The following is a 72,089-nucleotide window of genomic DNA, read 5'->3' as shown; positions in this document are numbered from 1 at the left end:
AGACTAGTAAGAGAGGTATGGAAGGCAGATGTGGAGGGAGTGAACATGAGGGGGTGACCTAGGATGAGATGGATGGATGGGGTGAAAGGGGCTTTGGGGGGGGGAGGGGAGTGTCTGTTGAGGAAGGACGGGAGAGGACAGAAGACAGGGGTGAATGGAAAATGGTTGTATATGGATGATGTTGTGATGCATGAGGAGGAATGGGTGGGGGGGAGGTAGTATGTGTGAGGAAAATTTGACGCAGCCCGAAGGGATTTCTCCCCGTCTTCTCCTTTTCTGCACGAGAGGCCTTGCTGTGGACATGCTGTATCCTGTGACACTGCCTCTGACCCAGGGCAGTGGACAAGATGCATGGATGACCCGTCATCCAGGAGGTGCCAGGATGGGAGGGGGGTGGAGGGTGGGGGGGAGTGGAGTGTATTTGGGGATGGAATGGGTGGGAATGGTTTTTAAGCCTTTTTCTTTTTGGCTACCTCCCTTGTAAGGGGGAAAAAGCCTTTGGTATATGTATGTTTGTATTCAGGTGGAGAATGACATGTGAAATTCATGGATACTGCAGCAATTTAATGGTCTACCCTGGCCAAACCACTTAGATTCAAACAAACCCATGTTAATCATGGGACTTTGTGCAATCACCAAGCTGCCTTCATTTGTTTTTACAGTGTTGTCTATCTATACAAACCCTTCAGTATTAATTGCAAGTAAAACAAGGGATTTTTATAAAAAACTGAACTTTCAGTTATTTCTCAAAACACAAATTATCCTTGGTGTTGAGATTTAGTTACCGCCCCCTTTTTTTTTCTCTCTCTCTCTCTCTTTCTTCTTCCTTCTTTCTCTTTCTCTCTCTCCACCCACCACCCCCAGAATCATCGTTATGGCTATAGTTACTATAAGGGTGAGAGGTTTTAGTTGTGTCCAAGCCTTGTCTGTTAAAGGTTAAGTTATCAGACATGGCAGTACTGATTATCTGCTGTTTCCTAATATCTATCTATTTATCTATATATACCAAGGGCTTTTTCCCCCTTTATCAGGGAGGTAGCCAAATTCAAAAGGCATAAACCCTCTCCATCCCACCACCCCCTCCAACCTTTCATCCCTGCTCCTTGTGGATGATGGGCCACCCCTGCATCTTGCCCACTGCCCCGGGTCAGAACCAATATAGCAAGACAGAACGTTCACAGCAAGGCTGCTTCACCCAATTGGCAACCCCCCCCCCTCTCCGTCCCCTCGTACAGAAAACCAGAGGATGGGAAGAAGCCCCTCGGGCTGTGCCAAAATATCTTTCACACACCCACTCCACAACCCCCATCCTCCCAGCCCCTCCCCTCCCCACATCAGAGCATCATCCACACACAGCCACCCTCCACTCATCCCCATCTCCTACCATTTCCCTTCCTTGCTCCACAGACATTTCCCTCTTGCTCAATGCCCTCCCCACCCCATCCATCCACCCCATACCCAGTCACCCCCTCAACCCCACTTCCCACCCCTACCTTCCACACTTCTCTCACCAATCCCTCCCCACCCTTTCCCTCCATGTGTCCAAACCATCCCATCAGCCCTCTCAGCCATCTCCCGGTTTCTCACCTCATCCAACCCACAATCCCCACCACACCTCTCCACCTCATCTCAAGCACATTCAATCTCCTCCCTGCCTCTCCCAAACTCCATGTTTCTGCCCCACACAGCACCATCGGCACAATCACTCCCATATACAATCTCCTCCCCACATCCATTCCCAAATACCTATTATTCATTACATTTTAAATTTTCCAAAGCATTCACTTGCTTCTCTCACTCTACAATCTACCTTCACCTCCACTCCTCCCTTTCCTGCCACACCCGCTCCCAAGTACCTAAAGCTATCCACTTCCTCCAGCCTCTCCTCCTTAAGACCCACCTCCAACTCTCCATCATCCTCCCACCTGCACATCTCATCACCCCATTCTCACCCACATTCACCCCCCCCGCCCCAAACCCAGCCATCAACTGCCCCACTTTGCACTTTTCCCTACTTTCTCCAACTGACTCCAGTCTCCTACCCACCAGCCCCACATTCACCTCCTGAACCACCCCATCCATGTACACATTGAACAGTGAACAACCATGGCAACATGATACACCCCCATTTCCTAATATGATAGACAAATATAAAATAATATAAGATTTAACAATAAGGATGTGTAATGCTGTTAATAAAGACCATTAACATAAAGTTTTCCTCAATTTATTTGTAGGGGTTTTGCTTGACAACTGAAACTTCCAAACCACAGAGGATGAAATTGGAAAAACCATCATGAAGTATTTGAAGAATGCATCAGACAGATGTGGTGGTCGCCAGAGGTATTTAGATATCAATGCTTCCACCAGTAGTGACACATCGTAGGTCTTCTTTATGTTAACATTTGTCCAACTGGTACATATACACTAATTGTTGCTGCCCAATACAGAATAGCTGGACCACTGCATAACATAATTAGGTTACTTTCATAAGGAATATCTGGCCTTTTTTTCATACCAAATAATATAATTATACTTTTGTTCACACCAAAGAATATGGATTTGTTTGATTATACTTTTGTTCACACCAAAATAATATGGATTTGTTTAATTTAGGAATAATTGTGCCATGTACATTTGTACCCAGGTGTTTGTGTCCATGACCCTAATTCCAGCTAACATTAATATTTGGCATCCTTGCAGTCATGGATACAAAACTGAAATAATCTGGTATTATCCTCAGTTGTTTTCAGCTCTACATTTTATATCCATGACTGAAGGTGCCACATGTTCGAATTGACTGGGAATTGATAGAAACCCCTGTAGGTGGAGTCATGTTCTGTAGTAATATTGCAATGTCTACCTTGCAATATATATCAATGTGTATATAATTCCTATTAGATACTAGTCTACATACTTAGATTCTCATTTTTACTGCAGTATGTATTGTAATAGAAAATTTTATGTTTTCATATTTCTCTTGATAAAATCTACTTGTATATAATCAGGCGTGTTTCAGTTTGTGAGCTTCATCAGTATTGCGTGATATCCACTTTAACATTTCACTGCTTCGGTTAGATGTTTATCCACATACACACTGGACTAAGTTGACTAGATGCTGGTAATTGCATTGGACCAGTTGATATAGTTATTCATTTTCACATTTGACTGCATCAGTTAGATATCAATGCCTTTGATGGAGAACTACTTTTCTGCCTACGTGCCATGTGTATGATTCAGTACCAGACTAGGTGCCATGCACACTCACCCTTCACCCCTACTCCATTAACATTTTACCATACCTGCTATACTTCTTGGTGCATTTAACAGATCCTGGAATGTATCCAAAAATATGTATCAGCTGTGGTAATAGGTTAAAGTGGGAGGGGTGAAGGGTGAGTGAGGTGGCATGTAGCCTGATACTGAGCTATGCACATGAAGCATAGACATAAAAGTAGTTTTCCATCAATGGCATCGATGTCTAACCAATGCAGTCAAATATGAAAATGAATAACTACATCAACTGGTCCAATGCACTTACCAGCATCTAGTCGACTTAGCCCAGTGTGTATGCGGATAACTTTATTAGTCGGACCAATTCTGGGAATAAGAATTAATGGATGTGGCCCAATGTAGTATAGGCCCAATTTAGGATACCCATTCATTGCCCCTGCCTTGGCCCAGGTTCTAGCCGACACAGTCCAGTGTACATGCGGATAACTTTATTAATTGGACCAACTCAGGACACCTGAGTTTATGTAACTGGCCCAATTTAGTATAGGCCTGATTTAGTCTACCTGTTAATTGTCCCTGCTTTGGGCCAGCATCCAGCCGACATAGTCCAGTATGCATGCAGATAACTTTATTAGTCGGACCAATTCTGGAAATTTGAGTTTACGTAACTGGCCCGACATCTTTTAATCGGCAGTGCCTGAATAGATATGATGTTGGTCCGGTTATTTCATAATTGCTGGGTAACTGTGAGGGAATAGAGAGACAGAAATGCCCCAAATGAAGGTAATAACTGTAACAAAAAAGGAAATCAGTGACCAAATAAAAAACCTTGACTTTAGAAAATTGCATTGTCCAGATGGAATTGCAAATTGGATACTGAAGGAATGTGTAGAGGAAATAACAGATAAAATATGCACTACAATCAAATGCTCGCTCAAAGAAGGAAAAGTACCACAAGACTGGAAAAATGCAAATATTGTACCAATATATAAAGAAGGAAACACGGAAAATCCAACTAACTACAGATTGGTCTCCCTAACAAGCACAGTAGCTAAAATATGTGAAAAAGTGATCAAAAGTAGATGGGTTAAACATCTGGATAAAAAAATCTATACAAAACCCAAGCCAATTTGAATTTAGACAGGGAAGATCATGTACAACAAACCTAATCTGCTTCTATTTAATACTAATAGATATAATAGATGAGAGAGATGGATGGGCAGACTATGCCTATCTAAATCTACAAAAGGCATTTGACAAAGTACCATACAAGAAATTAATAGGAAAATTAGAATCAATAGGTGGCATTGCAGGTAATCTATTAGAATGGATGAAAGATTTCCTGACTGGGAGAAAAATGAGGGTAGTAATTAGGGACAAATACTCGAAATGGGAAGAAATGATAAGCGATGTTTGCCATATACATAAACGACATGGACAAAGGAGTTGTTATAAGAATTTCTTCTCAGATGATGAAAAATATCAAAGAAAGTATCAACAGAAGAAGATGGTGACTCATTACAATCAGACCTGGACAAAATCTGGAAATGGACTCAAAAGTGGGAAGTGAACTTCAATATCAAGAAGTGTAGCATAATGGAGTTTGGAAAAAGCAAAAACAGAATTTCAAAAAATTACAAAATTGGTGAAAAAGAGATAAAAAAAGTGCACTCAGAAAGGGACCTTGGAGTAATAATCAGCAAAGACATGACACCGGATAGACATATAAACAAAATAGTTGGTGAAACCTACAACCTACTAAGGTCAATGAAAGTGGCATTTGAATACTTGTATGAAGAAATGATTATTCATCAGAAACTTCTGTTCCACATTGAACATTGAGGAAAAAAAGGTCTTCTGCAATTTTAAGCGATCAGCTACACAGATTGTCAGAACCAAAACTGGAATATGCAGCGACACTATTGTAGTGTATTCACATTAAAGAAATGTTTAGGTTAAGGGCGATATGCGCCTTTTGTTTTTGTTTTGTTAAATGTTGAATTCGCGCGCTTCCCGGAGCGCCATGATGTAAACAGTATGAAAATATACACCGTGCCCAAATCACATGTTTCCATTCTACCCTTCCGTGTGACAATGAAGAGCAGGGAAACTGATTGGCACATCAGGAAAAGCCAATACATAACAATGGTGACGAGGATCAAAGTGTTTTTTCTGGTGGTTTAGGCCAGAAACCAGTGATAAACGGTCAATATGCAGGAAAACTTTCTTAAACGACGCGCGTCATAATGCGGGGGTAAGCTATGCTAGAGGTGACCACACAGAGTGTAGGTGCCTTTGCTTATATTGCTTCCTGTTACACAGCACCGGACCTCACTTGTTTTCTCCTATATGAGAGGAGAAAGGGTTACAATTTCCTAAAGTGCCTGGTAGTTTTCTAGCCACGATGCTAGACCAGGATGAAAGATGGCATCTTCAAACAAGATTGGGCCGTTTAACCCTGAAGAGCTCCCTTTTGATGTCTACTTGGCTTTGTTTGAAGCCCATGTAGCCACACAGGATATAACTGATGCTGGCAAGAAGAAGAATCAGTTATTTGTGTCCATAAGCACCAAAATGTTTGGTATTTTAGCGAATTTGACGGCACCAGATATGCCAACTACAAAGACAGGTCCTGGAGCTGCAGCGTCTATGTCGTGGGACCACCCCCCCAACCCCAAGAGTTGGGGGCCAAACAGCAGCAACCACCCCTGGCCATCAGCTCTACGCAGGTGGCACCGATCCCCAAGAGGAGCTACGCCTGCCTTGGGGAGTACCACAATCCTTTTTCCCAACATGCAATGTTACATTTTTTCTGCACCGAGGGGTGATTTTCCGGCGATCACCCCTCTTCTTCTACTTTTAGCCGGAGATGTAGAGAGCAATCCTGGGCCCACCACAAAATACACATGCCCAACATGCTCTAAACCCATTACTTCGAGCAGACAGACAAAGGGCTCAGTTCAGTGCAATATGTGCAAAAACTGGGCCCACCTCACTTGTACAACACTTGCTGACACAAACCAATACACAAACATTTGGACATGTTCTACCTGCCCTCCAGTAATCCCACTCCCACCTCCCCAACCACAGCCAGCACCCTTACCCACTCCCAATTTCCCTTTGCCCTTACCCCCGATCAGTACTCCCCTTCCTTTGTCCCAGATCTCTCCTTTCCCCCCCTCTAACCCAGATCCTACACCTTCCCCATTACCACCCCAACCTCAACCCCAAACGGCAACATACAACACATACAAAACACACAACATCAACATATTACAACACAACATTGACGGTATTAACACGAAAAAACATGAACTTGAACACTTTCTTAAACAACACAACATACACATTGCGATTATACAAGAAACAAAACTAAGACACTCACACAAAACACCATCATTTCATAATTACACCACCATCAGACAAGACCGGACTGACGGCAATGGCGGTGGACTCATCACCCTGATCCATCACTCCATCTGTTTTGTGGACACAAGTGCCACAACCAAAATTCTCCTCCCTACCACAGATAACACAACAGAAATCCAATCCATTCGAATCCGCACAGGCAACAAATCAACACTGACAATAGTTAACATGTACATTCCCCCACAATCATCCCCCACAGTTCCAAACACCTTCAGGCCTCAATTTAGCCAACTAGCCTCAATCCCCAACCTGATCATGGGTGGTGACTTCAACGCCAAGTCGTCTGCCTGGAATGTCGACAACCCTGACACAGACAGAGGGCTTGATATACAGACTCAGTTTGACACATTGACTATCATGAACAACACATAATCATACACATATCCCACACCAAGCCCTCTACACTCCTTCCTCTCCTGATATCACCTTCTGCTCCCCCTGCCTAACCCCAACAACATCATGGAGAGTGGTCGGAACCCTTGGTTCTGACCACCTTCCAATCATCATCACCACCAAAACAAGATGCACTCCAGTTGGCCACAGGCACACATACACCAATTACAAGAGAGCTAACTGGGAAGCTTTTACTGAAGAGACAGAACAACATTTTGAAACACTTAACAGTACACCAATCACAAACATAAACAATGCTGTGCACACTTTTAATACAATCATACAAAATGCAGACAAGAGATACATCCCTAGAGGCAACAGAAAATCACACAACCCCAACTTCACACCAGAAATCCAAGACCTCATCAGACAATGTGACACTTAAACACGATACCCCTACACCTATCCCTCAAAACATAGCAGACCAAATACAAACACTAAACACTGTGATTGCTAATAAAATACACGAACAAAAAACACAAAATTGGCAAAACTTTATCAATGCACTTGATCACAAAACAAACACCAGCAAATTGTACAAAACACTCAACAGCATTACACTATCCAACAGTAACACTACATGCTCTCACGCAGCAACAATCACAACAACAGATAATCTACCCTCAAACAGACAACAAGCATACGTCATTTTGCACAGACAAGCCATCTCACTTCTCACCCTGACGACCGACGCACCATTCGACGTAAGAAAGACTTCCCCACAGACTCAGACTATACACCCTTCATAGACAGTCAGACAAAACTCATAATACATAATCTCAAGCACTCATCTGCCTGTGGCCCTGATAACATAAGCAACATCCACCTAAAACACATTGGACCACAAGGTATACATGCACTCACAAACATTGCAAACTACAGCTATTCACACAACACTATACCTGACATCTGGAAGCATGGTAAAATAATCACCATTCCAAAACCGAACAAAGACCTAACAATCCCAACATCGCACCACCCAATCACACTTCTCTGCACCCCCTCTAAAGTCATTGAACGCCTAATACTTAAACTTGTCACACCACATATTCCCCTTGCTGACTCACAACACGGTTTTAGGACACTACACTCCACAAACACACTTCTGATAAACCTCACACAAAGAATTTTAGATGGCATCAATTCAGATAGGCCCCACCACAGAACACTTCTCATAACATTAGACATTAGTAAAGCTTTTGATGCTATCCCCCGCCACAACCTAACGAATAAAATATATAACACAGACATGCACAATAACACCAAAAGATGGCTGGCCAATTATCTGGCAGGTAGGAATGCTTACATGTCATATAATGGCCAATCATCGCACATCAGAAACATTAAGAATGGAGTACCTCAGGGCTCAGTTCTATCCCCCACACTATTTAATCTATACATGCATGACTTACCCACACCAGACAACTCAGAAATACAAATCTCTTCCTACGCAGACGACATAACAATCACATGCACACATCGTAACACAGACAAAGCTGCAGAAATAATCCAGCCATACCTTGATACACTCAACATATGGTTCATCACAGACTCAAAATAGCTCCAACCAAATCTACAGCAACACTTCTCACCAACTGGACAATAGAACACAAATACATACCTCATCTCTACATTAACAACACTCTAATACCTCACACAAACACACCGAAAATTCTTGGTGTAACATACGATACATCCATGTCTTTCAAACAACACATCACAAACATAAAAAACAAATGCACACCTAGACTTAACGCACTTAAGTCAATCACTGGAACGACATTTGGACAAAACAAAGAAACTAATATAACAATATACAAACAATGCATATGCTCAGTGTTGAATTATGCGAGTCCTGCATGGGCTCCTAATCTCAGTGAGACACACCACAACACCCTTCAAATCATACAAAACAAAGCCCTAAAAACAATAACAGGCTGCACAAATACAACACCAACAGACCATTTACACCATGAAACAAAAGTCCTCAAAGTCAAGGACCACCTCGACATGAGAGGCACACAAACACTTGCCGCAGCCACCACAAACACATAACACCCGCTACACTACATAGCAGAACACCCACACACACCAAGAAACATTAAAACAACACCCAAAGACCTTTATTACACACAAATACTCTCTTCTCTTCCTCCACAACCACCAAATACCAGCCTCCGGAAACATATTCATAATCATATCACTCACCGCTCCTTTAACACACTGAAAGACAACACACTGCTGCATGCCAGACCCCCTGATATCCACCCTTCTGAATCCTCTCTCCCACAAAAGGACAGAGTCCACTTGGCCAGACTGCGGTGCGGCCACCACCCAGCACTTCTAAGCTACCAGAAGAGGCTGGATGACCCCATTGTGAACAGCTGCCCAGGATGTAACACTTCACCCCATACCATACAACACATGGAAGACTGCATTATACACAATCATGCATGCAAAAAACACAACATACACTCTATAAAGGATTTGTGGGAAAACCCAGTTTCGGCTGTAGCATTCCTTGGGGAGACGGGACTGCTCGGACAGACAGTCTAGGGAACGACAACAACAACTACAAAGACATATGATGAGCTGATAGAATTAATGAAAAACCATTTCATTACAAAGCCATCCTATCACCGAAGCTTGTGTTCATTTCAACAACGGCGTAAAGTTGAAAAAGAATCTGTGAAAGAGCTGTATGCAGACTTGAAGAGACTGGCAAAGGATTGCAACTTTGGCACCATGTTTGATGCCAGGCTGAGAGACCAATTGTTTATGGCAGTGGACCATGAACCCTATTTCAAATATCTACTTGAAAAAGCTCACATGGGGGAAGGAGAGACAGGTAATCCCAGTTCATCAGGTACAGTACAAAAAGTGCATAGCAAGACTGTGTCAAAGTGTAAGCATTGTGGTTTCCTGCATCCAAGTTCTGCTTGTAGGTTTAAAGACTCGGAATGCCACTATTGTGGTCGACAGGGTCATTTAGAAAAAAATTGTAGATTTAAGCAAAAGGATGCATACAAGCAAAATAGTTCTAAAAGTTTTAAGAATAAAAACGTAAAATCAGTTTCTGAACAGGAACCAGAGCATGAAGAACACCAGTGTAGTGCTAATAATGTTGTTAATAAAGCATGTTGCTGAAAGTTTCTTGTAATTGTCTAAAATCTGTTAAACCAGAAATGTACAATTTTGTGTTAAATGATAAATCTATACCTTTAGAGATAGATTCTGGTTCATGTGTTTCACTGATAGGTGAAAATTGGATAAAAGTACTAAATGTTAAAATGACTCCATCTTCCAAATAATTGACTGCTTATGGAGGTCATCAAATAAAGGTAAAAGGTCATGTTGATCTTGTAGTAAGGTTTAATAACTATAGTACAAATCATATATTTTTTGTTACTGATTCACACTGTAATGATTTATGTGGAAGAGATTTAATGAACAAAGTAGGCATTAAGATCACTGGTTTAGATGAAGCTTTGAAAGTGAACTCAGTAAATGACATGGATTTTTCTGATAATCCTAAACAACTTTTGGATAGTTATAAAGTAAATGACAATTTACCTATTAAAGGAGTTGAAGCTAGAATACATGTGAAAAAAGATGCTACTCCTAAATTCATCAAAGCAAGGCTAGTGCCCTTAGCACACAAAGAGTTAGTTGATATTGCTATACAGGAGCTTGTAGAAAATAAAGTCATAGAACCTGTAGCTTATAGTGATTGGGCTTCACCCATTGTACCTGTCTTGAAAGATTCAGGAAAAATGAGAATTTGTGTTGATTTTAAGCATTTGAATGGTCAAATTGATATTGAGAAATACCCACTACCTAAGCTTGATGAAATATTGGCTACAGTTGGAGATAATAAGGTGTTCTGTAAGCTTGACTTGTGTAATGCATATTTGCAAATGAATGTTTCAGAGGGAGACCAGAAATACCTTGTTATCTCAACTGAAAAGGGATTGTTTAAATACAAAAGACTACCTTTTGGACTGGCATCAGCGCCGGGAATTTTTCAAAGGTACATATCACAGTTAAGTGATATTGATGGTTAAATTGTTTATTTAGATGACATCCTGATATGTGCCAAGTCGAGAGAAGACCAAAGTAATAAAGTTAAGCTTGTTTTGAATAAATTGGCTGAAGCTAATGTCAAGTTGAATCTGGAAAAATGCGAGTTTAATAAAACTGTCATTGATTTCCTTGGCTATGTAATTTCTGGAGAAGGCTTATCTCTATCACCAAATAAGGTTAAAGCTATTCGGGATGCTCCTGTACCAGAAAACTTGCATGAGCTACAGTTTTCTGAAATTTTGTCACCACCCTATGATTTAACAAAAAAAAATGTCAAGTTTGTATGGTCAAACCAGTGCCAAGTAGCTTATGATGTCATTAAAGAAGCTTTATGTCAATCTAATCTTTTATCATGCTTTACTGGAAAGTCAAAATTGATTCTAGAATGTGATGCTTCTCCAGCAGGTGTAGGGTGTGTATTGATACAGGTTGAAAATAATGTTGAAAAACCTATTGCATTTGCTAGTAAAAAACTTACTTCTGCTGAGAAAAATTACTCACAGATGGACCAGGAAGGGCTAGCATTAGTGTTTGGTGTCACAAAGTTTCAATAGTATCTATTAGGTAGGAATTTTGAGTTGAGAACAGATCATAAACCACTGCTTGGATTATTTGGAAAAAACAAAGCAATTTCAATAAATTCAAATGCAAGATTAATCAGGTGGTCTGTTCTGTTGTCACAATATATCTATGATCTTGTTCATAAAAGTGGTAAAACCAATGTGGTTGCTGATGCTTTGAGTAGGTTACCTATTGATGATTGTATCAATTCAGGTACACCACCAGAATATGTGAAACTTATAGAAAATTTCAATGCTTTTAACTTTTCTTTTGAAGCTGTGCAGAAAATGACAAAAGCAGACCCTGTACTGAGTAAATTAATTTCTCAGGTAAGATTTGGATGGACTAACAACTCGGATGTTTGTAGAGAATATTCTCATGTTAAAAATTATTTATCAATTCTTAAGGGTGTTGTTCTATTTAAAAATAGAGTTATTGTTCCATCTGCCTTAAGAGCTAAAGTGTTAGAGCTACTGCATTCCAGTCACAATGGAATTGTGGCAATGAAAGCTGAAGCCAGAGAAAACATTTGGTGGTCCAGGCTTTCTGATGATATTGAAGAGCTTGCCAAGAGTTGTAATGAATGTAGTGTTAGAAATAATCAAGTTTCTTCTAGCAAATTGATGTGGAATTTTGCTAGTAAGCCTTGGAGTAGGATTCACATTGATTATTGTGGACCAATAGAAAATAAGTATTTTTTTTTTATCTTAGTAGACTATTATTCTAAGTTTATTGATGTTCAATATACTTCAAGCATGACAAGTGCTAATACTATGGAATTGTTAAGAAAAAGTTGGCAAATTTTGGTATTCCTGATGTCATTGTTTTGGATAATGCTGCATATTTTGTTTCTGCTGATATCAAAGAGTTTTATGAAAGGAATGGAATAAAACTGATCAATCCAGCTCCCTTTCACCCAGCATCTAATGGACTAGCAGAGAGATGTGTTAAAAGTTTTAAACAGGGAATGCTAAAATATCACAGTGGATCAACTAACACAAGAGTTTGTAGGTTTCTGTATAACAATAGGAGAACCATTCATTCAGGTACAAAAGAAAGCCCTGCAGAAATGATGTTTCACAGAAAATTTAAATCTCCTCTGGACATATGTAAAACGACTAAAACAAAGGAGGAAGAGAATGTGCTAGTGAACAAGAAAAATGTTCTTGATTGTGTAGAAAGCAGATTTGAAGTTGGACAAGCAGTTTTTGCAAAAAACTATTCTAAAGGTGAACCTTGGTTACCAGGCATTATTATTGAGGTTACAGGTGCCAGAAATTATGTTGTAAAAGTGTTAACCAAAAGTGGAGATTTAATTTGGCATAGACATTGTGATCAATTGAAAGCTAGGTATAATACTATTGAAAATGGAAAATCACCAGTTTCTGCATCTTCTCTGTTTAATTATCAAGTTGAAAATTCATTTACTAAACCAACTACTAGCAGTAATGTTGGAAACAAGGAAACTGTAAATGACTGTGTTAGCAGTGATACCATTTTGCAACCTGCAGGTGCCACTGAAGTACTTCCTAATCATAACATTGACAAATCTGTTAATGAACCTTATGTTCCTACTGAGCCTCTATTGAGAAGGTCAAATAGGTCAGTGAAACCTAGTAAAAGGTTAATAGAAACCATGTAACATTTTATTTTGTGTAAACCCATCAAAAATAAGAGGGGAGGAATATGTAGTGTATTCACATTAAAGAAATGTTTAGGTTAACCCCTTCCATACGGTGCCGCACACCTAGGCGTCATGGGGAGCGAGTGTATTAGCGAGGCTGCCATATCGGCGTCTTGATTATATTTATTATAGTCGCAACTCCATAATGACATTCTTTCTAATTCTTTTGTAATCGCATTTTCTATGGTTATCAAAATTCACGGGTGAAGAGAGAACGATCGATATAAGCGGTGACTATATTTTATGATGCGAGTATTATTACGACACGTCGTACGGCTGGCATTGGTTGCTGCCACCGAGATCTAAGTCCATGACGCCTACGTGTGCGGCACCGTATGGAAGGGGTTAAGGGCGATATGCACCTTTTGTTTTTGTTTTGTTAAATGTTGAATTCGCGCACTTCCCGGAGCGCCATGATGTAAACAGTATGAAAATATACACTGTGCCCAAATCACATGTTTCCATTCTACCCTTCCGTGTGACAATGAAGAGCAGGGAAACTGATTGGCACATCAGGAAAAGCCAATACATAACAACTATGGACTCCCAGTACTAAAAAGAATATAAGGAAACTAGAAAGAATACAGAGAGCAACAACAAAGTTGGCACCAGCTCTTTCCAAATCAACATACGAACAAAGATGATCGAAATTAGAACTACCAACACTAGAGCAAAGAAAAGAAAGAGGTGATCTGCTGACTACATTTAGAATCATGAAAGAAATGGAAATCCTTGACAGAAAAGATTTACTAAAAAATGACAATGGAAAAACAAGGTCATGAAAAGAAACTCTAAAAGGACAACTACAGAAGAGATCGGAAAAAGAATAGCTTCCCACATAGAGTGCTGGATATATGGAATAACTTAGATAAAAAACAGTGTGTGCAAATACTATGAAAGGTCATCCCTGCAGGGATGACCCGTCATCTAGGAGGTGCTAAGATGGGAGGGAGGGTGGAGGGGTGTGGAGTGTTTTCGGGGATGGAATGGGTGGGAATGATTTTATGCCTTGTCCTTTTTGGCTACCTCCCTGGTAAGGGGGAAAAAGCCTTGGTATATGTATGGTATATGTACATGGCCGTTTCTAGCTTTGTGGGGGCCCTAGGCAAGAGGCAGTTAGGGGCCCTCAAAATCATCAATGATGTCTTCATACAACACGTCTTTCCCCACTTCATGGTTGATGTTGATTATTGCAAGACCACTGAGTCACTCCTGCCCCATAGATGATCTTAAATAGGTCTTGATGAGTTTCAGCTTCGAAAAGCTCCTCTCTGCTGAGGCCACAGTCACAGGCAGAGTACAGGCAATTCTCAGTGCAACCCACAGATTGGGATACAATTCCTCAAAATGTTTTTTGTGGATAAAGGTGAGGAACTCAAGAGCAGTCATTTCGTTTGAGGGCAAACTTGGTAAGTGTTTAACTTCCATAGCCAGTTCCTTTCCATCAATGTCACTTTCATTTCCAGAGGTTAATGTCTTGCATAGTTTGTCACACTGGTTGTTCAATGACTGATCATCCAGTTTCTGGAAATTGAGCAGCACTCCAAATTGGTCTCTTACTTCACTCAGAGTTTTAAATCTATCGGTTAAGGATTGAATGGTAGTGTCAACAACAACATTAAATAATGTTATTTCTAGCCTCTTCATTGCATCTGCAATGGGCTCATCTGCGGCCTCATAAGCAAAGTGTCTTTTTGTACTTCTTAATCTCTTTTCTTTGCCTCTACATTCATTTCCACACACATATCTTTAGCAGAGACTTGAGCTGAAGTGAATCCAATTCTTCTGTAGTTAGTCAGAGATGTTTTCGCTTTAGTAAGGAGGTCAACTGACACATCAAGCTGCATTTTAGGAGACTGCAGGAGCTTACTGACATGGTTCACAATGTGTAGAATGTCATACCATATGACTGTGCAAATGATAAATCGGTATGACCCCACCTCTTCTGCCAGACTTTTGGCTTCAACCTTGGTCAGAGGATCAGACACTTCCCTGACCTTCAACAAAGCTTCCCTTATATTAGAGGCCTGATACCGCACAGCTTCTATGCTATTAATACAGCTCTCCCATCTTGTGTCACTCCAGGTCTTGAGTGCAACAGTGACATAATCTTTTAGGATTGCCCATCTTTGTGGTGAGGCTGAAAATAGGTTGTACAGTTTCTGAACAGTGCCGAAATAGCTAGTGGCATCTATTGAAGCTGTTGCTGCATCAGATATCATCAAGTTTAGGGAATGTGCTCCACATGGCACATAGAGTGCACGAGGGTTCTTCTCAAGAAGTCTGGCTTGAACTCCTTTGTTTCTCCCTTTCATGTTGGCACTATTATCATATGATTGTCCTCTGCAATCTTCAAGGAGAATATTCAGTTCCGTCAGTTTCTTTATAATTGGAGATGACAAACCAAGACCTGTTGTTTCAGAAGCTACAAGGAACCCCATAAAATGTTCCTTAATTTCTGGTTTCTTATCCATTTTGACAGTCCTTATGACGACTGGCATCTGTTCTTGATGGCTTACATCGGGAGTACAGTCCAAAATAATTGAATAATATTTGGACTGTTTAACTTCAGTCACCATTGTGTCCATTATTTTAGTACTGATTGAAGCAATAAGTTCATTTTGGATGATATTTTCAAGGTAGCTGGAATGACTGAACTGGCCACTCTCAACACGCTCAATGTGCTGCTTCATGACAGGATCAAATTTAGCAAGCAGCTCCACCTCTTCTAGAAAATTCCCATTATTCTGCTGGTGTAACGTGTTTGATGAACCTCTAAATGCAAGATTTCTCTCGGCTAAGGATTGGATAATGGCGATTAAGCGAGTCAGGACATCTCTCCAGCGCCTCTTTTCAGCCTCCAATAGTGTTCTTTCAGCTTGGTCTATTGTCTTTCCAGTTTGCAAACGGAGTTGTAAATCTTTCCAGGTTGCCATGTGCGCTATGTGTGCTGGACTGCTTTCATGACTTTTCAAAAGTGTGCCTATGTTTTTCCAGTCTGTCAGTCCTTCTGTCACTAACTTTTGTTCTTTGGTTGAAAATAATTTACAACAAAAGCAATAGAGAGCATTTTTTGCTTTTGAGTAGATAAGCCAAGTCCGCTTCATCTTTTCTCCATTAACCAATGTTCTACAAAAATAATGATAATGAAAACTTCTTCCGTCTTCTTTTTTTGGGAAATGTGAAATCAGAACTATTCTGAAATGGCCCTCTACCTACTGCATCTGTTCTAAATGCATCAGACAGAATGGTTGGCCAGTTAGCAGGATCTAGTGGTTTAGAATAAATGGGAGGCTGCTCAGAAGTAGATGATGCCTTCTGTGGTTCTGGGGAATGTGGTGGTCTTGGTGGCAGTACAGCTTCCTGGACAGATCCTGATGAATGTGATGGCACTGGAGCATCCTGTTCAGGAAGTTCAGAATATTCCTCTGGCTTGCTGTCTGGAGCTCCAATATATTTTAGAATTGATCCTGCAAAATTACAAATTTCCTTAGATGATTAGGCGTTAGTCTAAAATAATACTCACCATTCAGAAAACATAATAAAACCAAACTTTAATATGTTTCTTTAAATTATCAAATAAACGATAATGAATTACCTTTTTCTTTTGACCATTTTTCTTCGTCAAATTTCTTTTTCTTTCGTTTCTCTGCTCCGCTGAGATAAATTCGTTTTGATGCCATTACGGGAATGATGATTGGCGAGTCTTAGAGTCTAATGTAGGCCTAGCACAGAAATCTGTTAAGTGAAAACCTATACATGGAATCAATTTTACATACACGATATTCGAGTAGAATAAATATGATTATTTTTATCAGTGTAGGCCTAACACAGATATCTGTAAAGTGTAAACCTTTTAAATACCCCTTAATAAAAATAATTCTACATACACGAAATTCGGGTAGACCTGAAAGGTGAACAGATGGGTGATTGTTGAGCCTGTGGTTATCTTAATATTATATACGAACTAGAGAAACGGACCACACAACAAACGAAATAGAATTCATGTATTTCTGTCACTTCCTTTTGAGCTAACCTCGGTCCTACCATCTAGTGTTTTTTTCATTAGGTAGGTGAAGTGAGAAAATAAATAATCATAATTTTGATAATAAAGAAATAAGCGAATAAATGAATAAGGGATTGGATAAAATATCGATACAAAATAAACAAAATTGAACATATGAACATATATGAACATTGAATATTGAAAAAGGTGGAAAAGGTAAACATTCCATAGAATACAAACATTTCCTATTGTGCATACAAATATAATAAAAGGAATTCCAACTTACAGTCACAGAACACACAAAATTGCAAATTTACACTATTAGAAGCTAAGCATGAAGCGACCAAAGAGTAAACAAGAACGCTGGTGATGCCAATTCCAGTGACAAATAAAGCCAAACAATTGGACAAAGAATAGTAAGCTAATGGCCAAAAAGAGTTTGTAATTGTGGTAAATTGAGATTAATTGTCTTACTATTATTTTTATATACATGAAAATGGTGTTAAAGAATTGTATACTGGTGCTGTAGATTCCTTATATATGTGATTCTCATATGTTTTGTACTTTGTAATAGGTTTAGATCCTATACAGCACTTTTAGTCGTGTGAATCTAATTGAATCCTATGTAGACATCTTTTGTTTTTGTTAAGTTACTGATACGAAGACGTTCTAGACGTCGCTTGATTGTTGATATCCGCTTACAATAAAACTTCGTAAGCGAAACCCCGTTTTTCAACTTTCCTCACCGACACACTGCTACAGTGGCGACGAGGATTTGTGGATTTAGTGAGCCAAAGGACTGATTTCAGTTTTAGAAGACAGAAATAGCTGCCTTTCCAACTGATGGTGGAGAAATCGAAGGATGAAGATATACTCACCCATTCACCCCATCGGAACCGTCCTGGCCACTCTGGATTCGTAAATAGTGTAGCAGGCTACGAATCAATTGTTTCAATAGGAAACTGGATTTAATACAAGTAGAATTACAATGGCAAATAACTCAGGTAAGATTGACTGTTTTGACCCCAATAAGATTAAGTGGGAGATATGGCTTAGTATGCTGCAAGCTCATTTTGCATACAATGGAGTCACTGATGATAACAAGAAGAAAAATTCTTTATTAGTATCATTAGGAAGTGAAACGTACAGCACGCTAGCTTCGCTCACTTCACCTAATTTGCCACATGAGAAAGACTATAATGATTTAGTGAAGCTTTTAGAAGCACATTACAAGGTTAAACCGAGCTATCATCGGAGTTTGATTAAATTTCAAAACAAAAAGAAAAAATCTGTTGAAAGTTTAAGAGACTTGTATGCAGACTTGAAAAGTCTAGCCAAAGATTGCAACTTTGGGACCTTATTCGACGCCCGAGTGAGAGACCAACTGTTTATGGCTATTGAAACTGAAGTGTATTTCCCGAACTTAGTTGCAGAGAATTTGGATTTACAAACTATGTCTTCAACGGACACCTTAGAGAAAATTTTAAATTTGGAAAAAGCTTTCGTTGGAGAAAAGCTCCCGACCACTGAAGTGAGGAAAGTGGGGATTAGTTCTGAATATGTTAATAGTCAGAAAAAATAAAGTTGTAAGCATTGCGGGTACCCACATAAAAGTGAGAACTGTAGGTTTAAGCACCTAACTTGTTCAGTTTGTAACACGAGAGGACACCTAAAACAAGTGTGCCATTTTGATAAGACTGTGTCTGGTAAGCCACACAGTGCCCAGAAAGGATCTTTTGGAAAATTTACCAACAAGAAGACGTTTGGAAAAAAGAAAACTAATATGGTTTTCGAGAGAATTTCTCAGGAAGAGAGAGATACTGGTAGTGATGATAACCAATTGTTACATTTAGTGGATCGACCTAGCCTTCCAGAAGTGGTTAGTGTTGATATTTCTCATGAACCTGTACACAGTGTTGTAGGTAAGGTTTTGCCAGTGAGAAATAAGGTTGATATTAATATTGAAGGTCATAATGTGCCGTACAAAATTGATTGTGGTGCCAGTGTGTCTACCCTAACCTTGCATTGGGTTAAGAAATTAAATTTATCTCTAGAGCCTAGTGATAAAATTTTGAAGGCTTATGGTAATAATGATTTGCATGTTTTGGGTAAGGTTTATGCAAATATATTTTATAATGGTCACAATGTAATTCAAAGTTTGTATGTAGTTGAATCTAATAACTCTAACTTATGTGGAAGAGATTTAATGCCTAAAATTGGTATTGCACTCACAGGTATAGAGGAAGGAGTTAATGTTTTGGATTCCAAGGTACAATTAGATAATTTTTCAGCTGATTCTAGATTGCCAATTTCATGTGTTGTAGCAAAGGTACACCTAAAGAGCGGTGCTGTACCTAGTTGGAAAAAAGCAAGGCCTGTGCCCTACCACTACAGAAAATTGGTAGAAGATGCTTTAGAAGAGTTAGTTGATAACAATATCATTGAACTAGTACATTCTAGTACTTGGGCAGCTCCAATTGTACCAGTGTTAAAAGCTGACAAAAAGTCAATGCGTATCTGTGTAGATTTCAAGGAGTTAAACAAAAGTATTTCATGTGACCAGTACCCTTTGCCTAAAGTTGATGAAATCCTTGCTGTTGTTGGGAAAAGCAAGATATTCTCAAAGATTGATTTAAAAGATGCTTACTTACAGGTGCCAGTAGATGATGAGAGTCAAGAATTGCTAGTAATTAATACTCATAAAGGTCTTTTTAAATATAAAAGATTACCCTTTGGACTTGCATCATCTCCTGCCATCTTCCAAAGATTGATATCCCAATTATTGATGAATATAGATGGAGTAGTTGCCTTCTTAGATGACATATTAGTCGGAGGAGAGACTAAAGAGGAACATGATATGAGATTAGATAAAGTGTTGAAGGTATTTCAGAAACATAATGTTGCTATTAACAAAAAGAAAACTGTTCTGAATACCAATTCCTTAGAATACTTAGGATATGTCATTTCAGGTGATGGCATAAAACCTTCACCAAGGAAACTTGCTGCTATTTTAGAAGCACCCATACCAAAGTCTGTAGGTGAAGTTCAATCATTTTTGGGTCTAGTCACTTATTATTGTAGGTTTGTAAGAAATTTTTCAAGTGTATTAGCACCTCTGTATGATTTACTGAAGAAAAATGCAAAATTTAAGTGGTCTTCTGTTGAAGCAAAAGCATTTATGACTGTTAAGGAAGAGTTAGTCAACTCTGATTTACTAGCCAATTTTGATGGTGAACATGATGTTATTGTTGAAGTAGATGCTTCACCAGTAGGAGTAGGATGTGTGTTAATTCAAGAAATGAATGGTAGTCCAAGACCAGTTTACTTTGCAAGTAAAAAGCTGTCTGCTGCTGAGCTAAATTATTCTCAGTTGGACAAAGAAGCTCTAGCGTTAGTGTACACGGTAACTAAGTTTAAATATTTTTTGCTTGGACGTAAGTTTGTGCTCCGTACAGATCACAAACCTCTACTTGGTTTATTTGGTAGTGAGAAACAGATTCCTGTCAATGCAAACGCAAGAGTACAGCGTTGGGCATTATTGTTATCCCAGTATGATTACCAATTGTGTTTTAAATCAGGCAAACAAAACATTGTAGCAGATACCCTGAGCCGTTTGCCTGTATCAGATTCTGTTTTAGACTCACATACACCTGCTGAATATGTGAATTTAGTTGAAAATTTGGAAGATCAAAATATTTCCTATGAAAGGGTTAAGGTTATGACAAAGAGTGATCCTGTTTTGAGGAAGGTTTTCCAAAGAGTAAAATTTGGGTGGATTGATAATCCTGTTATTTCTGAATATGCAGCAGTTAAAGCAGATTTAAGTATATATGAAGATGTGTTGCTATTTAGGAATAGAGTAGTTATACCAGCTGAATTAAGAAGTAGTGTACTTTCACAGCTGCATGTAGGTCATAATGGTATCAGTGCTATGAAGGCTGAAGCCAGGAATTGGATATGGTGGCCTAAGTTAGATCAAGATATATCTGAGGTTACTAAAGCTTGTTCAATTTGTTTTAAAAATTTTCAAGGTTCTCAGGAAGTTACCTTATCATGGCCTGAGACGAATAAGTCTTGGTGTAGACTCCATATGGACTATGCAGGTCCAATCAATGAAAGTTATTTCTTAGTGATTGTGGATTCACACTCAAAATTTATGGATGTTCATATAACAAAGTCAACAACATCTACAGTAACAATTTCTATGCTGAGAAAAACTTTTTGTAATTTTGGGTTACCTGACATTGTAGTTTCAGATAATGCCTCATCATTTGTATCTGAGGAAATGGAGACTTTCTTTGAAAGGAATGGAATAAAACATATGACACCAGCCCCATATAACCCATCATCTAATGGTTTAGCTGAGAGAGCTGTAAAAACTTTCAAGGAAGGATTAAGTAAATTTAAGGAAGGTGATATCAGAACCAGAATTTGTAGATTTTTGTATAACTACAGACGTTCAATTCATTGTTCCACAGGTAAAGCTCCAGCTGAGCTAATGTTTAACAGAAACTTCAGAGGTATAATTGAGAAAATTAAACCACAAAATAAGAAGGAAAAGGTTTTGGAAAAAGAATGTAAGTTTGAGAAGTCTGAATATAAGATTGATGATGCTGTTTTTGTAAAGAATTATGGCAAAGGTCATTCATGGTTGGAAGGGAAAGTAATTGAAGTTCTAGGTGTGAGAAACTACAAAGTGATGTTAAAAATTTTTGGAAACATTGTTTGGAAAAGACATTCTGATCAACTTATGCCTAGATATACACCAACTGTTTCCAGTAATGACACTGTACGTAAAGACAACTTGGGTAGCAGTAAACCTTTTGTGACTATGTATTCTTCAGGTCAAGGACACTGTCCAAATAGTTCAGAAGTAATCGATAAGGCTGATGAAAATTCCTCTGTAAATGTTGATAATGATGATAATGCAGTGAATGTACCAAGTCCACAACCAGTTAGAAGATCTAGCAGAGTTGTGAAACCACCTGATAGATTGAATCTATAATTGTGGTGTTATAAAGATAAATGTTTCAGTTATGTTCATATGGATACTCCTTTTTCAATAAGGGAAAAGGGATGTGGTAAATTGAGATTAATTGTCTTACTATTATTTTTATATACATGAAAATGGTGTTAAAGAATTGTATACTGGTGCTGTAGATTCCTTATATATGTGATTCTCATATGTTTTGTACTTTGTAATAGGTTTAGATCCTATACAGCACTTTTAGTCGTGTGAATCTAATTGAATCCTATGTAGACATCTTTTGTTTTTGTTAAGTTACTGATACGAAGACGTTCTAGACGTCGCTTGATTGTTGATATCCGCTTACAATAAAACTTCGTAAGCGAAACCCCGTTTTTCAACTTTCCTCACCGACACACTGCTACAGTAATCAACAATTAATAACATCTGTAGCCATAAGCCCTAGCTTAGTGAACACATAAATGAATGAATAAAGCCAATTAATGCTTACCATATTATATCTTTAGATTAAATAAGATGTAGGTGATTTTTAACAAGATAGTATTTTTAGCAGACGATCAAAACATTTCAAACAATAACAAACACTGCAAGAGGCGTGTTGTTTATTTGCGTCGGCAGGCGGGAGAGGCACAGGCTCATATTTGACCTTCGGTAGCGTTACCTAGCAGCGTTGCCGTTTCGTGGAAATATCGCTCATGGTGAGGGAATCTAGCGAGTGTTGGCAACTGGCGTGGATAACGTGGACGTATTTCTACACAGTGTGGAAAAATATTTCTACATTTTCTATCTGCTTTGGGGCCTCTAGCTTATTGTGTGCAAAGTTATGTTTAGTTAATGTTATACGTAAGATGGATTGCTGATAACCAAATGTTCCATTAAATACCTATATCTATACACTAACAGTCGTAAGATTGCAATGATACAATAGAAGGGTGCTTAGAAGAGGAAGATAACATAGTCAAGGTGTAGGTTTTTGAGGTCCAGTTATTCAGCTGAAACGGAGAGAGTAACATATTGCTTCTTCTACAGGAGTCGCAACTGTATGTAAAAATGAGGTAAATAATGATGGACCAAATGAAGAGCTTTTTCATACGGAGGATAACCTAAATACAGAAAATCAGCAGAATGAATCAGAAAATACTAGTAATGACGACCAAAATGAGATAAACAATGATGGACCAACTGAAGAGCTTTTCCACACAGAGGATTCCCTAAATACAGAAAATCAAGAGAATGACCCAGAAAATACTAGTAGCGACGACCAAAGTGTGCTACGTTTTCATGAGCCAAATGACGAGTTTCCGATTCATACAGTAGAAAATCTTAGCGAAAACTAGGTCAGTAGTACTGGGGAAAACCCTGACAGAGATTTCCTCAGTGATAGTGATACTGATCAAGAAAATACCGTAGAGAATCCATATACTACCTCCTTAGACTCGGATCCCTCTTCACAATCACAAGTGCCAGAATTTGAATACGACGGTGACTATGACAGTGATAGGTCAGACAACTCTTTAAGACCCTTTAAAAAGAGGAAATATTAGGTGAGTTTCGTTCAGTAAAATAATTGTTACGTTATTATCATTTACCTTATTAGGGAAAGAATTAGCGGTATTCTAATATTCATCGGTTTATAATGGTATATGCTTCAATAGTATTATTTATATGTGTTTTCTTTCTCATCTAATGTTTAGAGAACTCTGTTGGTGGCACTCCTATTCCACATTGTTGTGTATGTCCGTTATGCCGATAGAAATTCCGTCGATCACAAACATGGAATAGCTTAGTCACTGTTCAGTTTTCGATCAAAGAAAACGTGTGGAAAAAATAGGGTGTGGAATTCTGGCAACGCTGTTACCTAGCCATTGGGCCGGTCGGGGGCCCCCTGGTAGGTTGGGGGCCCTAGGCAATCGCCTATACCGGCTATAGCTAGAAACGGCCCTGTATATGTATGTATGCAAATACTATTCAAGATTTTAAGAAAAAACTTGATGCTGAAAGATATAAAGACGGGTCACCATGAGCATAGCTCCCTGTATAATACAACTCGGTAAATACAATCTCATCTTAGCATCTATTTCCAAATGTGTATTTCTCATTGCATTTTTTGATCCACCAAAGCATTTACTTGCTTCTCTCGATCTATATTCTACCTTCACTTCCACTCCCTTTCCCACCACATTCACACCCAAGTATCTAAAACTATCCACTTCCTCCAGTAAATATATATGGAAAAACTACAGCATATGGCAGAGGTAAACTATTATTACTATATTTTATTAACATGTCTTTCCATACAAAATATTTCTCACTCACCTTGAATTTGCTTGTAATGTCTCTTCTCTTCTGCAGCCACTCCGCAGCTGAAGATACCATAAACAAGTATGGATAAAAAGAGAGATGAATAAAGAGGAAAGAGAGGAGAAAACAAAAAGACTAGAAGCTAAGGAAAAAACGAGAAAAGAACAGTCAGAAAAAGAGAAATTCTATTGGAGAGTAGTGAATATGAAAAAGAAGAAATGGCTCATAGCAGCGAAGAACAAATGGAAAACAGAAAACACAATGGAAGAAGAAAATTAAAAGTGCCTTATACAAATATAGATGGATTAATAACAGGATTGAATGAACTGAATGATTACCTGAAGGAAAAAGAACCGGACATAATGGGAATTGTAGAGACAAAATTGAAAAGTCCAACACCACCTAACAGTGTAGGACATGGTGCATATAATTATTGGATTAGAAACAGAGAGGTAAAACAAGGGGGTGGATTTATGTTCCTGCCTAAGAAAGATATAAATGTGAGGAATGTCACATATGGAAAGAATAGAGTAGAGATGACTATGATGAAAGTGGAGGACAAGGATGGGAGGAGCAGGAAGTTTGTAGTAAATTATGTGCCTCCTAAAACAGCTTCGTGGGAAGACAAAGAACACAAAAGTATGTTAGAAGATACAAGGATGACACTAAATAAGATAATGGAAGATGGAGGAAGAATAGTTATAAGGGGTGACTTTAATTGTAAAGAAATCTGCTGGGAAGAGATGACAGTAAAGGGTGGAGACGACCTATGGGGAAATGTACTACTTGATATGATTATAGAACATACAATGATGCAATGGATTCAAGAGAATAATAGGTATAGAAATGAGGAAGAACCATCGAGACTGGACCTAACAATCACATCAGAACCCAAAATAGTGAACAAAATCAAATATAAAACACCAATAAGTAAACGTGACCACATATTGGTTGAACTGGAACAAAATGAGGAAAAATACATGAAAAAATGAACAATATAGAAAGGGAAGATTGATGTATGAAAAAACAAACTTTGACAAAATGAAAGAATTCTTTCAAAAAGCTGAATGGGAAAGAATACACAAGGAGGAAACAACAGTAGAAGAGAAATGGAGTATTTTGACAAAAATTTATAAAGGAGTGGAAAAGTATGTCCCAAGACAAAAGCAAGAAAAAGGATATGTAAAGTGCTGGTACAACAAAAGATGTAGGGAGTTAAAAGACATAGGGTAAAGCTTGGATAAAATGGAAAGAAGATAAAAGACCTGAAAAATGGAAAATATATACTAGTAATAGAAATGAATATGTACAAATGCGCAGAGAAGAAAATATAAAATACGAAAAAGATGTCATACAAAAATGTAAGATCAACCAAAACTATTTTACAGATTTGTAAGCAACAAACTGAAAAGCAAACAAGAATTAGAGAAACTATGACAAGGAGGAGTCAAATACACAGAGGAAATATGAATAAGCATTTTAAATCGGTGTTTACGAGGGAGAACATACAACCTATAGATATTGAATGGGGGGAGAGAGTTGCCCCTATGAAAGAGATAGAAGTATCAAGAAATGAAATAATTAAACACTTGAGTAATCTTGATGTTAGAAAATCGCATGGACTGCATGAAATGGCAAACAGGATTTTGAAAGAATGCAGGAATGAACTAACAGACAAAATACATAGCCTAATAAACATACATACATACATATACCAAGGCCTTTTCCCCCTTTCAAGGGAGGTAGCCAAAAAGGGAAAGGCATAAAAACACTCCCACCCATTTCATCCCTAAATACACTCCACACCCCTCCCACCCTCCCTCTCATCTGAGCACCTCCTGGATGACGGGTCATCCCTGCACCTTGCCCACCGCCCTGGGTCAGAAGCAGTGTCGCAAGGCACAGCACATCCACAGCAAGGCCGCTTCATTTAATCGGCGACCCCCCCTCTCCGTCCCCCCTTGCATATAAGGAGAGGACGGGGAGAAATCCCTTCGGGCTGCGTCAACTTTTGCTCACACATACTACCCCACCCCCCGCCCATTCCTCCTCATGCAATCACAACATCATCCATATACAACCATTCTCCACTCACCTCTGTCTTCCGTCCTCTCCCTTCCTTCCTCAACAGACATTCCCCTCTTCCCCAAAGCCCCCTTCACCCCATCCATCCACCTCATCCTAGGACGTCCCCTCATGTTCACTCCCTCCACATCTGCCTTCCATACCTCTTTTACTAGTCTTTCTTCACTCATTCTTTCCATGTGTCCAAACCATCCTAATATTCTTTCATCAACCCTATCTCCCAGCTCCTTTTTCACCCCTGTTCTCCTCCTCACCTCCTCATTTCTCACTCTATCCAGCCTAGTAACCCCCACCATACTTCTCAGACACCTCATCTCAAACACATTCAAACTCCTTCTCTCTTATTCTCTTATGTTCCACGTTTCTGCCCCATACAGTGCTGTTGGCACAATCACTCCTTCATACAGTCTCCTCTTCGCATCCATTCCTAAATGTCTATTCCTCATTACACTCTTTAATCCACCAAGGCATTTACTCGCTTCTCTCAATCTACATTCTACCTCCACCTTAACTCCACCTTTTCCTGCTACACTTGCACCCAAGTATCTAAAACTATCCACTTCCTCCAGTCGCTCTCCCTTAATGTTCACTTCCAGTCTACTGCCACTTTCACCCCTTGTACATCTTATCACCTTACTTTTACCCACATTTATCTTTAGCTTTCTTCTATCACATACTCTCCCAAACTCTGCCACCAACTTCCTCAATCCCTCCTCCGACCCTGCCACAAGCGCAGTGTCGTCCGCAAACAACAGCTGGCTCATCTCCCACTTTTCTCCATTTTCTTTAACCATCTCCAATCCCTGACCCACTACCCTAGCATTCACCTCTCGCACCACCCCATCCATGTATAAGTTGAACAGCCAGGGCGACATAACGCATCCTTGACGAAGTCCCACCTTTACTTCAAACCACTCACTCTCTCCATTTCTAATCCTGACACAAGCTCTACTACTCTCATAAAAACTCTTGACAGCTCCCAAAAGCTTTCCTCCTATCCCATATATCTGCATAACCTCCCACAGTGCTTTTCTGTCTACCCTATCATAAGCCTTTTCCAGATCCATAAAAGCCCAAAAAACATCCTTCCCCTTTCCTATAGCTTTCTCACATATCTGTCTTACCACAAAGATCTGATCTACACAACCTCTACCTGTCCTAAATCCACACTGTTCCTCACCAATTACTCCTTTTGTTCCTCTCCTAATCCTCTCAATCAAGATCCTCCCATAAGCCTTCCCTACTACACTTAACAGGCTAATCCCTCTGAAACTACTACATTCACACTTGTCCCCTTTTTCCTTGTAAAGAGGAACTATACAGGCACTTCTCCAGTCCTCCGGTACTCTACCCTCTCTCCAGCAAACATTAAATAACCTCACCAACCAGTCCACCATCACTGAACCTCCCTTTTTCAGACATTCTGCATGGCATCCATCCAGACCAGGTGCCTTACCTGCTTTCATCATCTTAACAACTGCCTTCACCTCATCCTTCCTTATTTCTCCTCCATTCTCCTCACTCATCACTCTCATTTTCTTCGCATTTCCCACTGCAGCTATCTTTCCTTCCCTATCCTCCTTCACATTTAGCAACTCCCTAAAATATTCTGCCCATCTTCCCCTTACTGCCTTCTCTTCCATTATCATCTCTCCATCTGCACCTTTTACCTTTTCTTCCCTACTTGATTCGCCTCCTCTTCCTCTCTTAATTTCTTTCCAAAACATCTTTTTATTACTTTCAAAATTTTCTGTCATACTCCTACCCCATTTCACATCTGCTCTCCTCTTTGCCTCCTTTACCTTTTGCTTTACTTCTCTTTTCTTTTCTTTGTACGTCTCATATGACTCCCCCGTCCTCTTTTGTAACCAATCTGTGAATGCTCGCTTCTTCTCTTCTACAACCTTCTTTGTTTCCTCATCCCACCATTCACTACCCTTTCTTCTATTTCCCCCTGTCCTTCTTGTTCCACACACCATCCTTGCACACTTTAAGACTCCCTCCTTGAACCATCCCCATTCCTCCTCCACACCCATCTCTGCTCCATCCTTTACTCCCTCCCACTCCTCCTTCAGCTTCTTTTCGTACTCCTTCTCCTTTTCCTTTTCATTCAAGGAGTTCACTCTAAGAACCTCCCTACCTTTTGTCCCTTTCCTCTTTCTCCATCTATCCTCCACTCTCAGCTTACCTTCCACCAAAAAATGATCTGATATTCCCCCACCCTCTCCCCTTAGCACATGTACATCCTTAACTCTTCCTATCATAATCCTATTTACCACTACATAATCCATTAGCGCTCTATCTACCACCCTTCCCTCCACCACCCTCTCCCATGTGTACTTATGCTTGACTTTCTTCCGAAACACTGTATTTGCTATCATCAACTCTCTAGACACATTTCCACCATCAACTCTCCACTACGATTCTTTCCAGAACATTGGAAAAGAGCAAATATAGCACCAATATATAAAGGGGGAAACAAGGAAGACCCTACTAACTATACACCGGTCTCTCTTACAATTACGATAGCTAAAATCTGTGAAAGAATGATCAAAACTAGATGGGTAAAGCATTTGGAAAAAAACAATGTACTAAATCCAAGACAATTTGGATTTAGACAAGGACGATCATGTGTCACAAACTTAACATGTTTCTATTCAAGGCTAATAGATGTAATACAAGAAAGAGATGGATGGGCTGATTGTGCATTTCTAGACCTGAAAAAAGCTTTTGATAAGGTGCCACATAAGAAGTTGCTTAAGAAATTAGAAGCTGGAGCAGGAATACAGGACAAACTACTGAAGTGGATGGAAGACTTCTTGCATGAAAGAAAAATGAGAGTGGTGATAAGAGACAAATACTCTAATTGGGATGAAGTGATAAGTGGTGTTCCACAAGGAACAGTTTTGGATGAAGGAATTGAAAGTTATATGAGCTTGTTTGTGGATGATGCAAAATTGTTGAAAAAAGTGAACACTGAAGAAGATTGTCAGTCGCTACAGAGTGATCTCAATAAAGTATGGGAATGGAGCGGGAAGTGGGAGATGGAATTCAATATCAAGAAGTTTAGTATAATCGAATTTGGAAGAAGCAAAAAAAGAATAGTGGGATCATATAAATTGGGAGAGGAAATAAAAAAAAAGTAGAAAATAAGAAGGACCTGGGAGTCATTATTATGAATAGTATGTCCCCCGAGAAGCATATAAACAAAATTTTTGGAGAAACTTATGATTTGATAAGAGCAATCAAAGTGGCATTTACATACCTGGATGAAGAAATGGTGAAGAAAATACTAGTTACCTTGATAAAACCAAGAATGGAATATGCAGCGACAATGTGGTCACCAAGTACACAAAATGTATAACAAAACTTGAAAGAATACAAAGAGCAATTACAAAATTAGTGCCAACACTCTCAGAACTATCATATGAAGAGAGACAAACAAAACTTGAGCTACAGACATTAGATCAAAGAAGAGAGGAGACTTGCTAACTATTTATAGAATAATGAAAGGCATAGAAACTATTGATAGAGAAGATCTAATAAAATGGGATAGCAGAAATACAAGAGGACACAGAAAGAAAATCAAGAAAGACAGTTATAGAAGGGACCTCAAAAAGAACAGCTTTCCCCACAGAATAATAGACATCTGGAACAAGTTGGACAAAAAAGTAGTGTGTGCAAAAACAATTCATGAATTTAAAAACATTTTAGATAAAATAAGATATGAAGATGGGACACCATGAGCATAGCCCCCCTTCCCGTAAAATACAACTAGGTAAAATACAAGGAGGAAACAACAGTAGAAGAGAAATGGAATATTTTGACAAAAATTTATAAAGGAGTGGAAAAGTATGTGCCAAGACAAAAGCAAGAAAAAGAATATGTAAAGTGCTGGTACAACAAAAGATGTAAGGAGTTAAAAGACAAAAGGGATAAAGCTTGGATAAATGGAAAAAAGACAAAAGACCTGAAAAATGGAAAATATATACTAGTTATAGAAATGAATATGTACAAGTGTGCAGAGAAGAAAAGAGAAAACATGAAAAAGATGTCATAGAAAAATGTAAAGATCAGCCAAAACTATTTTACAGATATGTAAACAATAAACTGAAAAACAAACAAGAATTTGAGACACTATGGCAAGGAGGAATTGAATACACAGAGGAAATAGAAATGGCAGAAATTATGAACAAGCATTATACATCAGTGTTTACAAGGGAGAACAAGCAACATAGAGATATAGAATGGGAGGAGAAAGTCCCCCCAACGAAAGAGATAGAAGTATCAAGGAATGAAATAATGAAACACTTGAGTAACCTTGATGTCAGAAAATTGCATGGACCAGATGAAATAGCAAACTTGATTTTGAGAGAATGCAGGAATGAACTAACAGACAAAATACATAACCTAATAAACAGTTCATTGAAAGAGGGAAAAGTTCCAGAACATTGGAAAAGAGCAAATATAGTACCAATATATAAAGGAGGAAACAAAGAAGACCCAGTCTCCAACAAGTACAATAGCAAAAATTTGTGAGAGAATGATCAAAACTAGATAGGTAAGGCATTTGGAAAAAAACAATGTACTAAATCCAAGGCAATTTGGATTCAGACAAGGACGATCATGCATCACAAACTTAATGTGTTTCTATTCAAGGCTAATAGATGTAATACAAGAAAGAGATGGATGGGCTGATTGTGCATTTCTAGACCTGAAAAAAACTTTTGATAAGGTGCCACATAAGAAGTTGCTTAAGAAATTAGAAACTGCAGGAGGAATACAGGACAAACTGCTGAAGTGGATGGAAGACTTCTTGTATGAAAGAAAAATGAGAGTAGTGATAAGAGACAAACACTAATTGGGATGAAGTGATAAGTGGTGTTCCACAAGGAACAGTTCTGGCCCCAATAATGTTTGCTATATATATTAATGATATGGATAAAGGAATTGAATTCTATTAGCTTGTTTGCGGATGATGCAAAATTGTTGAAAAAAGTTATAGCTGAAGAAGATCGAGTCGCTACAGAGTGATCTCAATAAAGTATGGGAATGGAGTAGGAAGTGGGAGATGGAATACAATATTAAGAAGTGTAGTATAATGAAATTTGGAAGAAGCAAAAAAAGAATAGTGGGATCATATTGATTGGGAGAAGAAATAAAAAAGTAGAAAACGAGAAAGACCTAGGAGTCGTTATTATGAATAATATGTCCCCTGAGAAATATATAAACAAGGTTTTTGGAGAAACTTATAATTTAATAAGAACAATCAAAGTGGCATTCACATACCTGGATGAAGAAATGGTGAAGAAAAGGCTAGTCACTTTGATAAGACCAAAATTGGAATATGCAGTGACAACGTGGTCACCAAGTACAAAAAAATATATAACAAAACTTGAAAGAATACAAAGAGCAATTACAAAATTGGCACCAACACTTTTAGAACTATCATATGAAGAGAGACTAGCAAAACTTGAGCTACAGACATAGAGCAAAGAAGAGAGAGAGGAGATTTGATAACTACTTATAGAATCATGAAAGGCATAGAAACTATTGATAGAGAGGATCTAATAAAATGGGATGGTAGATATACAAGAGGACAAGGAAAGAGAATCAAGAAAGACAGTTATAGAAGAGATCTGAAAAAGAACAGCTTTCCCCACAGAGCATTTGGAACAAGTTAGATGAGATAATGGTGTGTGAAAAAACAATACACAAATTTAAAAACAGTCTAGATTAAATGAGATATGAAGATGGGACACCACAAGCATAGCTCACCTTCCCGTAAAATACAGCTAGGTAAATACCACTAGGTAAATACACGCGTCGGCCAAGGTGGCAGCGAAGTTCAGACTCCGGAGTTATCCACAAATTTCGAGGATCACAATGGCAAGGAAGTACCTGGGTTGTATTTTTAGGGAAGGGGAAAGCTTGTGGTGTAGTGGGAAGGTGGTGAAAAAGGAGAAGGGGAGGGATTACTGAGGAAAATGGAAGGAAATGAGGTAGGGAAAGACTGGGTCCAGGGATACAGACGCCATGTAAACAAACGGCAACCAGATGATAATGAAGACGAAGGGATTAGCAAAAATGTTAAGATTAGAAATATAGATAAGAGCAGTACAACGGAAGGTGAAGAAAACCATTTCCATGGATTTAATGAGGGAGGAGGTGACAACCTCCCCCGACTAGTAAATCTAGAGGAGAAACTAAAAGAAATGAATGAAAATTGGGAACTTAAGTTTAACCAATTAAAGCTGATTACTCAAAGAGTTAATAAACTGGAAAAACTAAAGAAGGAGAATCAAAATCTAACTAAAGAGGTAGAAGAATTAAAGAAACAGCTAAGAAAATTAAAGGAAGATAATGAGGAATTAAAGAGGAGTAATAAAGAGAATAAAGAGTCCATAGGAAAAGAGGTAAGTAGTTTAAAAAAAAATACGAGAGAACAATAAAGTAGAATTTCGAGGTATAACGGAACAGCAGATGAAAGACCAAACTAAGAACACAATTATTAAAGTGATGAGGGAGAAAGAGAATATAGTAAGAGAGTTAGCGGATAAAAAGAAATGTTTAATTATATTAGGAATGGAAAAGAAGTATAATCTAAATAGGACTACAAGAATAAAGGAAGAAAAGGAAAAAGTAAATAAAATATTAGTAGTAGTTCAAGAAAATGAACCAGAAACAGGCAAAGAAATAGAAGAAATATATACATACATACATATACCAAGTCTTTTTCCCCCTTACAAGGGAGGTAGCCAAAAAGAAAAAGGCATAAAAATAATTCCACCCATTCCATCCCTAAAAATACTCCACTCCCCTCCACCCTCCCTCCCATCTTAGCACCTCCTGGATGACGGGTCATCCCTGCACCTTGTCCACTACCCTGGGTCAAAGGTAGTGTCGCAAGACACAGCACATCCACAGCAAGGCTGCTTCATTAAATCAGCGACCCCCCCTCTCCGTCCCCCCATGCATAAAAGAAGAAGACGGGGAGAAATACCTTCGGGCTGTGTCAAATTTTGCTCACACATACTACCTCATCCCCCATCCCCCCACCCATTCCACCTCATGCATCACAACATCATCCGTATACAACCATTCTCCATTCACTCATCTTCTGTCCTCTCCTGTCCTTCCTCAACAGACATTCCCCTCTTCCCCAAAACCCCCTTCACCCCATCCATCCACCTCATCCTAGGACGTCCCCTCATGTTCACTCCCTCCACATTTGCCTTCCACAACATATAGACTAGGGAAATACAATAAAGATAAGACCAGACCAATTAAGGTTAAATTCAGGTCACAAACAATAGCAGAGTATCTTAGCAAAAACAGGAAAACTAGCAGACTGAACATTATAAACAGGTTTGATAAAAAGAGAAATGAATAAAGAGGAAAGAGAGGATGAGAAAACAAAAAGACTAGAAGCTAAGGAAAAAAATGAGAAAAGAACAGAGTCAGAAAAAGAGAAATTCTATTGGAGAGTAGTGAATATGAAAGTGAGGAAATGATTCATAGCAGAGAAAAACAGAAGGGAACTAGAAAACACAATGGAAGTAAAAGAAAATTAAAAGTGTCTTATACAAATATAGATGGATTAATAACAGGATTGAACAAACTGAATGATCACCTGAAGGAAAAAGAAACGGACATAATGGGAATTGTAGACACAAAATTAAAAGGTCCAGCACCACCCAGCAGAGTAGGACATGGTGCATATAATTGTTGGATTACAAACAAAGAGGTAAAACAATAAGAAAAAGAAAACGACAATACGAAATGAAAATCGCTGATAAATCCAAAGAGAATCCCAAAGAATTCTATAGTTACATTAGAGATAAAAAGGTTGTTAGGAATCACATTGGTCCACTATTATCTGCTGACTGTCAACTTGAATATTCAAATGAAGGAATGTGTAATATCTTAAACAATTATTTTAGCTCGGTATTCGTTAACGAAACACCTCAAAGTGAACTCCAAACTGAAACCTGTGAAAAGTCTGGGGTAAACTTACTCACTACGGTAAATATAACAAAAGAAAAAATTAAAAGGTGTATAGACAAACTCAAAGTTAATAAAACACCAGGGCCCGACGGTTGGCATCCAAGAATCTTAAAGGAAATAAAAAATGAGATTGTTGTTCCATTAGAAATTATTTTCAAGAAATCCATCATATCCGGAGATGTCCCAAGAGAATGGAAGCTAGCTAACGTTACTCCCATATTCAAAAAAGGTGACAAAAAGAAACCAAATAACTATAGGCCTATAAGTTTGACTTCAATCGTAGGAAAAATAATGGAAGCTATCATCAGAGATGCTATCGAACATCATTTAGAAAGTAACCGTTTGATAAATGATAGCCAGCATGGTTTCAGACGGAAACGTTCTTGCGTGACTAACTTACTCGAATTCTACAACACAGTTATCTCGAATTATGACAAAAGAAACAATATAGATTGAATATATCTAGACTTTGCAAAAGCTTTTGATACCATCCCACACGAAAGACTACTTACTAAATTAGCTTTGCATGGAATAAGTGGTAGCCTATTAGGTTGGACTAGTAATTGGTTGAATGGTCGAAAACAGAGAGTTGTTTTAAATGGAAAAACTTCTGGATGGAAAAGTGTTGCAAGTGGAGTTCCTCAGGGTTCCGTTCTTGGGCCACTTCTATTCATAGTATATATAAATGATATAGACCATGGACTAAAATCTACTGTTTCCAAATTTGCTGATGATACAAAACTGTGCGGAGTGGCAAATGATCACTCAAACCAATTAGATATTCAAGAAGATTTAGATAAATTACAGCAATGGTCTGAAAAGTGGCTAATGAAATTTAATACAAGTAAATGCAAGGTAATGCACATAGGTAAAAATAACAGTAAGTACGATTACAAGTTATTTGGTAATTCGTTAACAAAAGTGGATAGTGAAAAAGATCTCGGCGTAATTATCAGTAACGACCTCAAATCATCCAAGCAGTGTATTTCAGCCTCTGAGAAAGCAAATAAGATTCTGGGACTGATTGCACGATCTTTTGATTTCAAAAGTCCATCACTCATTAACAAGCTATATAAATCGTTAGTTCGTCCACATTTGGAATATGCTGTTTCTGTATGGTCACCGAATCTCATTAAAGACATTGACAGACTGGAAAAAGTACAACGGCGAGCCACAAAACTGATTCCAAATATCAAAAATAAATCATATGAAAATCGACTAAAACACATGAATCTGTTTTCCCTAAAAAAGCGTAGACTCAGAGGTGACTTGATACAGGTCTTTAAGATTTTAAAGGGAATTGACAACATCAAAAGTGACCAAATTTTCACATTGAATGAGAATCAGACAAGAAACAATGGTCTTAAACTATCCGGAAATAGATTCAATTTGGAAGTAGGTAGAAACAACTTTGCCAACCGTGTAGTAAATGAATGGAATAAACTTCCTGCACAGGTAGTGCAATGTAGTTCAGTTTGAAGCTTTAAGAATCAGTTAGATAAATACCTAAGTAAGATGCTGTAATGATTATAATTTATCTTATATTATTTGCTTTTGTTTTGTTATCATTTTTCTGTCTGATTTTCATTTATTATTAGTTATATGTCAATTTATTATTATTTACTATTTACCTGTTTGTTTATTATTTAACTATACCTATGCATTTATTTATGTATCTTATTTGTTATTTACATTATTATAGTTTTTATTTATTGTTTTATTATTATGATTTTTTTTTTCCGCATCCGACCTAGATATGGATCAAAAGGTCTCCTGTCGGCATGCTCCGCCTTTGTAATCCTTTGTTATGTTCCTGTCTAAGAAGGATATAAATGTGAGGAATGTCACATATGGAAAGAATAGAGTAGAGATCATTATGATGGAAGTGGAAGACAAGGATGGGAAGAACAGGAAGTTTGTAGTAAATTATGTGCCTCCTAAAACAGCTTCGTGGGAAGAGAAAGAACACAAAAATATGTTAGAAGATACAAGGATAACACTAAATAAGATAATGAAAGATGGAGGAAGAATAGTTATAATGGGTGACTTTAATTGTAAAGAAATCTGCTAGGAAGAGATGACAGTGAAGGGTGGAGATGACATATGGGGAAATGTACTACTTGAGATGATTATAGAACATACAATGATGCAATGGATACAAGAGAATACTATGTATAGAAATGAGGAAGAACCATCGAGACTGGACCTAATAATCACATCAGAACCAGAAATACTGGACAAGATTGAATGTAAAACACCAATAAGCAAAAGTGACCACATATTGGTTGAAGTGGAACTAAATGAGGAAAAATACATGAAAAAACAAACAATATGGAAAGGGAAGATTGATCTATGAAAAATCAAATTTTGATAAAATAAGAGAATTCTTTCAAAAAGCTGACTGGGAAAGAATACACAATGAGGAAACAACAGTAGAAGAGAAATGGAATATTTTGAAAGAAAAAAATTTATAAACAAGGAGTGGAAAACTGTGTGCCAAAACAAAAGCATGAAAAAGAACATGTAAAGTGCTGGTACAACAAAAGATGTAGGGAGTTAAAAGACAAAAGGGATAAAGCTTGGATAAAATGGAAAAAAGACAAAAGACCTGAAAATGGAAAATATATACTAGTTATAGAAATGAATATGTACAAGTGTGCAGAGAAGAAAAGAGAAAATAAGAAAAAGATATCATAGAAAAATGTAAAGATCAACCAAACCTATTTTACAGATTTGTAAACAACAAACTGAGAAACAAACAAGAATTAGAGAAACTATAACAAGGAGTCAAATACAAAGAGGAAATAGAAATGGCAGAGATTATGAATAAGCATTTTAAATCAGTTTTTATGAGGGAGAACATACAACCTAGATATATCGAATGGGAGGAGAAAGTCCCCCCTATGAAAGAGATAGAAGTATCAAGAAATAAAATAACGAAACACTTGAATAATCTTGATGTTAGAAAATCGCATGGACCAGATGAAATGGCATACTGGATTTAGAGAGAATGCAGGAATGAACTAACAGACAAAATACATAGCCTAATAAACAGTTCATTGAAAGAGGGAAAAGTTCCAGAACATTGGAAAAGAGCAAATATAGTACCAATACATAAAGGGGGAAACAAGGAAGACCCTACTAACTATAGACCAGTCTCTCTTACAAGTACAATAGCTAAAATATGTGAAAGAATTATCAAAGTTAGATAGGTAAGACATTTGGAAAAAAACAATGTACTAAATCCAAATCAATTTGGATTTAGACAAGGACGATCATGTGTCACAAACTTAATGTGTTTCTATTCAAGGCTAATAGATGTAATACAAGAAAGAGATGGATGAGCTGATTGTGCATTTCTAGACCTGAAAAAAGCTTTTGATAAGGTGCCAAATAAGAAGTTGTTTAAGAAATTAGAAACTGCAAAAGGAATACAGGACAAACTACTGAATTGGATGGAAGACTTCTTGCATGAAAGAAAAACGAGAGTGGTGATAAGAGACAAACACTCTAATTGGGATGAAGTGATAAGTGGTGTTCCACAAGGAACAGTTTTGGCCCCAATAATGTTTGCTATATATATTAATGATATGGATAAAGGAATTGAAAGTTATATGAGCTTCTTTGCAGATGATGCAAAATTGTTGAATAAGGTGAACACTGAAAAAGATTATGAGTCGCTACAGAGTGATCTCAATAAAGTATAGGAATGGAGTAGGAAATGGGAGATGGAATACAATATTAAGAAGTATAGTATAATGGAATTTGGAAGAAGCAAAAAAAGAATAGTGGGATCATATAAATTGGGAGAAGTAATCTAAAAAAGTGGAAAAAGAGAAAGACCTGGGAGTCATTGTTATGAATAATATGTCCCCTGAGAAACATTAAAAAAAAAAAAAAAAAAAAAAAAAATGGAGGAACTTATAATTTTATAAGATCAAAGTGGCATTTACATACCTGGACAAAGAAATGGTGTAGAACAGGGGTTCTTAACCTTTTTTCTCCAATTCCCCACTTTTTAGTGAGCCAACTCTCCATTTCCCACCACAGCATCGGTCTTTGACAAATTCGATTTTAACCCATGCAGTGTTTAGTACGTAAATATACGCTTTGCTTTTTTGTGCCTTTTTATGGCCCTTAATTTTTGTTTTTCCCACTTGGCAACTCCGCCATTCCCCACCAGTGGGGAATTCCCCACAGGATAAGAACCACTGGTGTAGAAAATACTAGTCACTTTGATAAGACCAAAATTGGAGTATGGAGTGACAACGTGGTCACCAAGTACAAGAAAGATGTATGACAAAACTTGAAAGAATACAAAGAGCAACTAAGAAATTGGCACCAACGCTCTCAGAACTATCATATGAAGAGAGACTGGCAAAACTTGAGCTACAGACATTGGAGCAAAGATGAGAGAGAGGAGACTTGATAACTATTTATAGAATCATGAAAGGCATGGAAATTATTGATAGAGAGGATCTAATAAAATGGGATGGTAGAAATACAGGACATGGAAAGAAAATCAAGAAAGACAATTATAGAAGAGACCTGAAAAAGAACAGCTTTCCCCAGAGAATAATAGACATTTGGAACAAGTTAGATGAAAATGTGCTATGTGCAAAATGATACACGAATTTAAAAATAGTCTCGATAATATGAGATATGAAGATGGGACACCATGAGAATAGCTCCCCTTCCCGTAAAATACAACTAGGTAAATACAACTAGGTACAACTAGGTAATTACACACACACACACACACATCAGACAGATGCCACAGATTGGAACTTCGGAAAAAACGCAATTTTCGTGGATTTCAGTGAGAAGGGTTTCCTTTGTTGTATTAGTAGGGAAGGGGAAAGCTTGTGGTGTAGTGGGTAGGTGAAGAAAAAGGAGAAAGGGAGACAATATTGAGGAAAATGGAAGAAAATGAATAAAGGGAGGAACGGGCCTTGGATGTCAGAAGGGGTGTAAACAAAAGGTGTGCAGATGACACAGATGAGGTCGAACAGGTGGGCAGAGGAATTAAAGTAGGAGTATAGAAAATAGCAGCTCAATGGAAAGAGGGGATAATTACTTTTATGGCTTTAATGAGGGAGGAATAACCTCCCCCAACTAGCAAGTCTAGAGGAGAAACTAACAAAATTAATGAAGCATGGGAAGTTAGGGTTAGCCAAATAGCACTAATTACACAACAAGTTGATAAACTGGAAGAACTAAAGAAGGAGAATCAAAACTTAACTAAAGAAATAGAAGAATAAAAAAGACAGTTAAGAGAAGTAAAGGATAAGAATGAGGAGTTAAAGAGGGATAATAAAATGAATAAAGAGTCCATAGCAAAAGAGGTAAGTGGTTGGAAAAAAGTCCAAGAGAATGAAATTGAATTTAGAGATATAGTGAAACAATAGATGAAAGAACAAACTAAGGACACATTTATTAAAGTGATGAGAGAAAAGGAGAATATAGTAAGAGACTTAGCAGATAAAAAGAAATGTATAATTATATTAGGAATGAAAGAGAAGCATAATCCAAGAGTAAAGGAAAAGGAAAAGTAAACAAGGTATTAAAAGTAGTTCAAGAAGATGAACAAGAAATAAGGAAAGAAACTGAAGAAATATATAGACTGGGGAAATACAATATAGAGAAGACTAGACCAATAAGGTTAAATTCAGGTCACAAACGACAGCAGAGAATATCTTGTCAAAAACAGGGAAACTAGCAAAAAGTGATCTATATAAACAAGTATGGATAAAAATAGAGATGAATAAAGAGGAAAGAGAGGAAGAGAAAACAAGAAGAATAGAAGCTAAGGAAAAAAAGAGTACAGAACAGAGTCAGACAAAGAGAAATTCTATTGGACAGTAGTGGATATGAATGTGAAGAAATGGCTCATAGACAAAAACAGAAGGGAAACAGAAAAAAGGATTGAGGTACCAGAAAATTAAAAGTGTCTTTTAGAAATCTAGATGGCTTAATAATAGGCTTGAATAAACTCAATGATTACCTGAAGGAAAAAGAACCGGACATAATGGGAATTGTAGAAACAAAATTGAAAGGTCTATTACTACTCAACAGTGTAGGACATGGTGTATATAATTATTGGATTAGAAACAGAAAAGTAAAACAAGGGGGTGGAGTTATGTTCCTGACTAAGAAGGATATAAATGTGAGGAATGTCACATATGGAAAAATAGAGATGATTATGACGGAAATAAAGGACAGGAACAAGAAGAACTGGAAGTTTGTGGTAAATTATGTGCCTCCTAAAACGGCTTTGTGGGAAGAGAGAGAACACAAAAATAGGTTAGAAGACACAAGTGTAACACTAAATAAGATAATGGAAGATGGAGGAAGAATAGTTATAATGGGTGACTTTAATTGTAAAGAAATCTGCTGGGAAGAGATGACAGTGAAGGGTGGATACGACCTATGGGGAAATGTACTACTTGATACGATTATAGAACATACAATGACACAATGGATGCAAGAGAATACTATGTATATAAATGAGGAAGAACCACTGAGACTGGACCTAATAATCATATCAGAACCTGAAATAGTGGACAAGATCTAGTATAAGACACCAATATGTAAAAGTGACCACATATTAGTTGAACTGGAACTAAATGAAGAAAAATATGGAAAGGGATGAGTGATGTATGGATTTTTTTTTTTCTATAGAATAAGAGAATTCTTTCAAAAAGCAGACTGGGAAAGGATACACAAGGAGGAAACAACAGTAGAAGAGAAATGGAATATTTTGACAAGAATTTATAAAGGAGTGGTAAAGTATGCTACAAGACAAAAACAAGAAAAAGGATATGTAAAGTGTTGGTACGACAAAAGATGTAGGGAGTTGAAAGACAAAAGGATAAAGCTTAGATAAAATTGAAGAAAGACAAAAGACCTGAAAAATGGAAAATATATACTATAGATATCACTATGTACAAGTGCACAGAGAAGAAAAGAGAAAATACGAAAAGGATGTCATAGAAAATGTAAAGATCAACCAAAACCATTTTATAGATTTGTAAACAACAAACTGAAAAACAAACAAGAATTAGCGAAACTATGACAAGGAGTTGAATACACAGAAGAAATAGAAATGGCAGAAACTATGAACAAGCATTTTAAATCGGTGTTTACGAGGGAGAACATACAACTTAGAGATGTCGACTGGGAAGAGAAAGTCTCCCCCCCCCCATGAAAGAGATAGAAGTAACAAGGAAAGAAATTATTAATCATTTGAGTAATCTCGATGTCAGAAGATTGCATGGACCAGATGAAATGGCAAACTTGATTTTGAAAGAATGCAGGAACGAACTAACAGACAAAATACATAGTCTAATAAGTAGTTCATTGAAAGAAGGAAAAGTTCCAAAAGATTGGAAAAGAGCAAATATAGTACCAATATATAAAGGGGGAAACAAAGAAGACTTTACTAACAATAGACCAGTCTCTCTTTGTGGCAAATTGAGATTAATTGTCTTATTATTTTTATATACATGAAAATGGTGTTAAAGAATTGTATACTGGTGCTGTAGATTCCTTATATATGTGATTCTCATATGTTTTATACTTTGTAATAGGTTTAGATCCTATACAGCACTTTTAGTCATGTGTATCTAATTGAATCCTATGTAGACATCTTTTGTTTTTGTTAAGTTACTGATACGATGACGTTCTAGACGTCACTTGTTTGTTTACATCCGCTTGCAATTAAAGCTCTAGAAGCAAGACCCCGTTTTTCAACTTTCCTCACCGACACACTGCTACAGTGGCGACGAGGATTTGTGGATTTAGTGAGCCAAAGGACTGATTTCAGTTTTAGAAGACAGAAATAGCTGCCTTTCCCTCTGATGGTGGAGAAATCGAAGGATGAAGATATACTCACCCATTCACCCCATCGGAACCGTCCTGGCCACTCTGGATTCGTAAATAGTCTTTGTGTAGCAGGCTACGAATCAATTGTTTCAATAGGAAACTGGATTTAATACAAGTAGAATTACAATGGCAAATAACTCAGGTAAGATTGACTGTTTTGACCCCAATAAGATTAAGTGGGAGATATGGCTTAGTATGCTGCAAGCTCATTTTGCATACAATGGAGTCACTGATGATAACAAGAAGAAAAATTCTTTATTAGTATCATTAGGAAGTGAAACGTACAGCACGCTAGCTTCGCTCACTTCACCTAATTTGCCACATGAGAAAGACTATAATGATTTAGTGAAGCTTTTAGAAGCACATTACAAGGTTAAACCGAGCTATCATCGGAGTTTGATTAAATTTCAAAACAAAAAGAAAAAATCTGTTGAAAGTTTAAGAGACTTGTATGCAGACTTGAAAAGTCTAGCCAAAGATTGCAACTTTGGGACCTTATTCGACGCCCGAGTGAGAGACCAACTGTTTATGGCTATTGAAACTGAAGTGTATTTCCCGAACTTAGTTGCAGAGAATTTGGATTTACAAACTATGTCTTCAACGGACACCTTAGAGAAAATTTTAAATTTGGAAAAAGCTTTCGTTGGAGAAAAGCTCCCGACCACTGAAGTGAGGAAAGTGGGGATTAGTTCTGAATATGTTAATAGTCAGAAAAAATAAAGTTGTAAGCATTGCGGGTACCCACATAAAAGTGAGAACTGTAGGTTTAAGCACCTAACTTGTTCAGTTTGTAACACGAGAGGACACCTAAAACAAGTGTGCCATTTTGATAAGACTGTGTCTGGTAAGCCACACAGTGCCCAGAAAGGATCTTTTGGAAAATTTACCAACAAGAAGACGTTTGGAAAAAAGAAAACTAATATGGTTTTCGAGAGAATTTCTCAGGAAGAGAGAGATACTGGTAGTGATGATAACCAATTGTTACATTTAGTGGATCGACCTAGCCTTCCAGAAGTGGTTAGTGTTGATATTTCTCATGAACCTGTACACAGTGTTGTAGGTAAGGTTTTGCCAGTGAGAAATAAGGTTGATATTAATATTGAAGGTCATAATGTGCCGTACAAAATTGATTGTGGTGCCAGTGTGTCTACCCTAACCTTGCATTGGGTTAAGAAATTAAATTTATCTCTAGAGCCTAGTGATAAAATTTTGAAGGCTTATGGTAATAATGATTTGCATGTTTTGGGTAAGGTTTATGCAAATATATTTTATAATGGTCACAATGTAATTCAAAGTTTGTATGTAGTTGAATCTAATAACTCTAACTTATGTGGAAGAGATTTAATGCCTAAAATTGGTATTGCACTCACAGGTATAGAGGAAGGAGTTAATGTTTTGGATTCCAAGGTACAATTAGATAATTTTTCAGCTGATTCTAGATTGCCAATTTCATGTGTTGTAGCAAAGGTACACCTAAAGAGCGGTGCTGTACCTAGTTGGAAAAAAGCAAGGCCTGTGCCCTACCACTACAGAAAATTGGTAGAAGATGCTTTAGAAGAGTTAGTTGATAACAATATCATTGAACTAGTACATTCTAGTACTTGGGCAGCTCCAATTGTACCAGTGTTAAAAGCTGACAAAAAGTCAATGCGTATCTGTGTAGATTTCAAGGAGTTAAACAAAAGTATTTCATGTGACCAGTACCCTTTGCCTAAAGTTGATGAAATCCTTGCTGTTGTTGGGAAAAGCAAGATATTCTCAAAGATTGATTTAAAAGATGCTTACTTACAGGTGCCAGTAGATGATGAGAGTCAAGAATTGCTAGTAATTAATACTCATAAAGGTCTTTTTAAATATAAAAGATTACCCTTTGGACTTGCATCATCTCCTGCCATCTTCCAAAGATTGATATCCCAATTATTGATGAATATAGATGGAGTAGTTGCCTTCTTAGATGACATATTAGTCGGAGGAGAGACTAAAGAGGAACATGATATGAGATTAGATAAAGTGTTGAAGGTATTTCAGAAACATAATGTTGCTATTAACAAAAAGAAAACTGTTCTGAATACCAATTCCTTAGAATACTTAGGATATGTCATTTCAGGTGATGGCATAAAACCTTCACCAAGGAAACTTGCTGCTATTTTAGAAGCACCCATACCAAAGTCTGTAGGTGAAGTTCAATCATTTTTGGGTCTAGTCACTTATTATTGTAGGTTTGTAAGAAATTTTTCAAGTGTATTAGCACCTCTGTATGATTTACTGAAGAAAAATGCAAAATTTAAGTGGTCTTCTGTTGAAGCAAAAGCATTTATGACTGTTAAGGAAGAGTTAGTCAACTCTGATTTACTAGCCAATTTTGATGGTGAACATGATGTTATTGTTGAAGTAGATGCTTCACCAGTAGAGTAGGATGTGTGTTAATTCAAGAAATGAATGGTAGTCCAAGACCAGTTTACTTTGCAAGTAAAAAGCTGTCTGCTGCTGAGCTAAATTATTCTCAGTTGGACAAAGAAGCTCTAGCGTTAGTGTACACGGTAACTAAGTTTAAATATTTTTTGCTTGGACGTAAGTTTGTGCTCCGTACAGATCACAAACCTCTACTTGGTTTATTTGGTAGTGAGAAACAGATTCCTGTCAATGCAAACGCAAGAGTACAGCGTTGGGCATTATTGTTATCCCAGTATGATTACCAATTGTGTTTTAAATCAGGCAAACAAAACATTGTAGCAGATACCCTGAGCCGTTTGCCTGTATCAGATTCTGTTTTAGACTCACATACACCTGCTGAATATGTGAATTTAGTTGAAAATTTGGAAGATCAAAATATTTCCTATGAAAGGGTTAAGGTTATGACAAAGAGTGATCCTGTTTTGAGGAAGGTTTTCCAATGTGTTAAATTTGGGTGGATTGATAATCCTGTTATTTCTGAATATGCAGCAGTTAAAGCAGATTTAAGTATATATGAAGATGTGTTGCTATTTAGGAATAGAGTAGTTATACCAGCTGAATTAAGAAGTAGTGTACTTTCACAGCTGCATGTAGGTCATAATGGTATCAGTGCTATGAAGGCTGAAGCCAGGAATTGGATATGGTGGCCTAAGTTAGATCAAGATATATCTGAGGTTACTAAAGCTTGTTCAATTTGTTTTAAAAATTTTCAAGGTTCTCAGGAAGTTACCTTATCATGGCCTGAGACGGATAAGTCTTGGTGTAGACTCCATATGGACTATGCAGGTCCAATCAATGAAAGTTATTTCTTAGTGATTGTGGATTCACACTCAAAATTTATGGATGTTCATGTAACAAAGTCAACAACATCTACAGTAACAATTTCTATGCTGAGAAAAACTTTTTGTAATTTTGGGTTACCTGACATTGTAGTTTCAGATAATGCCTCATCATTTGTATCTGAGGAAATGGAGACTTTCTTTGAAAAGAATGGAATAAAACATATGACACCAGCCCCATATAACCCATCATCTAATGGTTTAGCTGAGAGAGCTGTAAAAACTTTCAAGGAAGGATTAAGTAAATTTAAGGAAGGTGATATCAGAACCAGAATTTGTAGATTTTTGTATAACTACAGACGTTCAATTCATTGTTCCACAGGTAAAGCTCCAGCTGAGCTAATGTTTAACAGAAACTTCAGAGGTATAATTGAGAAAATTAAACCACAAAATAAGAAGGAAAAGGTTTTGGAAAAAGAGTGTAAGTTTGAGAAGTCTGAATATAAGATTGATGATGCTGTTTTTGTAAAGAATTATGGCAAAGGTCATTCATGGTTGGAAGGGAAAGTAATTGAAGTTCTAGGTGTGAGAAACTACAAAGTGATATTAAAAGATTTTGGAAACATTGTTTGGAAAAGACATTCTAATCAACTTATGCCTAGATATACACCAACTGTTCCCAGTAATGACACTGTACGTAAAGACAACTCGGGTAGCAGTAAACCTTTTGTGACTATGTATTCTTCAGGTCAAGGACACTGTCCTAATAGTTCAGAAGTAATCGATAAGGCTGATGAAAATTCCTCTGTAAATCTTGATAATGATGATAATGCTGTGAAAGTACCAAGTCCACAACCAGTTAGAAGATCTAGCAGAGTTGTGAAACCACCTGATAGATTGAATCTATAATTGTGGTGTTATAAAGATAAATGTTTCAGTTATGTTCATATGGATACTCCTTTTTCAATAAGGGAAAAGGGATGTGGTAAATTGAGATTAATTATCTTATTATTATTTTTATATACATGAAAATGGTGTTAAAGAATTGTATACTGGTGCTGTAGATTCCTTATATATGTGATTCTCATATGTTTTGTACTTTGTAATAGGTTTAGATCCTATATAGCACTTTTAGTCATGTGTATCTAATTTAATCCTATGTAGACATCTTTTGTTTTTGTTAAGTTACTGATACGATGACGTTCTAGACGTTGCTTGTTTGTTTACATCCGGCTTGCAATTAAAGCTCTAGAAGCAAGACACCGTTTTTCAACTTTCCTCACCGACACACTGCTACACTCTTACAAGTATGATAGCAAAAATTTGTGATAGAATTATCAAAATTAGATGGGTAAGGCATTTGGAAAAAAAAAGTACTAAATCCAAGGCAATTTGGATTTAGACAAGGAATACCATGTATTTACCTAGTTGTATTTACCTAGTGGTATTTTACAGGAAGGGGAGCTATGTGTGTGGTGTCCCATCTTCATATCTCGTTTTATTTAGACTGTTTTAAGATTCGCATATCATTCTTGCACACACCACATTTTCATCTAACTTGTTCCAAATGTCTATTACCCTGTGGGGACAGCTGTTCTTTTTCAGGTCTCTTCTATAGCTGTCTTTCTTGGTTTTCTTTCCATGTCCTCTTGTATCTCTAATATCCCATTTTATTAGATCCTCTCTATCAATAGTTTCTAAGGCTTTCATGATTCTATAAATAGTTATCAAGTCTCATCTCTCTCTCATCTTTGATCTAATGTCTGTAGCTCAAGTTTTGCTAGTCTCTCTTCATATGATAGTTCTGAGAGTGTTGGTGCCAATTTCGTAGTTGCTCTTTGTATTCTTTCAAGTTTTGTAATACATTTTTTTGTACTTGGTGACCACGTTGTCACTCCATATTCCAATCTTGGTCTTATCAAAGTGACCAGTATTTTCTTCGCCATTTCTTCGTCCAGGTATGTAAATGCCACTTTGATTTTTCTTATTAAATTATAACTTTCTCTAATTTTTTTTTTTATATGTTTCTAAGGGGACATATAATTCATAATAATGACTCCCACGTCCTTTTCATTTTCTACTTTTTTAATTTCTTCCTCTCCCAATTTATATGATCCCACTATATTTTTTTGCTTCTTCCAAATTCCATTATACTACACTTCTTAATATAGTATTCCATCTCCCACTTCCTACTCCATTCCCATACTTTATTGAGATCATTTTGCAGACTCACAATCTTCTACAGTCTTCACTTTTTTAAACAATTTTGCATCATCTGCAAAGAAGCTCGTATAACTTTCAATTCCTTTATCCATATCATTAATAAATATATAGCAAACATTATTGGGGCCAGAACTGCTCCTTGTGGAACTCCACTAATCACTTCATCCCAATTAGAATGTTTGTCTCTTATCACCACTCTCATTTTTCTTTCATGCAAGAAGTCTTCCATCCACTTCAACAGTTTGCCCTGTATTCCAACTTCAATTTCTAATTTCTTAGGCAACTTCTTATGTGGCACCTTATCAAAAGCTTTTTTCAGATCTAGAAATGCACAATCAGCCCATCCATCTCTTTCTTGTATTACATCTATTATCCTTGAATAGAAACACATTAAGTTTGTGACGCATGACCGTCCTTGTCTAAATCCAAACTGCCTTTGATTTAGTACATTGTTTTTTTCCAAATGCCTTACCCATCTAACTTTGATCATTCTTTCACAAAATTTAGCTTTTGTAAACACCGATTTAAAATGCTTATTCATAATTTCTGCCATTTCTATTTCCTGTGTATTCAACTCCTCCTTGTCATAGTTTCACTAATTCTTGTTTGTTTTTCAGTTTGTTTACAAATCTATAAAATAGTTTTGGTTGATCTTTACATTTTTCAATGACATATTTTTCAATTTTTTCTTTTCTTCTCTGCACACTTGTACATATTGATTTCTATAACTAGTATATATTTTCCATTTTTCAGGTTTTTTGTCTTTCTTCCATTTGATCCATGCTTTATCCCTTTACTCTTTTATCTTCCTACATCTTTTGTTGTACCAACACTTTATATATCCTTTTTCTTGTTTTTGTCTTGTAACATACTTTTCCACTCCTTTATATATTTTTGTCAAAATATTCCATTTCTCTTCTACTGTTGTTTCCTCCTTGTGTATCCTTTCCCAGTCTGCTTTTTGAAAGAATTCTCTTATTTTATCAAAACTTGTTTTTCCATACATCAATCTTCCCTTTCTATATTGTTCGTTTTTTCCCATGTATTTTTCTTCATTTAGTTCCAGTTCAACCAATATGTGGTCACTTTTACTTATTGACGTCTTATATCTTGTCCACTATTTCAGGTTCTGATGTGATTATTAGGTCCAGTCTCGATGGTTCTTCCTCATTTCTATATCTAGTATTCTCTTGCATCTATTGCGTCATTGTATGTTCTATAATTGTATCAAGTAGTACATTTTCCCATATGTTGTATTCACCCTTCACTGTCATCTCTTCCCAGCATATTTCTTTACAATTAAAGTTACCCATTATAACTATTCTTCCTCCATCTTACATTATCTTATTTAGTTATCCTTGTGTCTTTAAACATACTTTTGTGTTTTCTCTCTTCCCACGAAGCCATTTTAAGAGGCACATAATTTACCACAAACTTCCTGCTTATCCCATCCCTGTCCTCCACTTCCATCATAATCATCTCTACTCTATTCTTTCCATATATGACATTCCTCACATTTATATCCTTCTTAGTCAGGAACATAACTCCACCCCCTTGCTTTACCTCTCTGTTTCTAATCCAATAATTATATACACCATGTCCTACACTGTTGGGTGGTAGTGGACCTTTCAATTTTGTCTCTACCATTCCCATTATGTCCGTTTCTTTTTCCTTCAGGTAATCATTCAGTTCATTTAAGCCTGTCATTAATCCATCTATATTTGTGTAAGACACTTTTAATTTTTTGCTAATTCCATCCTGTTTTCTGTTTCCCTTCTGTTTTTCTCTGCTATGAACCATTTCCTCACTTTCATATTCAATAGAATTTCTCTTTTTCTTACTCTGTTCTGTTTTCATTTTTTTCCTTAGCTTCTATTCTTCTTGTTTTCTCTTCCTCTCTTTCCTCTTTATTCATCTCTCTTTTTATACATACCTGTTTGTAGTGTCACGATATTACCCCTAGCCAGGTGAAGGTGACACGGTACCCCATCCAGGTGTCAAAGTACCCATTCACCTAAATGACACCCTTCCTACTACACTGCCATCCTACACCGAAGAAACAAGCAGTCAGCCTCCTCCTCCACCCCCCACTTCGGTTGCTCCGCAGCCAAGCGGTAATTCAGCAGTTATGTCTGAATGACTGCCCTCAGCCAATCACTGGCCAAGACGTAAGTCTAGTTCCCCTATATAAAGCTAGGCATTCGCCACACTCAACAGACTCGCTTCTAGCTAGCTGCCAGCTTCGCCCCCTCTGGATTGAAAGTAATCATTGCTTCGACAACCGACGACTTGACATGCCAGGTTTCAGTCTTACCCATTCTCAAACATTCTACATATCTCATTCCCTGTTTATTCCTATTGTGTGTTAGGATTAATATTATTATTGTTTTGTTAACTTATGTTGTATGTTTGATTATATTTCATACTGAAATATTAAATGGTTGATACTGTCCTGTCTTTTGGCATACCAAATGTCTGATGTGTTCTATATCCCCTTCTAACTTTGTTGTGGCTTGGGCACTCAGTATGCCATTGTGGTTAACAAATATCTTTACAGCCTGAGCCATAACAATATAGATCACTTTTTGCTATTTCCCTGTTTTTGGTAAGACATTCTCTGCTGTCATTTCTGACCTGAATTTAACTTTAATTGGTCTGGTCTTATCTATATTGTATTTCCCTAGTCTATATATTTCTTCAATTTGTTTACCTGTTTCTTGTTCATCCTCTTGAACTACTTCTAATATCTTGTTTAAATTTTCCTTTTCTTTTACTCTTGTAGTTCTATTTGGATTATGCTTCTCTTCCATCCCTTATATAGTTATACATTTCTTTTTATTTGCTAAATCTCTTACTATATTCTCCTTCTCTCTCATCACTTTAATAACTGTGTCCTTGGTTTGTTCTTTCATCTGTTGTTTTACTATTTCTCTAAAATTAATTTTGTTGTTCTCTTGGACTTTTCTCCAACCCTGTACCTCTTTTGCTATGGACTCTTTATTCTCTTTATTATTTTTCTTTAATTCCTCATTCTCATCTTTACTTCTTTTAACTGTCTTTTTAATTGTTCTATTTCTTTGTTTAGGTTTTGGTTCTCCTTCTTTAGTTCATTAAATTCATCTATGCTTTGTGTAATCTGTGTAAGTTGACTGAACCTAAGCTCCCACTGTTTGTTCATTTTCTCTAGTTTTTTCTCTAGACTTGCTAATCAGGGGAGGTTGTCATCTCCTCCCTCATTAAATCCATGGAAATAATTATCTTCACCTTCCATTGAACTGCTCTTATCTATATTTCTAATTTTTACTAAGCTCTTCAACTTCACCTGTATCGTCTGCGCACCTTTTGTTTACATTTCTTCTGACTTCCGGGGCCTGTTCGTCCCTTCCTCATTTCCTTCCATTTTCTTCAGTAATCCCCCCCTTCTCCTTTTTCTTCACCTTCCCACTACACCACAAGCTTTCCCCTTCCCTACTAATACAACACAGGTACTCCCATGTTGTTGAGATCCACAAATATTGTAGCTTTTTCGTGGAGTCCAATCTTCACTGTCACTTCAACTGTTGTGTGTGTCTGTGTGTCACAAACTTGATATGTTTCTATTCAAGGCTAATAGATGTAATACAAGAAAGAGATGGATGGGCTGACTATGCATTTCTAGACCTGAAAAAAGCTTTTGATAAGGTGCCACATAAGAAATTGCTTAAAAAATTAGAAATTGAAGGAGGAATACAGGGCAAATTGCTGAAGTGGATGGAAGACTTCTTGCATGAAAGAAAAATGAGAGTGGTGATAAGAGATAAACATTCTAATTGGGATGAAGTGATTAGTGGAGTTCCACAAGGAACAGTTCTGGCCCCAATAATGATATGGATAAAGGAATTGAAAGATATATGAGCTTCTTTGCGGATGATGCAAATTTGTTGAAAAAAGTGAACACTGAAGAAGATTGTGAGTCACTACAGAGTGATCTCAATAAAGTATGGGAATGGAGTAGGAAGTAGGAGATGGAATTCAATATCAAGAAGTGTAGTATAATGGAATTTGGAAGAAGCAAAAAAAGAATAGTGGGATCATATAAATTGGGAGAGAAGAAATTCAAAAGTAGAAAATGAGAAGGACCTGGTAGTCATTATTATGAATATGTCCCCTAAGAAAGATTTAAACAAAAGTTTTGGAGATACTTATAATTTAATAAGAACAATCAAAGTGGCATTTACATACCTGGACAAAAAAATGGTGAAGAAAATACTAGTCACTTTGATAAGACCAAGATTGGAGTATGCAGTGATGACGTGGTCACCAAGTACAAAAAAAAATGTATAACAAAACTTGAAAGAATACAAAGAGCAATTATGAAATTGGCACCAATGCTCTCAGAACTATCATATGAGGAGAAACTGGCAAAACTTGAGCTATAGACATTAGAGCGAGGAAGAGAGAGAGAGAGGAGACTTAATAACTATTCATAGAATCATGAAAGGCATAGAAATTATTGATTAGAGAGGATCTAATAATATGAGATAGTAGAGATACAAGAGGACACAGAAAGAAAATAAAAAAAGACAATTATAGAAGAGACCATAAAAAGAACAGCTTTCCCCACAGGGTAATAGACATTTGAAACATGTTGGATGAAAATGTGGTGTGTGCAAAAATAATACACAAATTTAAAAATAGTCTAGATAAAACGAGATATGAAGATGGGACACCATAAGCATAGATCTTTTTCCCGTAAAATACAACTAGGTAAATACACAATCTCCTCTTAGCATCCACTCCCAAATATCTATTTCTCATTACACTTTTTAACCCACCAAGGCATTTACTTGCTTATCTCAATCTACATTCTACCTCCACCTCCACTCCTACCTTTCCTGCTACATATGTAGCCAAGTATCTAAAGCTATCTATTTCCTACAGTCTCTCTGCCTTAATACTTACTTCCAATTTGCTGCAACTTTCTCCCCTTGTACGTCTCATCACCTTAGTTTTACCCACATTTATCTTCAACTTCCTTCTATTGCACACCTTCCCAAACTCTGTCAATAACTTCCTTAATTCTCCTCTGAGCCTCCTATAAGTGCAGTCTTGTTAGGAAACAACAACTGGCTTATCTCCCACTTTTCTCCATTTTCTTTAACCATCTCCAATCCCTGGCCAATTGCATTTGCATTTACCTCTCACACCACCCCATCCATGTATAAATTGAACATTGACGAGTTAAACACCATATGAGGACGGAGCCTTTATTTGTACGACGTTTCGCTTATTACAGCTTTTTCAAGTACAAGTTGAGATACATATGCTTGAGATTAAATAAGGGGAAAGGAGGGAACGGGGAGAGAAAAAAAGAAGGGGGGGGAAGGAAGAGGAGGAGGAGGAGAAGGGGGGGGGGGACACTGGGAAAGGTTGAGAATGCTGGCCCAAACGTCCGTGGGCGAAATGTTCACAAAGGGTGGTTTAAATATTTAAAATTTTGCTGGCCATGGGTATTTGGGGAATTATGTTTAAATATTTAAACCACCCTTTGTGAACATTTCGCCCACGGACGTTTGAGCCAGCATTCTCAACCTTTCCCAGTGTTCCATCCCCCCCCCTTCTCCTCCTCCTCCTCTTCCTTCCCTCCCCTTCTTCTTTTCGCTCCCCATTCCCTCCTTTCCCTTTATTTAATCTCAAGCATATGTATCTCAACTTGTACTTGAAAAAGCTGTAATAAGCGAAACGTCGTACAAATAAAGGCTCCGTCCTCATATGGTGTTTAACTCGTCAATCTTGTCGGCAACTGCCACTTTCATGAAAATAAATTGGACAGCCATGATGACATGAGACATCCATGACAAAGTCATACCTTTACCTGAAACCACTCACTCTCTCCATTTCTAATTCTAACACAGGCTCTACTACTCTATTAAAAACTCTTGAATGCTCTTAACAGCTTTCCTCTTATCCCATATAGCTGCAATACCTCCCATAGTACCTTCCTGTCTATCCTGTCATAAGCCTTTTTCCAAATACATAAAGGCCTCAAAAAATAACCTTACCTTTTCCTATAGCTTTCTCACATATCTGTCTTAACTCAAAAATCTGATCCACATGACCACTACCTGTCCTAAACCCACAATGTTCCTCACCAATTACTCCCTCTGTTCCTCTCCTAATCCTCTCAATCAAAACCTTCCTATAAGCCTTCTCAACTACACTCAACAAACTGATCCCTCTGAAACTACTACACTCACACTTGTCCCTTTTCTCTTGTACAGCAGAACTATACAGGCACCTCTCTAATCATCCAGCACTCTACCCTCTTTTAGACAAACATTAACCTCTTCACTCTGGGGCACATCGCACGTCTGGCAGCATTAGCTGCCAGGCGTGCGATGTTGCGCCATTATAATCGCATTATAAAAAATAAAGTCACTGCTCAATTGCTCGTTCTCTTTCACCCGTGAATTTTGATAACCATAGAAAATATGATGAAGCCAGTTTAGAGAGAATGAGGGTCACGCAGGTACGACTACAATAAATACAACCACTCCTCGTTTAACAACAACAATTGGGACCAGCGTCGCCGTCGTTAACCGAATTGGTCGTTAAGCGAAAGTGTATACATATACGTACATGTACTGTATGCACAATGTCCAGCAATACATATATCTTTATTTTCGTGTAATTTCCCTCCTTTATACAGTACATTAAAGCTTTATTTACTGTTAATTTACTGTGGTTAGGTTCCTGAAATTACCGTATATGACCAAATCCGCATATGCTGACATTCCATATCAAATACCGGGGTATTTTTTTTAGTTTCGACCATGGGCGCAATATTGCAATAGAAAATTAATTATTAATTTTGTAAATTAAAATGAATCAACGTAATATGCAATTTTGTGGGCGGAAATGGAAGTAAAGAATACCTTGCTACAAGCAAATATGCTCATGAACGAAGTCGGTAGCATAGGATCGGGACACCATCTCGTCGTCTGTCAATTGACGGCCTCGGTACTTCCGACAGTACCTCGCCAGGTACATTTTCTTGAAGGAATGTTATGGTGTGGAGATACATGCATTCCTTCAAGCTGCAATAACTTTGTATACCCTGTAAGCTGATAGAGTGGTTGAAAAGCCCGCCAATGTCTCTCACGACGACGACAACGAGGACGAGCCAGATGACATTTAATTTGCAGGTGATGATTTATTAGACACAGGTTAGGTTAGTTTAGGTTAGACGAATTTATCATCCTTTCATTTCTTCAGTGTCGGAATCTATCATAACAAACATGGTGTACTATTCGTCCGACATGACTTCGTTACTTACGAAATCTGTTTTTGCACTTTTTTTTTTATTTCCGCTCACAAAATTGTATATTACGTTGATACATTATAATTTACAAAATTAATAATTAATTTTATATTGCTATATTGCGCTCATGGTCGAAACTAAAAATTTACCAATACCGGTATATACTGTACCCCAGGTAGTTTGTGCAGCTTGCAGGATGGTAATGTAGACCTAAGCTTCAGAACACTTTACCTCACAGCTAATATCCACCGTACAAGTTCAATTATAACATCATACAAATTTGCCTCAGCCAACTTAATTATCGTACACGTCGTAACTTCAGGAGATTAACGTTAAACAAATATTGGTCTGTCATAAAGCCCGTCGTAACTCCGCGTCGTCGCTAACCGAGTAGGTCGTTAAACGAGGAGTGGTTGTATAATCAAGACGCCGACGTCGGCATCATCGCGTACCCACTTGCTCCTCGTGACGCCTACGTAGGTGTCACCGTATGGAAATGGTTAAATAAGCTCACCAGCCAGTCCACCAGCACTGTACTTTCCTCTTTTAGACACTCGGCATGACACCTATTTAACCAAGATGCCTTACCTACTCTCATCATTTTAATAACTGCTTTCATCTCATCTTTTCTTATTTCTCCTCCATTTTCCTCATTTATCACTGTAATTTTCTTAGTGCTTCCCACTGCAACTACCTTTCCCTCATTATCTTCCTTCACATTCAGCAACTCCTTACAATGTTCTTCCCATCTTCCTCTTACTGCTGTCTGTTCCATTATCATCTCTCCATCTGCACCTTTACCTTTCCTTCTCTACTTGATTTGTCTCCTCTTCCTCTCTTAACTTCCTCCCAAAACATCTTTTTATTACTTTCAAAATTTTCTTTTATACCTTTAACCCATTTCACATCTGCTCTCCTCTTTGCCTCCTTTATCTAATGCTTTACTTCTCTTCCCTTTTCTTTGTACCTCTCATATGATTCTCTCATCCTATTTTGTTACCAAATTGTGAATGCTTGTTTCATCTCTTCTACAACCTTCTTTGCTTCCTCATCCCACCACTCACTACCCTTCCTTCTATTTCATCCTGTCCTCATTGTTCCACACACCACCTTTGCACACTTTGTGACTCCCTCCTTGAAACATCCCCATTCCTCCTCCACTCCTAGTTCTACTCTATCCTTCACTCCCTCCCACTCTTCTCTCAGCTTCTTGTACTCCTCCTTTTATTCTCAGTTAAGTAGTTTACTCTATATATTTGCATATACTGTAGACAAATAATAACTACTCTATCCTTGTTCTCTAATAGCTTCAATACCAGATGCATGCCTAAGCCAAGACAATTAATGATCTGCTGAGGAGAATTGAGAACAAGACCAGGGAGGTCTGCCTTGGCTTTTCCCTCTTCATCAGCTAGGAAAGCCTTAAGGTCAACTGAGAAGGACCTCCTCTCTTCAATATCTGCTCTGTTAACAGATCTACCAAGATTCTTCAGGTAAGGCTCAAATGATTTCAGCATGGAGGCATTCTCTGAGCCTTCACTGTAACCTGAAAGTAAAGCCAATATTACTTTTATCTACCTGTATACACAGGGGAAGGGAGATGGCAGGGGATAGTATGAGTGAAGAATGGTTATGTATGGATGATATTTTCACATTGCCCAAAGGCTTCCACATCTCTGTTTTTTTAATTACTTCATGATTGGAGACTAATCTCTGTTCAGAGTAATGCTGATCACTCCCAAAGTTTTACTATCCCTCACTTCTGCTGCCCTCCTTAAGGGACTGGAGGGCGCGAAAACACGAAAAATTCTGGAAAATTAACGAATTTTAGGTAAATATTTCAAAAGATTCTCTATGATGGTGGTAACACTTTGGCCAAATATTACAGCTCAATTCCGTTTCTTTTCTTATATATAAAATAAAATAGATAAATTTTTGGCAACCTCTGGCAACCCCATTGCATGAAAAAACATTCTGTATATTGAAATAAAGTCAAAATTTTGATACCCAGTTCTGTTTTGTTTACTATAATATATATGGAGATATCTGGCAACTTGCCCAACACTAATCGTCAATCACCACAAGGATCTCAGTATCTCTTCAAAGCTAAAGGAGAAAGGATGTCGCCCTGTCGCGTATCTGTTAGCCTACCAGTCATGCATGCGATCGTATTATCTTTTTTTCTACCAACAGGTATTCAAAAGATTCTCTATGATGGTTGTAACACTTTGACCAAATATTACAGCTCAATTCCGTTTCTGTTCTTATATATAAAATGAAATAGATAAATTATTGGCGACATCTGGCAACCCCATTGCATGAAAAAACATTCTGGATATTGAAATAAAGTCAAATTTTCGATAGCCAGTTCAGTTTTGTTTAAAGTTTTAAACGGAAACGTAAAAAAATAGACAATGTCACGAGTGAGTACGCGGCCGGAGGATTTTAAATGCCGGTGCGCTCCTTTAAACTTTAAATGCCTCTCCTGAAATGTTTATGTTTTTTATATTTAAATAGCCATATCTCTGTTTCTTTTTGTCCGATTTCATTCATTCTTTCGAATTTGTAAAGGGAAAGAGTAATTCTTTAATTTTATTAGGAAAAAAATAAAGGAAACCGTAACTTAATTTTTTTCAATTTATCATAACAGATTTTCACTGAAGTTTCTACTATTCAAAATAAAAGAAAAATTATAAAAAGAATAAAAGAGAGTAGGAAAAAATCTAACTTAATGAAGTTGTTCCCAAGACTCTAATCTTTCATTTCCTACATAGTAGGCTGATTACCTATGCCTATGGATACTTCAATGATTACAGATACTATCATAAAAAGAAAGAAAGAAAAAATTAACTACACGTAATATATACATGTTACTAAAACAATTTAGTATGCAATAATACTCTTTCCGATAGAGTAAGTATACATAAGTTCACCAAAGAAATTGAACAACTTTTATGACACGTTCACCTATAAGCACTTCCCACAGTCCCTTAAATTTCTCTTTTACCACCTCTATAATTGAAAAACTGGTCAACAGTATCAATATAGAATACCATATTGTGTATATTACAAGTTAACATCTTCACTCTTCACTCACCATTTGCTTTGCTTCCTACACTTTACACCTCTTCATTCCACTGTTTACTACCTTTTCTTCTGCTTCTATCCATTCACCTTATCCTACACACTGTATATGCACCTGGTATAGTAGGAGTTAATATATACAACATGATATAACATTTCATAATTTTTCTTCCTCAAATAAATCAATACATGAAAACCTACCCTCTTTTACATACAACTTCCACCCATTGTCTGGACAGGGGATTAGTGGTAACACTGAAGTAATATGACGCTGATGTTGTGCAGAACCTTGTGGCTGAGTATCACTTCCAGTATCAGAACCTTGTAAAGAGTTTCCAAGTGAGGTGGAAGATAAGAAAAAGTTGCTACCTGAAATTAGAAAAAAACAAAACAAAACAATAATAATAGATAAATGAATACATATATAAATACATAAACAAAATGAATTAATAACAATAATACATACATACATATACCATGGGCTTTTTTCCCTTTACAGGAAAGGTAGACAAAGTCAAAGGCATAAATCCATCCTCACCCATTTCATCCTCGCATACTCCACCCCCATTCAACATTCCTCCCTCCCTCTTTTCTTGGCTCCTCTTGGATCACAGGTCATAATAATAACAATAATAGTAACAGTTTAACCATCCATTTTAATTTCTTTGGTATTATCCCAAAATAAAGTATCAAATTGTCATCCTCTAACAAAAACAACTTCCATTCTTACCTCCACTTCCTCTACCACCTCTCCATTGTCCTCTTCCTCTCCATCCTCTGTTACCTCTCCAACTTCCTCTTCCTCTCCATCCCCCTCCACCTCTTCCTCGCCAGTTTGATCCTCTTCCTCCTCTTCCATTACCACCTCTCCCAGAGTTGTCAGCCATTTATACAAGGATGCCTATTGGGTGGTCTTCCTTTCTGTACACCTGCTATCTGTAAAGAATTATACAAAATACAGAATCCACAGTTGAATGCATTTGCATGCTGACTATTGGAGAAACTTTAAATTTATTAAGATCAATGAAACAGAGAAAATTTCAACTTATTAAGATTAATTGGCCTTTGACTACATGGATGAAGAAATGGTAAAGAAAATATTTGTTACATTGATAAGACCAAGCTTGGAGTACGTTGCGACACTATGGACACCTAGTACAGTAAGTCCTCGCTATATGGTACATATGCATTCCTGAAAACCTTACCACAAATTGAAATTACCGTATACCGAACCCATTATAACATGTAATAATAGGATATGGTAGATGTACTTTCTCCCTGCTCTTTCCTCTTCAAAATATCTAGCGGATACCATATCTGTGAATTTTTCTTACAGTAAATAGAATCGAGGGTAGTAATTACCAAATACCGTAACTGAATTTACTGGATAAAGAATTACCTTATGAGGAGGACTCATTGTACTAAAAAGAACATTCAAAAATTAGAATTCAAAGAGCAATGACAAAGATGGCACCAACACTTTCCAAATTAACATAAAAACAAAGATTGGACAAACTCGAACTACCAACCCTGGAACAAAGAAGAGAAAGAGGAGATCTACCAACCATCTACAGAATTATGAAAGGGATGGAAGTCCTTGATAGAGATGATTTACTTAAATGGGATAGCAGAAAAACAAGAGAACATAAAAATAAATTTATAAAGGATAGTTACAGGAGAGATCTGAAAAAGAATAGTTTCCCACAGAGTGATAGATATCTGGATCAAACTGAATGAGGAAACATCGAGTGCAAAAACTATACAAGATTTTAAGATCAAACTGGATGTTGAAGGATACAAAAGAGGGTCCAGCTTTATTGATATGATCACTGTCCCTATTTTCCCATAGAATAAGCTCCCTATATAACTGACTGCAACACAAATGGGTTTCAGGAATGTAACCCAGTCATGTAACATGTAAGACTTGAAAATCAATCAATTGTTGCCTAAGTTTGGTTGGTTGGACACCTGTAGCTGCACAGCACCTTCCACCTTGCACCGCAATAGTCCTCAGACCCTTCCATAGACCTCTCTGGAAAGAAATCTTCTCCTAATCCCTGGAATATAAGTCTAAGAGAATATAAATTGGAAATACTATTTTGTGTAGGGCCTTTTTGCCCTCACAGGGAGTTGCACAATTTCTCCTACCTGTCTGTCCTAATTGTTAGGGCCCTAAAAAGCTGCCTTTTTAGTTACACAGACTTCACTTCATTCGGGTCTCACTAATTGCCGAGAAAACCGAACAATACAAACAAGGACGGGTTTTGCTCAACTGCACACTTCTATATATGTATGGTTGCATTATTTGAACTATTTTCTTTAAAGTGTGTGATTTCCATGTAATATGATCAAAGAGAACTTACGTTTTTATCCTCTGCAATTTTACCGACCCCGGCTACGACTCGTCCAGCCCGCCGTCTATGATTACTGGTGGTATGGATCAAACTACACTTTTAAGTTTCTTATTGTTGTGTTATTAGTGTAATAGACTACATATAGTTGAATTATTTAAACTCTTTTCTTTAAAATGTGTGATTTTCATGTAATTTGACCAAAGAGAAGTTATGTTTTAGCCTCTGCAGTATGACCGACCACAGCTACAAATACCGTAACAAATTAGCATATGGTTGCATTATTTGAACTATTTTCTTTAAAAGGTGTGATTTTCATGTAATTTGATCAAAGAGAAGTAACAATTTTATCCTCTGCAAAATTACCGACCCCAGCTACGATTCGTGGTTACCGCTAGCCTGCCATCTATGTTCTGCGAATGCAGATCATCACTGAGCGTCAGAGTTGCCAGATTGGCGTTTTTAATGCCAAATTTTGTATTTTTGGAATGTTTTTACTGTGTTTGGCAGGAAAATTTGTTGGGTGGCATTTTTGAGAATTTGGCATTTTTGGGGGGCGTTTTTTAGATACACGGTCGTGATTAGAGATCACTCTTTTACTTGTATCAAGAATTATATGATGATGTATATGAATGATATATATTTATCTTGGTTATATCATGTGGGAAATGTTGTAAAGATTTTGTGCCTAGCCAAAGGATGTTTCAGCTCTTCTTTAGTGAAAATATGTAATAACGCAGTAGTGCACCAAACATTTCTAAATCTGATGATGCTTTTGATTATATTTAGACACAATAGAAAAGTCACAAATGTATTTTCTATTTATGTATATCAGAGTCTCTAGGAGGTTGTTTAATAAACTGGTTTAATTTATTGTAGAGGATACCAAAAATTTACTTAGGAATTTAAACGTAATGTATGGAGTAATACATTTTATTTTAGTTATTGGTATTTTTTCTTTCTCACATAATACGGAGTATAATATATTTTATTTTGGAAGTTCATATCTTTCTTTCCTTTTCACACAGTCTTGAAGTAGATTTATTTCAGAGGATGGTGGTTTATTACAGTACCACTAGAATTAAATGATGATGTACATGAATGATATAAATTGATCTTGGTCATATCATGTGACATTGTTTTATATTGGCTAGTCAACAGTAGAAAAATATTTTATATTGTAATTGTAGTTATACACATTATCTTTAACTACTTGATCTTGGTTATATCATGTGGTATTGTATTATATTGGCTAGTCAACAGTAAAAACTATTTTTCATATTGTAATTGTAGTTATATACATTATTTTTAACTACACATGTAAAACCAAAATAAAAATAAAATCTTAGAAAATGTAATGGTTGGCATTTTTGGGACATGTTTTAAAAACATTTTGGCAGCATTTTGTCAGAAGTTGGCATTTTTCCTGGTAGAAAACCTGGCAACCCTGCTGAGCGTGGTTGATGAAGTTGGCCAAAAACATAATACTTGTAGAATTTCTTGTGAGGTTCGAACATGTGGGGCATATTTGCATACTAACTTGAATAAAGGTAGAGTGAACATTTTTATTTTAAAAACTGTTGTTGTTTATTTCTTTACAATACAAAGATTACATAAATATTGCATACAATTTAATACAAAATTTTCATTAAACTTCATTTAAAATACGCTATACAAAATTTATAAGCTATGAAATATGATATTGCGTACATTGTATTACGCAAAGTAGACCACTTGAAAAAAGAAACTAACGAAGCAGAGCGCTTTCGTATATTACATATTCAATGCAAAAAGTACATAGTTGAATAGAAATACATATTTTATATATACATAGAAAAGGAATACAAAAACTCCATTAAATATTGACGTCAATTTCGCCGTGTTCCATCATGCCAACCAAGAAGACCACAGAATAGACTGGGATAACGCACCAATTATATTCAAATCACATTGTAGCTTTCAAAGTGGTACCATCGCAAATGCCAAGATATTCCGCAAACTACGTTCCAAGAACTCGGTGAGATGTCCCTTGGGTACTGGTGCAACTCTTGCGTAACGAACGGGTGCTTCGAGGATAAACTGTTGCTTTTTTGTATAACCATAGTAGTTTGTTGCAGGAAGCGCAAAAAGGGAACAAATATTTTTGCGTAATACACCAAGTACATCAACACCTATAACCTTAGGCAAGATTGAAGCTCATCTGGAACCTGATACGAATGCCGTTGCGGTCCTTGACAAGTGTGGTGGTGTGAAGAACCGAACGATTCATGTAACCGGGGATGGAATTGCCAGTTCAACTCTTTTTCTGTAGCACTGTGCGGGAATTAGCACCTAGCCACGAATTTACGAGTGCGGACAACAATCTATAAAGGCAACAAAAACGACTCTACGTGGGATGTTCTGTGCCCTCTGTTCCCGAACGCGACGCTCCTTCTGTGCACCCGCCACTTGGAGGAAAATGCAAAACGTCATCTAAATGCTGAGTCCACGGAACAATCAAGGAAAAATGAAACTGTGAATGAGAGGTCTCATATGATGCGCCTAAAATTCGATAAGGATTTACCGAAGTTCACAGAGTACTTTAGTGAGAACCTGGTTCCCTCGTTGCGTTCTCATGTGTTTCAACCTCAACGAAACTATAATCTTTCATTCAAATGGACCAATAACAACTGTGAAAGTATGAACCACGCTCTCACCTTCCACCCACTAGGGCACGACAACTCTCCCACTGGGGTGCTGGGGTGTAGGACAATTGCTCACCGGACAGTTGCTCACCGGAGAAGTGACAAATAGGACATTTGCTCACCAAAGGGTTATCTTTTACTTCTCCTGAACTTATATTGTATCATATATACAGCAATAATACAGAAACAACATCCAAACCTTTAGGTTTTTATTAATTATCAAATTCAATACCAATTTCTTCCATCAATATATAGTAATGATATTCTACTGGTCCAGTCTAATGGTGTGGCTAACTATTCGTATGTATCTCTGTCATTTAATAAGTCGAAAATTTTACTTTCATAGTCTGAATTGACTCCTAACCTTAACACTTCTAGTTCATGAACTAGAAGTGTTAGGGTAATTAGTCAATGAAACAAACTAAAAACAATGCATTAGATTATATTGTAGAGTTTGATAAGTTCTTGGCCTCTAACAATTATGGTAAAGATTTACTTTATCTGTGCCAGGGGTATGCTGCAGGAAGTCAGTGTCTTCCTGACTTTCTAAATGCAGTTGGCCACACCATTAGACTGGACTTGTAAACCACTAAGGACAATAAACCCACTTCAGTACTGCACCAGTTGTAAAACTGTAATCACTATATATTGATGGAAGAAATTGGTATTGAATTTTATAATTAATTAATAACTAAAATATGAAAGTTTGTATATTGTTTGTGTATTATTGCTGTAATAAATTTCAATATAACCAAAAAAATCCTGTAATATTGCTGTAATAAACTTCAATATAACTGAAAAATCCTGTATATTATGTTATTAGGTTTGTATATTATTGCTGTAATAAACTTCAATATAACTAAAATAATCATTTGGTGAGCAAATGTCCTATTTATCACTTGTTCGGTGAGCAATTGTCCGTACCCGGGGGTGCTGTTACCCGCATTGTATATTAATGTATATATCCATGTACATAATTTATACAATAAACCTTTATTAATTGATTAACCATTGTCACATTTAGTCTTCGAACATTTAGTCCTCGGACATTTAGTCTTCGGACATTCAGTCTTCGGACATTTAGTCTTCGGACATTTAGTCTTCGGACATTTAGTCTTCGGACAATTGGTCTTCCTTTGCAAAATAACTGATCTTCGGGCATTTAGTCTTCTGGACAATTAGTCCTCATCTTCAAGTTATAATAGGATAATCAGCTTAAAATATCTGTATTAAGAAAAAAAATATAGATTGAAATTCATGTATATACAATTCTTTATTATTTATAGACACATATGATATGCATTATTTTCAATACAATGTAATACAATCATTCAAGAACGATTGAAATTTATGTATAGATAATTCTTTACTATGTATAGACACATATGATATACATTTTTCAATACAATGTAATATAATCATTCACTTTAATAAGTTTACAATTATGTAAGACGAGTAGAATTACCGGTATTTGTCAACGTTCTAGCACAGATATCATCATGAGAAACACAGTTTATTGAAACTTTTAGTTCATGATCGCAGACTTCTTCCAACACGTCGAAGGAAATCATTGACATCTGATATGCCATCGCGATGCTGCTCGCAAAGTATTTAGTTTATTCTGAAGCTGGACATGTTTACGCTTAACTCGTTTCTTTGTTTACTTAAAATTTAGAACACCAAAATGCCATTATTATTTTTTGAGCACCAACATAACTACTTTGGTCATTCTTTATTTATACTTTATTTACTTTTATTTATTTATGGATGAATGAACAACATAAAAAAATCCTTTTGGTGCCAAATAAGTCGCTTAACGCACGAAACCTGTTTATTATCTAACTATACATTTGCATTTATTTATGTATTCTATTTGTTATCTACATTATTATAGTGTTTATATATTTATTTTTTATTATTATGATTTTTTCTCGCATCCGACCTAGATATGGGCCAAAAGGTCTCCTGTCGGCATGCTCCGCCTTTGTAATCCTTTGTAATCTCGCAACAATTATCGAACACGAGGCCCGAGTGCGCCTAAACGCGTGAGACCGGGACATAATCCTGCCAGAGCGAGATTCCTCAAGAAGGGGGAAGTCTCGGGTAGCAGTACTTTCGGTAATTGCGGTGTGGTTAGAACGTCAATCAGAGATAGGGACTAGGGTAAATGACAGGGCGTAATCGATGTGATGAGCAATCGAGCGTGAATGTTCTCCATTCAGAATCTATCATATCTCTGCGGATAAAAACGTAACTTCTCTTTGATCATATTATATGGAAATTACACCTTTTAAAGAAAATAATTCAACTATATGCAGTCTATTACACTAAAAACACAATAGTGTTTCTAAATAGAGTGAAGTTTGAACCATACCACCCAGGCACGGATCCGGGATTGTTATGGGGGGGGGGGGGGCGATAAGCGATACTTGAAACACGCCGAGAAACACCCCAAAGAATATAACAAATCTTAAATTCAAACTTGCCCAAGGTTATAGATGTTGATGTACTTGGTGTATTGTGCAAAAATATTTGTTCCCTTTTTGTGCTTCCTGCAACAAACTACTATGGTTATACAAAAAAGCAACAGTTTATCCTCGAAGCACCCGTTCGTTACGCAAGAGTTGCACCAGTACCCAAGGGACATCTCACCGAGTTCTTGGAACGTAGTTTGCGGAATATCTTGGCATTTGCGATGGTACCACTTTGAAAGCTACAATGGGATTTGAATATAACTGGTGCGTTATCCCAGTCCATTCTGTGGTCTTCTTGGTTGGCATGATGGAACACGGCGAAGTTGACGTCAATATTTAATGGAGTTTTTGTATTCCTTTTTCATGTATATACAAAATATGTATTTCTATTCAACTATGTACTTTTTGCATTGAATATGTAATATACGAAAGCGCTCTGCTTCGTTAGTTTCTTTTTTCAAGTGGTCTACTTTGCATAATACCATGTATGCAATGTCATATTTCATAGCTTATAAATTTTGTATAGCGCATTTCAAATAAAATTTAATGATTTTTTTTATTTAATTGTATGCAATATTTATGCAATCTTTGTATTATAAAGAAATAAACAACAATCTTTTTTAAAATAAAATAAAATCACTCTACATTTATTCAAGTTAGTATGCAAATATGCCCCACATGTTCGAACCTCACAAGAAATTCTAAAAGTATTATGTTTTTGGCCAACTCCATCAACCACGCTCAGCAGGGTTGCCAGGTTTTCTACCAGGAAAAATGCCAACTTCTGACAAAATGCTGCCAAAAACTGCCAAATTGTTTTTAAAACATGCCCCAAAAATGCCAACCATGATATTTTCTAAGATTTTTTTTTTTTGCATTTTGGTTTTACATGTGTAGTTAAAAATAATGTGTATAACTACAATTACAACATGAAAACTATTTTTTACGGTTGACTAGCCAATATAAAACAATACCACATGATATAACCAATATCAAGTAGTTAAAAATAATGTGTATAACTACAATTACAATATAAAAATCATTTTTACTGTTGACTAGCCAATATAAAACAATGTCACATGATATGACCAAGATCAATTTATATCACTCATGTACACCATCATTTAATTCTAAACCACCATCCTCTGAAATAAATCGACTTTCAAGACTGTGTGTGAAAAGGAAAGAAAGATATGCAAAAATAAAATATATTATACTCCGTATTATGTGAGAAAGAAAAAATATTAATAATTAAAATAAAATGTATTACTCCATACATTACGTTTAAGTTCCTAAGTAAACTTTTTAGTACCCTCTACAATAAATTAAACCAGTTTATTAAACAACCTCCTAGAGACTATGACATACATGAATAAAAAATACATGTGACTTTTCTATTGTGTCTAAATATAATCAAAAGCATCATCAGATTTAGAAATGTTTGATGCACTACTCCGTTCTTACATATTTTCACTAAAGAAGAGCTGAAACATCCTTTGGCTAGGCACAAAATCTTTGCAACATTTCCCGCATGATATAACCAAGATAAAATTTATATCATTCATATATCATCATTTAATTCTTGATATAAGTAAAAGAATGATCTCTAATCACGACCGGGTATTTAAAAACGCCCCCCCCAAAAATGCCAAATTCCCAAAAATGCCACCCAACAAATTTTCCTGCCAAACACGGTAAAAACATTCCAAAAATACAAAATTTGGCATTAAAAACGCCAATCTGGCAACTCTGACGCTCAGTGATGATCTGCATTCGCAGAACATAGATGGCAGGCTAGCGGTAACCACGAATCGTAGCTGGGGTCGGTAATTTTGCAGAGGATAAAAACGTTACTTCTCTTTGATCAAATTACATGAAAATCACACCTTTTAAAGAAAATAGTTCAAATAATGCAACCATATGCTAATTTGTTACGGTATATGTAGCTGTGGTCGGTCATACTGCAGAGACTAAAACATAACTTCTCTTTGGTGAAATTACATGAAAATCACACATTTTAAAGAAAAAAGTTTAAATAATTCAACTATATGCAACCATACATATATAGAAATGTGCATTTGAGCAAAACCCGTCCTTGTTTGGGTTTTATTGTATTGTTCGGCTTTTCTCGGTTTTCTCGGCAATTAGTGAGACCGACCTAATCATATCTCTAACTTCCTTCCATTTCATTTTTCCCTTACACTAACTCTCCATACCCCGCCCTCTTACCTATCCTGCCCTGTACTACTACTAGTATTTCATATTTGATTACGTCGCTATAGTGATCCCAAAAGTTTACCTGCTAGGTAGTAGGTTATAGAATTTTATCATGTACACATACATGTGTGATTCACTGATATGAATGCGGTATTCAAATTAATATATAAAATATGTTATTCAATTACACCAACGCTTTGAAGAAATGCGGCACTGATAAAGGTAAAATACGAGTTTAGTTTAGTGAAATAGTGAATCTAACTCTGTCGAACACAGCACGTCACTTTTACGCCCCCTCATCAGTCATCACTATATAATTAATATACATAAAAGAGATATAATGTGATATTCTCATTTATGATTTTCTATAATTATTACAATGAAGTTAATTTTAGGTAGTGTCTATTGTAAAGTTGTGTGTAAAGTAGGATCACAGAATCGAACACAAACGTCGTAATGGCGCAGAGATTAATTTTACAGTAAATTTGTTCTTCGAAAATGCTTATTTTTGTAAATGTTCTCATAGTAAGACCGGCAAAAATGACCGAACCGTATATCTTTTGACTGCACAACTAATGTACACATGTAAGCGAGTTACTAACCCGTGATTATAGGCACGGGATTGCAATTTTGGTATGCTGTGAGCACCCTGCCAAAGAATCCTATACTTCTTGAATTTGTGCCTTAATTAGTATAACATTCATAACCACAAATATTAATATAAAATTCTGTCACATCGTCCCACTTAGTTTTTTTCTTTTATTTTATGAATTATATATACCATGGCAAGGCACTAAAGATACCACTTTGATAAAGATGATGCAATTTTCAGTGTATTGTCATTTGAGATTGGTCCTCTATTTTCACCTTTCAAAGGTCATCGAGCTTGTCAAGCAATCTTATCTTGTACCATCTCCCAGTTGTGACTCCCAGACTGATTCTTCCATTTCTTGAACTACCTGGGTAGGTTAGAGAAAAGTTTCATATAATTTTTCAGTTAAACTGTAGATGACAGTATTGCCAATGCTATAATGGTTTATGGTTGAAAATTCGGTATTTTTTTTAAAGTGCACACCTATACGATATAGCAATAGGAAATTAAATAATAATTTGAAAAGTTATTATACATCAACGTAACATTCGTTATTCTTGGCGGAAATCAATAAAGATTAACCGGGTCGTCGTTGTCGTCACGGATGACGGCCAGATTATTATTATACCTCGGACAATTAAAAGACGATCGGCAGAACCCCGTATTCTTTCATAAAGTCCAAGGAAACCATATTGTCTTTGTAACAGCGCTTATTAACGTCACCCGGAGTAGGAGAACACCCGGTCCACAACGTGAAAGCCATCGTCTGATGGTGACAGGACTGGTATGGTGCAGCGTTGCCGGAATTCCACACGTTTTCTTTGATCGAAAACTAAACAGTGACTAAGCTATTCCATGTTTGTGATTGACGGAATTTCTATCGGCATAACGGACACACACAACAATGTGGAATAGGAGTGTTGCCACCAACAGAGTTCTGTAAACATTAGACGAGAAAGAAAACACATAAATAATACATAGAGGGATCGGTGACACACACACACACACACACAAAGGAAAGTTTTCTGCAATATCACCACAAAGTAGCTCCAACACTATGCTTCTAATGATTTAAAGAAATTCGCAGGGAAAGCTATAAGTATAGACTTTATATTATAAGCAGGTGACGTAATAATACATGAAACAATACACACGTAATTTCTGATGGTGGAATCACAAGTGGACATACACAAGTCACAAATCAACAAACATTATACACACAACATATTTATACTCAAAGTTTGGCGGATTGAACTGGGACTCCGCAGATGAAATAGACAGTCAGCATCATAGCGTCCGTGACGTAGACAGACTTGGGACTGAAGGTTATAGAATCACGGGGATATTTGATGCGTATTTAATGCAGATCTGATCCATCGTTCGATAATACGTTGGAATTGATGAAAAACTGTAAAAAGTACTATAATTACTATAGGCTAAAGGCTACACAAGAAGAGGGTATTACAAAGGATGCACTAGAATACTCTAAACCTCAAATACAAAGAGTTTTAAGACTTACATTGTTTGGCTAGGCGTGGGGTGTGTACATCTTTCTAGATCGGACCAAGACTGGCGCCTAGAGATGACGTGACATCACCCACAGTAACCGGTTCTTACACACCTTCTTAAGTCTAATTCTTTAAGTGAACATTGTACAAATAATGAGATGCTATCTTGCAGCACAGCTTGCAGACAACTTACAACGATAGTATTCTTAAGCAGACGAAGCTTCTGCTCGCAGCATACTTAAATTAAACATTACGAAAAACAAACTTGGAAACCTCTTCCGAGGGGAAACGAGCCTTACGACAAAAAGATATGTAAACATGGGGATACACGGACATATAAAAAAGCCCCGTTACCTCTCGTAACGGCACACTCCCTTCCTAATTTTCTAGGGGGAAAAATTACCAAAACTATTGACCTAGCAACACAAGCTCAGAAATGGGTCTTACATATTCATGGGCTTTGTTGTTTACCACAACTCTTACTTGGACCTTCCTGACTAAATCATCCTTGCCAGGGAATACTTTGTTTACAATACCCAAGGGCCACTGTCCTTGGGGACACTCTTGATTTTTTACCAACACTACATCATCCACCTTTACATTTGGAGAGGAATTGACCCACTTTCTTCTGGGTTGCAAAGAGGAAAGATACTCTTTCTTCCATCTCTTCCAGAATTCCTCAGCAAGGTGATGGACATGCTTCCATTGAGATTTGTATACTGCCTTAATATCTATCTCTTCAGGAAGAGTTACAGGAATATCAGTTTTCTGAGTGAGAAGGATGGACGGAGACAAAATGAAATGACTACTAGGGTCCGAGGAAACAGGAACTAAAGGTCTGGAATTCACGATCTTACATACTTCTGCAAAGAAGGTTACTAACACCTCATGTGTTAATGCCTTGGGGTGATGGTTAGTCAGTATCACATTCATGATGTTGCGGACTATCCCCACCATACGCTCCCATGCTCCACCCATGTGAGAAGCATGAGGAGGGTTAAACAACCAAGTGCAACCTTGACTTGACAAGAAACTATTGACATCACCACCTTCATCGGTAATGGCAAGCAAGTTCAGTGCTTTGACAGCACCTACAAAGTTCGTGCCTCTGTCAGAACGCATCATCTTAACTGGGCCACGAATACAAATGAATCTCTTTAAGGCATTAATGAAGGAAGAAGTACTCAATTCTTCTACAGTCTCTATGTGGATAGCTCTGGAAACAAGACAGGTGAACAGAACGCCCCATCTTTTACTTTCGAGGAAGGAACTTCTAGTGCGCCGAGTTTTTATATGCCAGGGGCCAAAAAGGTCAACTCCTACATAGGAAAATGGCGGATTGGGAGTAAGTCTATCGACGGGTAAGTCTCCCATCTTCTGAACACACACCTTACCTCTTACCCTTTTACAGGTGACGCATTTGGAAATGACCTTAGAAATGGTACGTTTCCCTCCCAAAATCCAGAAACCACCTGTACGGACGGCTCCTTCTGTAATCACTCTCCCTTGGTGGTGCACTGTCTCATGGTAGTGACGGATCAACAACAAGCCTAAGTGGGATTCTTTTGGAATAATAATAGGCCTTGCAAGCATACCAAGTACATCACTGCCTTGACTCAACCTGCCTCCTACACGAAGTAGGCCCTTCTGGTCTAAATAAGGAGACAGAGATGCAATGGGACTAGAAGGAGATAAACAAACTTCACCTTGCAATTTAGTCATGGCAGACGAGAAATAATCCTTTTGGTATGTCTGAACAATGAAATCAG

At 37.1% G+C, this 72,089-nt stretch overlaps 1 protein-coding gene across 1 annotated transcript; it reads right to left on the bottom strand.

Annotated features, from left to right (window-relative positions):
* Positions 1-13,729: 13,729 nt before the first annotated feature.
* Positions 13,730-61,399, bottom strand: LOC143035613 (uncharacterized). Its single transcript, XM_076202479.1, has 5 exons — positions 60,858-61,399; positions 59,225-59,430; positions 58,696-58,863; positions 56,658-56,956; positions 13,730-13,936 (listed from the first exon to the last, which is right to left on the bottom strand). Exons 2-5 carry the CDS (start codon positions 59,379-59,381, stop codon positions 13,730-13,732), a joined length of 831 nt encoding a protein of 276 aa, XP_076058594.1. The 5' UTR covers positions 59,382-59,430; positions 60,858-61,399.
* Positions 61,400-72,089: the final 10,690 nt, after the last annotated feature.

The sequence above is a fragment of the Oratosquilla oratoria genome, chromosome 19 (assembly GCF_046742065.1).
Source record: "Oratosquilla oratoria isolate Oo_2021 chromosome 19, ASM4674206v1, whole genome shotgun sequence".
Classification (NCBI taxonomy): Eukaryota; Metazoa; Arthropoda; class Malacostraca; order Stomatopoda; family Squillidae; genus Oratosquilla; species Oratosquilla oratoria.
The sequence above is the reverse complement of the archived record's forward strand: the minus strand, read 5'-3'. Positions and strand labels throughout refer to the sequence as shown.

Excerpts from the sequence above, each read along its gene's own strand:
- LOC143035613 (XM_076202479.1), bottom strand. The coding sequence starts at position 59,381 with ATGGCTGACAACTCTGGGAGAGGTGGTAATGGAAGAGGAGGAAGAGGA. Across the intron at positions 56,957-58,695 it reads GAAGTTGTATGTAAAAGAGG|GTTACAGTGAAGGCTCAGAG; the intron begins GTAGGTTTTCAT and ends CTTTACTTTCAG. Across the intron at positions 13,937-56,657 it reads AGTATATGCAAATATATAGA|TACTGGGAGTCCATAGTTGT; the intron begins GTAAACTACTTA and ends TATTCTTTTTAG.